Source organism: Paramormyrops kingsleyae, chromosome 1 (genome assembly GCF_048594095.1).
Source record: "Paramormyrops kingsleyae isolate MSU_618 chromosome 1, PKINGS_0.4, whole genome shotgun sequence".
In the NCBI taxonomy this organism is placed as follows: Eukaryota; Metazoa; Chordata; class Actinopteri; order Osteoglossiformes; family Mormyridae; genus Paramormyrops; species Paramormyrops kingsleyae.
In genome coordinates, this window is record NC_132797.1 from 22,971,838 (window position 1) to 23,043,926 (window position 72,089).

General features: G+C 40.5%; 1 protein-coding gene across 1 annotated transcript; it reads left to right on the forward strand.

The window, feature by feature from the left end:
- The first annotated feature begins 23,551 nt into the window (after nt 1–23,551).
- On the forward strand, nt 23,552–29,937 carry LOC111837821 (dermatan-sulfate epimerase-like protein). Its single transcript, XM_023800178.2, has one exon. It carries the CDS (start codon nt 24,619–24,621, stop codon nt 28,246–28,248), a length of 3,630 nt encoding a protein of 1,209 aa, XP_023655946.2. The 5' UTR covers nt 23,552–24,618; the 3' UTR covers nt 28,249–29,937.
- The last annotated feature ends 42,152 nt before the right edge of the window (nt 29,938–72,089 follow it).

The following is a 72,089-nucleotide window of genomic DNA, read 5'->3' on the forward strand; positions in this document are numbered from 1 at the left end:
ACAACGGGTGCAAGGCAGGGAATAATCTCCCAATTTGGCAAGTCCATTTAACCTATGGTGGGAAAACCAGAGAAGTCAGAGGAAACCCCACGATGACACGTGGAGAGCATGCAAGCTCGACACACATAGAGCCAAGGTATGAGGCTACCTGCCTTATCTCGGCACAGATTTGACAGCTAGCATGTGTAAGATGACATTGTCAATGGCCTTTGAACACAGTACTGTGCCAAAGTCTTAGGCAGCCAAAGGAAATGTCAGAATCTACTTACGCGTATCTGGGCAGTAAAATTTCACCACCAGCTCATCTAATTAAATAACTTAATTGGTTAAATAACCCAATGAGGTGTTGATTATTCAAATGTGGTTTGTCAGGGATTTAGTAAAAAAATACATGCATGTATTGGAATGGTGCTGCAAATTCTGGGGTGACTTTAGGAGAGGTTTTTAAATGGCTAAGCTGACACACTCTGTCTACATAATATCATAGCTTTACACCGACAGGAAGATCATGTTTTTCAAACTGGCTAAGACTTTCGCACCGTACTATATTTTTAACTTTGGATTTCAAAGTAAATTTTTAGCATCCTTACTGGTTTTCAGGCTGCAGCCCCACTTTTCCTATATGAGATATGGGTCAGTGCGGGTTGTATTCATGCAGCTTGAATAGAAGGAGACAGAAAATCCATGAAGTACTGGCAGTTATTGGCTAGGTCTCTGCTGGGATCAGTGACCATGCAGGGTGGGACCTTTCCATCCTGTCACCACATTAATTTCTCCAGCATCCTGATTTGCTCCTGGGGGATGTTATCAATAATGTCGTGCCAGGAGAAAAAATGTTCCCTTCTCATAACAGCACATCCAGTTTGTGGCTTTTTTCTGTCCCCCCCCCCCCCCCTCCCCATCTGTTTTACCCCCCGATGCTTTAGGAGAACATCAGACAAAAAAGATCCTGTATTTTGATCGGCCTGGATTTCCCATTCGTGTCATGATGGCGAGGTAGTAAGTCTGCTGGGGGGTTTTATGGTATTATAAAGTGTAGGAACACCTACGTGAAGGGAACTGGACATGCACAGGGGGATCAGAGAACGCAGCAGCAAAGCAGACATGATGGCTCCATTACTGAAAATTATTGAAAGAATATTTTAGATTTAAATATGACTGGATTTGTCATATTTGAGATCACCGATCGCTGTTCTTGTTATTATTCAGCTGCTAATGCTGTTAAAATGTGATGTAAATAGAACCACGAGACAAAGGAACAACACATACATTTATTAGAAATGAGGTACTGGTTTCCAGGGCTCATGGAGACTGGGCAGGAATGGGAGGAACAAGCCCAGCTGGCATTTCCATGGTGCTTTGTTCTTACCAGAGACAACTCTGAGCTTCATGGGGGCAAAGGCATCATTAATGTTCATAACTCTGGTACTGAAACTGTCTACAAGATTATTGACAAGGGCTGAAGATATAGCAGGTGTGGGTAAAACAGACTGGGTAAATAATGCACATGTGTTTTTGCTTATCTACAGTATATGTAGATGTATATGTATGTATATCTGTATATAATGTGTGGATGTATGTACATTGTATGGGTGTGTATATGTACATGCCAATACCCACTACCTGGATAGTAAATTGTAGCTGTAGTAGTAAAATAGTTGATATTTATTATTACTTGCACTTTTTCCCACAACCCACTAACCATATTACATATTGTATATGGGTGTACATAGGCACTACTGTTGCATTTAGTGTTTTATCTTATTTTATTTTTTTGTATTCTTATTCTTGTATTTTTATATATTTGTACTCTTTTCAGGCTGTCTAGAGCTGTGGTAACGCACAAATTTCCCCACTGTGGGATCAATAAAGTCCTATCTATCTTATATAGCATTTTCTGATTATATATCTGTTTCAGCTGTGCTGATGTCATTTTAAAGGAAACAGTCATGATCGGAAGGACAACATCAGGCACTGCAACCTCAGTAATGCATCCACCTTTGGAAGTAACTAGATCCAAAATATGTCCCTTATAATGTGATGAATCTGCTACATGCTGATAAAGTCCAAAGTTATCCAGTTCTTTAGCACTGGCATCTTTGGGATTATCATTATGGATTTTAAAATCACCCATGATGACAACACAGTTAAAATCAATACAGTACATACTGCAGACAGTAGTTTGACAAAGTCATAAAAATAATTTGCACTATACTTTGGAGGCCTGTATATGGTTCCTAATATTGTTTGACAGGAGGATCTCAACTGAAGAGCCAAACATAACAATATAACAACTGCTTGCACTGGTAAACATTTTTAAACAAGGTGGCTACTCCACCTCTATTCCGAAGTGCTCCATCCTCGCTGATAAAAAGGATGTTTGGAGGAGCTGATTCAATAAGGACTGCTGCATTGTTATCATGTAACCATGTTTCAGTTAAAAACATAAAATCAAGGTTTTTCTTAATAATAAAATCATCAATTAATAGTGATTGGCCAGCCTCAAAAACTGGGGGAAAAAACAAAGCGCAGTAAACTATGGGTACAAATGAAATGAAATTGCCAGTTTACTTACGTTTCCAAACACAGTCCACCAATCACTAACTGCAGAAGCGTAGGAAATCTGCTATGGGTCTGTACTTTGTGAAGCACAATGCAAGTGTATCTGGACTGGTAGCTTGGAAGAATACCAACTGTACTCAGTGTTGGGGGGTGTATTCTTCCTATGTAATCTATCTGACATAACGCTGCCGAGTCTTTTAGGCCGACCTGTGCTGGAGGAACATTAATTGAAGCATAAACATACATTCTGCGAGAAAAAGTGTATTTTTCTCAAAGACAGATTCATCAGGGCTAAAAAACGTATGACCTCTAGATAATAAAAGGTGATAAAATCTTCACTGTATTTAATAAAACACTCCATCAGTGTCAAAATATGCTGACCATTCATGATAAAAATACTTTCATGAGATGTAAATTATATTTTAATCGCAACATAAATATTTCGTTTTAGGTTCTCTACTGGGCTGTAATAATACTGAGATCTGTGTACTCCTCAAAGTGAGTGGTGCGCACAGTGATAAATGTTATTAGATATTTTTAGCCTATAATTTTAGGATTACAAACTATAACACATAAATATGTTATGAAATATGTTATAAACATCAAGCAAACAAAAAATCCCTTTTCTTACATATAACAGTTATTACTTTTATGTTACTGTTGCTATTTCTTCAGGTTACAGATTTTGCTGCAGTCTGTGGATTAATTGCATGCACTAGTTTTTCATGTCCATTGACAGATGTATAATTCAAACCTTCAATACTGGTGCTTTTCCATCACTTTAAAATACAAACAAAGCATTGAAGCAGTAACACCAAAGATGGAATTGTGTAGTTATGGATAGTCCAAGATGGGAAGATATTTTGAAGGGACTGAAACAGTAGACATGGTGTTCTGATATTCATTTCCCACTTTCTGTTTTATCAGTATATACAGTATACACACACACGGACAAATGTGTTGGTAACTTTACAGCTCATTGAAACAATGCTTCATTTCTTCTGAAAAGTGAATTAGTTAAAAGCAATTATCCAATACATATCTGCATGCCTTTAATATGTGAGTAAACCAATAAAATTGTGAAAAGAAATGACTTGTTTATTTTACAAAGATATGCTAAAATAGTATGGACAGATTTGTTGGTACCCCCAAAGAGACAATTTTCCTTGCATTATAGTCATGTTTCAAACAAAGTGTTTAACTTTAATCAGTATCACAGGTGCCTTCAAGCTTTTAATCAGCCATTCAGCCTATTTAAAGGGAAATAACATGCTTCTGTGTTGTTTGGTATCATTGTGTGCATCATACTGAACATGAACCAGAGAAAGCAAAGGAGAGAGAGATAACCATGTTAAAGGTAAAGGTTATAAGACCATCTCCAAGTAGCTTCATGGTCCTGTGACCACAGCTGCCAATATTATTACAAAATATAAAGTTCATGGGACTGTAGCCAACCTCCCAGGGTGTGGACTCAAGAGGAAATGCAACCCCAGGTTGATCAGAAGGATAGTGTGGATGATACAAAAAGAACCAAGGAAGCCATCCAAAACCATTCAAGCTGAGCTCCAAGGTCTGATCGCACCATCCGTCACATTTTGAACAATAATGGGCTCCATGGAAGAACACCCAGCAGGGCACCACTATTGACAGATAAACATAAAAAGCCAGCGTGGAATTCGCCAAAATGCATGTTGACAAGCCCCAAAGTTTCTGCGAGAATGTCCTTTGGACTGATGAGACAAAACTGGAGCTTTTCGGCCAGTCACATCAGCTCTATGTCTACAGAAGGAAAAATGAAGCTTTAAAAGAAAAGAACACCATACCTACTGTGAAACATGTAGGGTGATTGTTTTTGTTTTGGGGCTGCTTTGCTGCATCTGGCACAGGGAACCTTGAGTCTGTGCAGGACACAATGAAGTCTCAAGAATACCAAGGCATCCTGGAGCGAAACATACTGCCCAGTAGAGCCCTGCGCGGGACTATTTTTTTAATCCCGCTCCCGCCCACTCCCGCTGAATTTCTGACCATTACCGCCCACTCCCGTTGAATTTCTGACGATTCCCGCCCAATCCCGCCCGCTATCTCTGTTGCTCCCGCCCACGACAATCTAAAACCCGCCCAATCCCGTGAGATTTGCGTTGGGTCCCGCGGGATCCCGATCCCAATGCAGGGCTGTAGTGGATAGTGCTGGATATGAATGATGTTTTATGGTAATCTTCCGTCCATATATCAGCTGTAATAGCACATCCATATTGTAACGACCGCGGGTTAGTGGAGCTGAACTGGCTAGGCTGCTCGTTAGCTAACACAGCTAGCGACTATCGCCGAATTTCACAGCGAACTGAGAGCGCTCGTGCCCCATACACCGCGCGACCCTGAGCGTCTCAGCAGCAGGTCTGTAATCCCCGAATGATCCGATAGGAAACAGTAGGGGTTCACACCAAACATTTATTTTACCCTTTTTCTCCCCCTCTTTAACGCTGCTGACACCGCACCCCTATCACGCTCCCACCACACAGAGTCGCGGTTTCAGCCAACCATACTAATTCAACCCGCCCCACAGAACACACATCAACTTCACTGTGGCTAACATTAACATAACACAACATGAGAATCAAACACATAGGAACTAGCAGAACGATAGAAAATACAGACAACACAATACCCAGAATGCACCTGGCTCACAACCCCAGCCAGGTCATTACAATATTTTTCAGTAATAGGTTTTATCTCCGCCGACACGAATGCCTGAACCTCCTGTGCTTTTCTCTCAACATTCCTCGAAACAGTTGTTGGGTGAGGCAATACGTCTTTAACATTAAACTTGCCATATTTAGCGGCGATGTTAACAACATGCTGAAGTACGTCAGCAAAGCCGTTCCCGGCAACAAAATCATAAGGACGAATGTCTTTACAGCACAGTTCTACACATTATTTGTAGTCTCTTGTTTGACATGTGCAGGCAGAATTGTTGTTTTTTCTACGAATTTCAGCTTCGTCTGACCTGGGAGTACAGCAACGGGGCAGGTGTGTCGCCTCAATCCTGAAGTGCCAGATTTGTGTCCATTGTACACTATCGCTTTGCCGCACTTCACACAACACACAAAGTTCAACTCTTTACCCTCTTTGTTTGTTACAATTTTAAAGTTTTTCCATATCTTCGATTTCCCCAATTTTAGTTTTGGTTTATATTCTCCCTTTGCAATTTTATTAACAACATCAGCTGCATCCTCCATCCTGCTAAGCTAACAATTTTGGGACCCGCTGTCTATTTTTATCCCGCCTGCTATCTCTGTTGCTCCCGCCCGCTCCCGCCCACGACAATCTAAAACCCGCCCAATCCCGTGAGATTTGCGTTGGGACCCGCGGGATCCCGCTCCCAATGCAGGGCTCTACTGCCCAGTGTCAGAAAGCACAGCCTCAGTTGCAGGTAATGGGTCCTAAAACACGGGATAATGACCCAAAACATACAGCTAAAAGCACTCAAGAATGGCTGAGAAAAAAATAAAATGGCCCTCCATGAGCCCAGATCTTAATCCTATTGAACATCTGTGGAAAGATCTTAAAATTGCAGTGTAGAGACACCACCCTTCAAACCTGAGACAGCTTGAGCAGTTTGCTCAGGAAGAGTGGGCGAAATTGTTGCCAAATTGGGTCAAAGAGTTAGCAAATGCAGACATCTCATTGTGAAGTACAGAGATCACTTGTTGGCCGTGATTGCTGCAAAAGGTGGTGCCACAAAATATTAAATTAAGGCTACCATCTTTTTTGTCTGTGCCATTTATATTTGTTTAATTATATAAAATATTAAACTGAATCAATAATCAAAAGCAAAGTCTGATTTGTGTTGAATATGGGATAAACAATAAGCGATGCCATTAAACTTTTGTCAGTTTCAAGTTATTTCAGATAGTGGTACCTCAGAACTCGAACTTAATCCGTTCAGAACTCCGGATCGAATCCTAAAAAGTTCGAGTTCTGATTGAATTTTCCCCATAAGAAATAATGGAAGACCAATTAATTGGTTCCCGGTATTCTGACGAGTTGAGCTACTTTGACGAGTTAGGCTACCGTAGTGCTAATCGATAGCCCTAACCCTAATACTTACCCTAACCCTAACCCTAACCACCCAAAAACCTCTAAAACCCTTACCTTAACCCTAACCCTAACCCCTAAAACCTAACCCTAATTCCAAGACGGTGGAACTGCACATGCGCCGAAAGGCTCGATAGCACGTTTCGATAGGTAGCTCAACTCGTCAGAACACCAGCCCCAAAAAATTACACCTAAATATGTTTTTTTTTAAGCATTTAAACACAAAATGAACCGGATAAAACAAGAAGAGCATATACTGTACTAAACACATCTAAGCACATTTATCAAAACAGTAATTTGTAAATTAAGAAAATAAATGTATCCAAACAATGTGTAAAGTTAAAAAAAGAGAATGTGTTCTGCCCCAATCGTCTGCTCCTTCCGTGTGCCACGCCCCCTCGTTAACCCCGTGTGGAATCCCCATGTGATCAGCTGTTTCTGCTTGTTGTCATTAGTCCTCTGTATTTCGTCTGCATATATATATGTAAATTCCCAGATACCCTGACGTCTGCGCCTTTGTCTCCGTTCCGTCCCGCTCGGCACAACAATATCATTATAATTAAATGTATTAATGGTCTATTATTAATATTAAAATAATGAATAAGAAATCTTTATTTTTAAATGTATTTTATTATATAATAATAATTACTGTTACTCTCTATCATTGTCTAAATATATTTTTACTGTTTAAATATATGTATTCAACTTGTGTAAACATACAGGATGCTATCACAGCGAATGCGAGGCTGAGACTGAAGCCTTACCCTTTGTTTCCGCTGAGAGACATGCTGGCGTGACTCATTTCCCCGCGCATACAAGTTATCTTAGGTCGGCATTCACGGTTTGACTTCTGAGATTCAGATCGAGTCCTAGGTAATTTTTTTTCGAACTGGTTGGTTCGACTTTTAAGAAATTCGAGTTCTAATGAGTTCGAGAACTGAGGTACCACTGTATATATATTCAATATATATGTTTAACATAAAAAAACAGCTACTGCAAATATCCAAGGGCAAATTGTTACAATTACTAATGAACAATGTATTGCTGTTAATTGAATTGCATTTTTTTTTTACTTTTTGGAAATTGTGATTGGTTACCTAGGACGTAATTATTATGTACTGTAATTGTGCTGGACACTACTGCCAAAGTCTTATATTAACTAGCTGACCGTTGTATAAGTAAAGGTCAGAGCAATAATACAAAGCTCAGAGAAGAATAAAAGCTGAAGCTGGCAATAATGAGGTGTGCGGCTTGCTCTTGGTATGTACCTCACAGTTAAATTAGGATGAATCGCTTTTGGCAGATGGAGGACAATGTCTCTGCACAGATCAGCTTTATTTATAACAAGCTGCAAGCAGAATCTTTCTGGCTCTCGGACCGAAGCATCTCATGTTACCTTTGCTCCTTCCACAATATAATAAAGCTGTGCAGCTCCAGCAGGAAAATGTAAGTTTTGTGCCAAACGTACATGAATTAGCATTTTTAAAAGGCTGTATTTTCCTGCGTCTAGTCTGCTTTCAAGTGTGTTTCAGATGAAAGGATGGAGATGAATTCACGTCCAGTTCATGCTCAATGCAGGATTCGGCAGCGGTATGTGTATGAAATGTGAGTTAGGTGTTGTTGTTTTTGAGAGTAAAATGGCTGACTGGCCAGAAAAGGCCTTTTGAGATTTACCAGTGAGAATGAAGGTAAAAGGTACTGTAAGCTTGCGACGTGGTAGGGAGGCTCCTCTCCCAGGGCGACCTGGGGTCTCTATAGATCAGTTTCTCTACACCTCTCCAGTGGGATCTTTGGAGGTTTGTTTTGAATATGATATTGGAAATGATGATGCTGAAAGAAGCCTATATGGTGGCTAAATGGGCGGCACTGTGGCTTCGTACCTCCAGGGTTAGGGATTGATGAATGTTTCATGGTTTCCTACTGTTTTCTCCCACCGTCCATAATGAGGCACTGATGTGACATGATGTTTCTAAATGGCCCTTAATGTCTGTCCTGCTATGGGTTGGTATCCCTTCCAGGGTGTCCCCTGTCTTGTGCCCTACGCTTCTTGGGATAGGCTCACTGTGGCCCTCTACAGTATTCTGGAAGTTGGATGGATGGATATGTTCAAAAGGTTTGAACCAATTAAAGTAAGCGTGTATTATTTAAAATTTAATTTGTTGAATTTCTAGGCATGCAATTACGGATGACTGGATTTCAAAAGAAATTACCACCCTAATTTAACGTTCTGAAAAGTTAATTTGGCACTAATCTCTTTCCATTACAGCATTCAAAATCATTTTAACTGTCTTGCCAAGGTAAACTCTGAAGTAGAAGCATATTTATCAGTCCCAAATAAAAAAAGGATTTAGGCTGTTTTCAAATTCTCACCTTCGGTCTGAACGGATCAACATGGTGTGTTTGAAGCTCCAAGAATCAGAATTCCTCTGGCACTATTCCGAATTCAAAAGTCTAATCTGGTCCTGATTTGCATTTCATACTATGAATGACACACTACGAAGTTCTGGGAAATCTGTCATAAAGAATATGCTTCCATCCTAACGAAATGAAGCTTAAAGTCATGCTCATGCATTTTTGGTCTTTGCAGAAATATTCTATAAATATGATTACTAATGTGTCAAAAGAGAAGACTATGTGTTTTTGTAAAGTGAACCTCAACCTTAGAGAAAATAGACCTAATAAGGAACCCAGGGGCGATTCTAGGATTTTTATAGGCGGGGTGGCATCAGAGGGACTATAATTCATACAGAGGGGCTACCACTGATTTGTTTTGAATAGGGGACTGCCAGGGCAGAGGACACTCAGGCAGCCAATCAGATTGGGGACAGAGGCCCACCCTTAAAGGAACCCAAAGTATTATAGGGTAATAGTTTTAGCTTTTCAGCATGTGACACTAGATCAGACTGAACGAATACAAGACATGTTTTATATTTTGAATGCACTTTTAAGTGGGAAAGACTAATAACTGATCATATAAATATTTGAAATTCAGCTTGTAGAACTAAGATTTGTACAAAGCATTTAAGGATGAGGAGGCATGAAGGACTGACAGATGCTGCATCAGCCTTTTGGCAAATAAACCCATTGTAATGTATCACCTGGACCAGACCGTTAGCATGGATTAACCTGCACGGATTATGAAGAGACCGCCTTGAATGACTATAAAATTAATGAAGAAAATTAGGATTCTTTTATAAGAAGAATCACTGCAAAGTAGTTTATAATTGCAATGACTCCACAGATACACTGCCTGACATAATAGGCGTGTGTTAGTCTGATGAGTAATTTTCAGTTCTCTGTTGAGACTATGGAATAACTGCAACAAAAATTCTTGTAAAATTCTACTCAGGTTGCAACAACAGCAGTGAACTCTGCAGAAAAAGAGTCCCTTGGTTAGCCCTGATTTCAGCTGCCTATCGACACAATATACAATGACAATGAAGAAATCATTTTCATTATTAAGATTTAGTTGTTGCTTACAGTATGATGGTTACCATTCATAATTTGTTGGAGGCAGTTTGACAGTATGGTAGCTTATGTTACATCTTATACAGAGCACACCCAGCAAGACAAATTCCTTTTATGTTTAATATACTGTACTAGCCCAATAAAGATCTTTATGATTCCGATTAATGTTATTGATCCCAGGCGGAAAGGATGGAACTGTAACCTTAGAGAGTCTGATTCCAGGCCTGGTTCTGTGCTCATGGTGTCCTTTATATCACATGAATTTCCTCTGGTTTTTAAATACAGTGAAATGATATCTGATTTGACTAGGCTGCTGACTCCAGATTTCCCAGTTGGCATGTATACTCTGTAATGGACTGGCATGCCATCCAGGATGCCCACTGTCACCTACCCTGTGCATTCTGAGATAGGCTCTAGTCCAACTGCAGCCATGCAGTGATTATAGCATAGTCGGGCAATCATAGAAATGGTGAACTCAAACCTTTTTCATTGCTGTGAGCGTTGATTAAATCAGATTGATGACATTTACTAAAGTTTTGTCATTGATACTGAAAAAAACATACATAGCAGTTCTTTTAAAATATCTATATGTGTAGCTCAAAGTATTAAATAATACCTTTACATTAAACCATTCCATGTGAAGATTAGAGATGTCTCCATGCTTAAAACAATGGAGGTTAATTTGGGGAAAAATATTATGTAAAATGAGATACACAGTACCAGTCAAAAGTGTGAACACATCTGCTATGAAGTAATACATACTAAATATTGTAACAATCGAGAGAAGTGTTCAACATCTCAAAATTTTCTCACATTTTACACTCTTCAAATTAGCCTCCTTTTGCGTTGAGACTCTTGGCATTCTTTCAACAAACTTCCAGTTGTAGGAACCTGGAACTCTTCACCAACAGTCCTGAAGGAGTTTCCACAAGTTCTGGGAAGAGGTTAGCTACCTTGCTCTTTGATTTTAATTGATTTTAACTCATCCCAAAGCAGGGTTTAGGTCACGAGATTGTGGGGGCCAGGTCATCTGGCAGCCGCCAGAGTTCTTACAAAAACCAAAAAAAATCATCATATTAGTCCTCTTCTGCGCTCCCTTCACTGGCTTCCAGTTAAGTCTTGGATTGACTACAAAATACTGCTATTACCTTTTAAAGAACTGAATGGCCTTGCACCAGAATACCTTAGAGATCTACTGGTCTCTTACAACCCTCCTCGCTTGCTTTGATCTTTGATCGCTGTTAGTACCTAGAGTAGAAAGAACGATGGCAGGCTGCATAGCATTCTCTTATAGAGCTCCACAGCTGTGGAAGGTCCCAACAGATGTGTGAGATTCAGGCTCACTCTCAATATTCAAGTCTAGACTAAAAACAAACTTGTTTAGTCCAGCTTATCAGGATTCTAGTTCTAACTCCAGCTACAGTAACTGCTCACTCCCAGTTAGATCTATAGTGTGAGGTGTAGAGGTGGGTGGGGATCGGTGCCATTGGCTTTGGATGAACTGAACTGTCAGTGCTGTCACTCTAGCTTCACACTCCCTTGTGGAACTGGAGTGTAGACGTCTCAGGGACTCGCCATGCCTGCATTCCTACCTGCCTCTGCCACCTATCTTTGCTGCCTTAGTCATGTCCTGCTGCTGCACCACTGTTTGTCCTGCCATCAGAAGCAGTACCAGCACCTGCCTGCCCCCCGTTTTGAGGCTCAAATCTTAAAATTTGGACAGTGTGAAGTGGGACTTTGCCATCTTGCTCATTTGATTTCCTCTGCCGGCCCCTGGAGGATGGGCTCCCCCTTTGAGTTGGTTCCTCCCAAGGTTTCTTCCATCTATGCTCTAGTTTTTCCTTGCCACTGTTGCCTCTGGCTTGCTCACTGGTGGCTTTGGGCAGATAATATAAAAGTACTTTGAGACAATGTAATGTTGTGAAAACGTGCTATACAAATGAAATTGAATTGAATATGTCATATCACTCCATCTCTTTCTTTGTTCGCAAGATAATACAGTACTCACATAACCTTAAAGTGTGCTTAGGGTCATTATCTTGTTGAAAAACAATTGATTATCATTAGTTGTGTCGATACTTTTGACTGGTACTATATATTACAAATATTGCATAGATGTACAATACATTCAGCTGGAATATTTTGTTCTTGAATGCACAGTTGGGAGTAAGACATCACTTCTGCATGCTCTGTTTCGTCCCAGTCGCCATATCATTGTTTCGTCAGAATAATTACGGCTCTCATGATCCACATTCTAAAAGCTAACCAGGTCTCTTTTGTTTAATGATAGTTCTTTGAGTCCTGAGTGTATGTTGAATGTTTTTGAACACTTCCTGAAGTTTATGCTGCTCTTTCAGGGCACTGACAGTGAGATCCTACACTATCACAGTTTTTTCATTCCACAAGCTGAGCAGTTTCAGGCTTAAGATTAGAAGGTACCTGCTCTACTTCTTGTTGTAGAAAACCAGTCTTTGAAGCGACTTTAACAAAACTTAGTATAGATATTTTCTGTGCATCAATGTCAGATGGCTGGTTTTTATAACCCTTTACTTTGAGAGCTGAACATGACACTCATTCAAAATTCAACAGCTCCCATAAAGATTTTTGCTGTAATTAAGCCCGATGGTGCTAAGCTACAACAGACTGCAGTACACCCAGTGCAGCAGGGATTTTATTGGATTCTGTCATGACTGTTTGATTATCAACACTGACGGTGAAAGGCATCACAGCACAGCATCTTCACTGAAAATCTTTGTTGTGAGTTATTGCTCAACAGTAACCATTTACAAATAGTTTAGGTAGAATTAAAACATACAAAGAAACGTGCGCACAATGCGGAACCCAAGCACATGATGTAGCAGACAGTGAAAATGTAACACACAGTGATGATGTAACACACAGTGATGATGTAACACACAGTTAGGGGATGTACTGTATATCGCACACATACTACAGAAGCTGAGAATTATTTTATATCAATATCAGAAAATACTTGCAAGAATGACTATTCTCGGCATCCACAGTACGTGTGTCCAGGGGTTTCACATTTTTTGTCCCATCAGGGGTGGGGGAGAGTGTGGCTTGTTGCTTTTGGAAGAGTAGATATGGGGGAGGGAAAAAGATGGACAAAGGGGCAAAAAGGAGGACACTCAAGAGCAGTTCAGACAGAGGGCAAGAAAACTTGATTAAAAACCAGACGAAAGGTCACCCTACACACGGTGATGACTGAAACAAGCCAACATATTGTCACTAAAACTGCATATGTCCACTTTCCTGAAAATTATGACTTTTTTTCACTATAAATGAAATAAGCCCATTCTCCTGTCTCCTGATGTTTGACATCTAATTCACCAATGAAAATATGTTTTATGAGGTCATCTATTGAACTAGTATTTATGTTTGTGCTAATTACGATTAGTATTCATGACAGTCATTTGCATGGATTACATGGATTTATTTTAACAACATGACGTTGATAGCTAAATAGCTAGCTAACCAACATTGTTAGTTGTGAATATAAAGCAAGATTAGTATTTTGTTGACACTGTCATATTTCCCTCACTGACAACAATAAACGCAAGTCCTTTAAAAACATTAAATCATTCACTGACTGGTATGTAAAGACAGGTTTCTATTTGTGGTGTTAAGGGTGCCTCATTACATTGTTTTACATTTATTTTGTAAAGCCCTTTCTAAGAAAATGTGTTTTTTTTCACACTCCAGCAATAATGGATTTTTGGAGATACTTGTATTTCATTGGACAGTCCAGATATAATTCGATCTTCTGCTTGTTCTGGTACTCTAGATTTCTCCCACAATTTATTTTTCAAGTTGTTGACTTTTAAACAATCCAACAGTGTATGACAGTCAGATCTTGTCTTGGAGGTACTTCTGTAGACTCTAACCAGGATAATCTTCAAGCCAAAAGATTCCCGACTGTATAGTATGTTAAACATTAGTTGAATGGACATGATAAGTATGGGAACTCAGTAAAGTTGTTTTAGGTGCATCGGCTAATATAGGATGGTGAAATGGGTAGTAATTAGTGCATCTGGGGTTGATGCTTTGAAAGCCCAACCCCAGTGTCTGTGGAATTTGCATGTTCTCCTCATTTTTGTGTGTGTTTTCCACCATAGTCCATAAACATGCATTTAGAGCAACTGATGTCTCTAAACTGCTATTTGCATGCAATTCTGTATATGGGTGTGCCATACAACTGGAATCAAACTACCCGGCTCCAGGCTCACTATGACAAACTGCCATCCATTTTCCAACTTATCCTTCTGGGTCACGGGGGTCTGGAGCTTATCCCGGAACCTACGGGCACAACCTAGGGTGGGGGGCTAGGGCCCATCGCAAGGCACACTCACACATATGGGCAATTTAGCAACTCCAATTAGCCTCAGCATGTCTTTGGACTGTGTGGGGAAACCCAGAGTACCCGGAGGAAACCCCACGACGACATGGGGAGAACATGCAAACTCCACACACATGTAACCCAGGCGGAGACTCTGACCCAGTTCCCAGAGGTGTGAGGCAACAGAGCTAACCACTGCACCACCATACCGCCCATATGACAAACAGTTCTGCAAAATGACCAGACAAACAGTATCAATAAATAGTAACAGTGCAAAGAATTTTAGAGAAAATATTTTTTATGTTTTATAGTTATTATGGAATTCTGTGCAGTATGCATGTATGTATGTATGTATGTATGTATGTATGTATCTATCTATCTATCTATCTATCTATCTATCTATCTATCATCTACCCTCAGCTATATACTACCTATTTCGGGGATTACATATAGAGTGTTTCTATGTATGACCACCACCTTTTCTAATCAATTACAATCACCAAAATGTCATTGCTTACTTTAAAAAGTGAAATATACCTTTGGTATAAGCCAGAATTTCATAAAGATATGTGTATTATATCACATGAAAAGGCATCAGCTGCGGCATCCTGAAATTTATGATAGCTCAGTGCATCCAGTCAGTAATCACACTGGTGAAACCCTCGAGAGCTGAGTATTGTTAATGGAAATTAAGGGATTTGGGACTAAAAAGTTCTCCCTGTGAGCTCAAAGAAATTTAAATGTTTCATACTTTTTCCTTGCAATGTTCAGTGGCAACCAAATATGTATATCACATATATCCTCACAACCCATTACTGTGATTAAAAGATGGATTATATATATATACTGTATAAACAAGACACCTTTACATTATTAACAAGCATCCATCCATCCATCCATCCATCCATTTCCTGTACTCACTTGTCCTATTCAGGTCACCAGAACCAATCTTACAAGCTATGGCCACAAGGCAGTGAACAGCCCAGGATGGGGTGCCAAAGCAGTGTAGGGCATACACAGCTACAGACAGTTTCATAACTCCACTTCATATTTAAGCAGGTTTTTGGACTGTGGGGAAAAACTAGAGTACCCAGAGGAAATCCCCCCCCCCCCCCCCGACCAACCCACCAATGCCAGTCTCAGTAATAACATGATGCTGAACATATGCATTTAACACATTAGATGTCTGGAGGTTTGGGAAATGCTGTTTTAGAACATAATGAAAACTTCTGGCTACATAGCCATAACCCTAGCGCTAACCAAAACATCATCCAATTATACTCTACAAATCCAATTAGAAAATCTGCTCTTCACTACAACCTTAATAGGTTTGGATTGCCTTTATTGTCAAACTATTATTTCTGCGTCAATGCAGTGAGTATATACAAACATTTTCAGACAACCAATTGGAACCCAGCTCAAACAGTCAACAGGAACAACCACCAATGAGGAGTGATGTATGTGACTGCCGAGCAAATTCAGTGAAAGCATTTATTTAGTATCACTAGATCTCCCTATGGCCCTGTGCTAGATAAGCAGTTGCAAAATGGATCTCTAGATCTTCAAAGCCCACAGTGCCAGAGGGCATACATCAGGCTGCCTGAGATAACCAGCCTCACCAAGGTTAGTGCTGTAAGGCAGGCTAGAATCACCAAAGTATCCATGTTTGTTTTTTTTATACATATTTTTAACTTGCCTGGCAAACAATTGTGAAATGAAAGCACACATCAGAGTGCGCCCAACCAAAGGCAATTACACATCTCGATTCTCCTCAGCCTCAGGAAGAAGTACAATCATCCTCACTTGGTCTGTAATTGAAGGTCTTCCAGTTATTCATTAGGCATTTAAATAAAAGCATATGGTCAGAACCAACATACTGTAAAATGAATTACCGAGTACACAAAAAAGACTCATGTAGAGTGTTGGCTAAATCATCCTCGCGTGATGTAATCTGGGTTAATACCGGAAATTACCTTCTCTGTTCCTAGCCCCTGATCCTATCCTCTCGCTCATCAGAATTATCCCCAGACCTTAACTTAGTAGCATGAACTGGAGCTTCTTTGAGATGTTAGGATATTTTAATTAAGTAAATTACAGTACTGGAAGCGCTTATAGTGTCTGGAAGTGAGAAGCAAATTATATGAATTGCGTAATGGCAAAGAATCAACAGAAATCCTCCTACTCTTATGCAGGAATAGTGTGATTAATCATCTGATAAAACGAAGGTTCTTAAAACTATTGTTAAATACAATAAAATAACTAAAGTAAATTAAAATGAAAAAACAGTAAAAAGAGTTTCACATAATTCTGCCCTCGACGGTTATATGTAAATGTTTTACATTAGGTTTTATGTGAAAATAATTACTGTCATACTTGGGTTTTGAGATAAAAATTGTACATATTCAGACGAGCTGATGGGTAATATTGTTCCCCACCTTCTGGAACATATTTACCCTGACAAACGTTATTTTGTGATGGTGAGGGCAGTTTTGGGATGTTTTCTTTTCTAAATCAAGACAGACATTCAAAATGGGTGTTGGCAATAACCAGGAGATTGATGAGTGAATTCGTATTGCCATAATGATTAATCATCTGCCTCATGCAGACTCTATTAATGAGGTCCAGCTGGGGCTAATGCGCTTTGCTCTTCCTTTATGGGGAAGAGGAGTAGCTGAATGTAAACTAGGCAAAGGTCCCCCATCTTGGATATAGCCTGTAAAGATTTGTAAATGTACTCCCTTGTCCTTCACTATACTGTATATAATGATGTATCTGTGTGTAAACATGGTCATTTTTGTAACAATATGAAATAGTAGTATTTTTTAATGTATGCTAAAATCTAATTGTAGTAGTCCGAAGCAGTTGTAGCCTACTATAAAAATAAACTGATGGTAAAAACAAGTACCTGTAGATGATGGCCGATGTCTTTTGAACATCTGCAACCCGCAAGTTCAGCTTTATATCAAAGCAGGAGCCTCTAGTGTGAGCTTTTCCCACAAATTCCCACCAGAATAGTTTTAGTGAGATAAAATGGCATCACCACCACATGGATAACATTTTGTGAGTATACTGCTTATACTTTCTGAGAAATAAAAAAAACTGGCTTGATAATTTTGGAAATTATCTTTCAGAAAGGTGAAAAAATAGATCTTTTTTTTTCTCGTAGATGTTTCCTCATCTCCGCTGATGAAATATTTTATTTTCCTATGTGTGATTCTGTTTCTTATGTATAACACACAGGACTCCAAAAACAAACAGTTTGCCCAGATAAGGTCATGCTCCTGAGGAATGAGAATGTCAGTTTTGAGCAGCAGCATTTTCCTGTGGCTGGAGCACTGAGGCACTTTGAACTGAAGTCATTAACATCTCATTACACCTTGCAGTTCTGGAGGGAACTGAAATAGATGCTATAGATGTCAGAAAATTAACACAAAGTGTGCTATAGCTTGCATTGCCAAATTATTTAAAGAGCTAAGAAACTGCTAAGCCTAAATTTTGGTGCCTAATATGTCCTGGGACTAAATAGCCTCACCATGTCAATATATTGGACATGCAGTTATGGAAAATGGATGATAAAATAACAATGCAAGATTATTTTTATAGCACATTTCATCCACAGAGGTAAGGTGAAGTGCTATACATTAATATGATATAATTAAAATGAATTTGAAGTCAAATTCAAAGAACAAGTTAAAGCCTAAATAAAAGAGAAATGAATAAACTAATGCAGTGTCACGTCGGTAAGCGCCCGGAGCGCAGACAAATGCGCAAGAAGCCAGGAATCGGGGAACACGGGGTTTAACCACACGAAAGGCAAGCAATAACAGACTGACAATGCAATGACCGGACTGGGGAAACAAACTGAAACGCGGACTAAATACACTGAACTAATGACAGTAACCGGAAACAGCTGATGAACACGGGGAATCCACAGGGGTTAATGTCAGGGGCGTGGCACACGAGAGGAGCGGCCGATCGGGGCATGACATGCAGTATCGAAAATAGTAGGAATGAGCCGATCCACATTTCTTTTTCAGTTCCCATACACAACTTCCGATACGATACAGATTCCGATACAAGACCTCTTTTTACTTATTAAAACATATATACAGTATATACTGTATATATATATATATATATATATATATATATATATATATATATATATATATATATATATATTGGCATACTTTATATATTATTACTATTTTTAAAACTAGTAAAAAGAAATGGAAAAAAGTATGCCAAAATATCTTTATCTCACAGGGTCACTGCCCCAGCCCCTAGAAATACTGCAACAGATTTGGAGCAATTAATGAACCAGCTACGAGTAGTGCTATAGCCAAGCCTGATGGGGGAAATGAAGTAACAGGAACGGGCGCTAGAGACGGACAAGTGAGTCGGACGAGAAACTTGTGGCTCCGCAATCAAGGGGGAGGCTGTGGAAATGCATTGGTGAAAGAGCTTGGGCTTAGGATTTGCTTGGAACCTCTATGCTGACTTTGTGGTATAATAAAATAGAAACAACGTTGAACTTGCATCCAGAGGGGTCCCCTGTGTCTGGCACAAAACTACAGTCAGATTAGACAGGACGGGTCTGCATTGTTCACCCTCAAGTCAGTCAAAACAGGAATGGCAACAGAATGAGATACTTTGCAGGATTATCAGAGCAGTAGTTGATCAGATCTTCTGTCAGATACATCTAGCCATCACATAGGTCTCTCTGCAGTCTCACAGCACAGTTAAAAAGGAATACTGCATAATAATTATAGAAGCCCATTATCCAGCATTATTCCATACAGCTTCCTACAAATTAGTGTTTCTAAATTCAAGTTATACATTGAAACAACAAAGAGCATTATTTCTACATCAGCAGTGCTATACAGAACAGTACCCTAAAAAATACCTTATAATTGCAATGTTTAGATTTTGGACAGAAAATAAAATAAAGTTCCTGATGTTACTGTCCTAAAATAAGGACCTTGTTGTGGTTTTTACTTTACAGAAAAATTAGAGTGAGGATTTACTCTTTGCTCTCTTCCAACTACAGTATAAAGGTTGGTTTTCAGTCCACTACATTGCAAATAATATATTCTTTTGCTTAACAATAATTAGCATAATGCACTGCATAGCGAAATAGAGGCAGAGCAATGGCAAGGATTATTACCATGGAGATACAGTAGGTCACCAGTCCTTGGCCAATACGAAGCCAGCTAATGAAACCAAACTAACCGTCATTGGGCTCTCGGTCTCATCAGGTAGGCCTGGTATGGATAGGTAGGCCTTTTGTCCATGAGCTGTGATGTGGCAGCTAATATTTATCAAATATATAGTGGCTCAGTAGGTAGCACAGTTACCTGACCTCCAGGGCTGGGATTGTAAATCATGCCTCTGTTCTGTTTGTGTATGGAGTTTGCATGTTGGCCCTGTGTTGTGTGGGTTTGGCTTCCTTCCGTAGTCCAAAAGTGGTTAGACATCTCTAATTATCCCATAGAGTATGACCATGTGCATATGTACCCTGTAATGGACTATAGCATCCCATCCAGAGTGAAATCCAGCCTTGAACTCCCCCCCCCATCCCCCCAACAACAAAACAACGAGTGGCTTACAAGAAAGCAGTTTATGGTTGATTAAACTTTTTGTTTATCATTGTAACTTTTCATGTTTTTACATTGCAGTTAACATTTAATTCATACAGTAGATGCATTCTCAGGAGCTAGTCACTAAAATTCACACAGGGTTATGCCTCTGGAGTTGAAAGGATTTAGGGTTTCATACATCACAAGGCTTAATGATCTTGAATACAACTGTTTTAAATAGCACTTCTAAGAGTGGTGGTGGTGGTGGGGGGGGGGGGGGGATTGGCTCATGGCTTTATTTATTTATGTATTTTTTTCTTACTCAGACCTCTAGTCTTGGATTGGACTATCTGAGAAGATGGTTTATTTTTCTTCTTTTGTCTTGTGATGGGAATACTGAGGTTTTAAAATTCACTGTGGGCAACATTGCTCTGCACGGGTAGCCGTTGCTTAGTTTACATCAAACCATACCACAGTCTCACCTTCCTTGAAGCCTCAATGCCCCATTGCCCCTCATTATTTTCTGTCATGCCAATAAGATCCTTAGATCTGCTGTTTAATAATATCCTGGTAGAGATGTTTCTCCTAGTTTGAAGGAACTTCAGTGATTTTTAGTTTTGCGTTTTACTTGATTACGGCATATACTGTATGTGTAGTGAGGGTCATGCTTCCTGGATGTCCCTGAAGGAAATATGCAATAGAACGGAAAGCACAATAGTATAAAGGATAAGAATAATTAAGATTAAAATAACTAAATTAAACAATAAAAATAACAATGAAGATAAATTGACTGCAAATACAATAGAAATAGAGAGCAGTGTATCACCTGTTGCAATAGATGTGCCTTGACAGTGTGGGATGATAAAAGTGTATAAAGTGACTTCTGGGTGCTTGGTTCAGTTCCAAAGTGGATTCTGACCTTTGTTTGACAAATTCTCTAGAGGGACTTTTCTCCAGATGGGAATGGAAAGGGCACAGCTGTATTTATGTTTGCCCTGCCAGTTCAGTAATAGGAATCTGATGCTATGTTTTCTCCATGTGACTCTTGTCCAGTGTCTAATTTTACCTTTAGCGTGATTTATGAAGCTTTTATTATGCTAGATAAGTGAGAAAATTAAGTAACAATTTTATATTGACTAAAAAGCCAGCCATTTAGATGCTGCGTACTCTGCAAATTCCAGCAAAACTTAGGCCTGAAGTCTTTGACTGTCAGCTTGGCAAAGCGCAGTAATCCTTTCAGGATTGTGTTAATGAATACACAGATCATTGTGGTGAGATGACCTCTCCAATATTTGCCTATTATGACTTACTTAATTTGCTGACTGACAATATGCATTTGGTTCAGAATATTTGGTTTGAATATAAAATCACAATATCAATGTTTTGTGCTGGAAGAGTAACAATGAAAAAATATAACAAGTTACAAAGGATGTTTTGATGCTGTTATTGAGATTTACTAGATTTATTCCATATTGGTCTCCAAAACATCAGTTCTATGTCTGTTTAATTTTTCTAGATCTTTGATTCTTGTGTTTACATTTGTGTTTATTGGCCTCACTCCCAGGTCCTGTTGCCACAAATCTGCATCAACCCTGCTGAGGGAAATCCCATGCATTTCATATTGGGCTGGTCACCGTGATTCCACAAGGCTTTTTCCTAATGAGCTTCCTGCCCTAAAGCAGCCTGAAACTGCCTGCCCTTTCTAGGTTTTCAGGTTTGAGATTTAGTCTTCATGGCCTTTAAGTTTGCAACGACACAACTAATTGAGTCACACACCTGTAACCTTAAGTCTTATTTTAATCAGAATTTGAAGCTCTGGTATATGTATATGACAAATCCTGCAAAATAAGGCAAGTCATGTCAAGTAAAGAATTCGCAAAAAGCTCTCTTGAATGCAAAGCAGTTCGCCTACATTAGTGATGCAGACATGATTGATGTTCACATTCAGACGTGCTTCGTGAAGCTTTTAAACATTTTTGTTGTTTTGTTCATTTAATTGGATATTGCAGTGTTTGCTTAGTTGAAATATAAAAAGGATTCATTATCGTGAATTTTCTCTCTCAACATGTCTAACTTTGAGAAATGGAAAGGGGGTCATTTAAGGATGTCTGTGGGATTCTGTGTTCAGTTTTTAATGCTGAAGACTGGACAGACTTTGGGGATATTTGAGGGAACTATATAGGGGCCATGAGGAGGAAAACTGAAGTGTTTAATTTTTTTCTTTGAAGTCAGTTACAGTTAATATACTTATGAAGTAACAAATGGAAGGAGGCTAATTGCAGGAATTCAGTTGCATAGTCAGAGTTAACTAAAAATACTCCGTCACATTTTTTAAGCAACCAGATAGTGAGCAAAAACCATCTACATGGTTTTGACTTCAAAAGGTCCCTTTGAAGTCTACTTCTCAGGTTAGAAAAGACCTATAAAGCTGAACTGGGCAGATAACAACATTGAATGCACCAGAATTGTACTGCTAAAATTAACTATGGTGTACCTGCATCAAAAAGAATTATAAAAAGGGTTTTTTTTGCAATGCTCTGTCTGAAATTGTTTTACATCTGGTGTTTTCATTGGAGTACCCATTACATGAGACAAAGAGGACGATGTCTCTTTCATCAAGCAGCTTTTGTGGTTTATTCGCAGTTAGTTTCAGAGGAACGGGAGAGAGGGATTTATCTTTACGTTCATGTTTGAGTGTATAATACTCAATGCATATGGGTTTAATGTTTTATATTGGAGATGAACTTCAGCTGCCCTGTCTGAATATTTAATCCTCATCATATCCCCCGCCCACACAAATACCACCACCTGCTGTACCATATTCTTTACATCTTGCTGGCAAAGAAATATTAAAAATTTTAAACTTAAAAAAATAATAAAAAATCTAATAAGTATTATTCTGCTTTCGTGAATATTGTGTCCATTTTTTTCTATATGATCGAAGATTTTTGGTGTAATCTTTACACAAGTTGCATCTCATGTACGTTATATAGTGAGCTTGATATAAGCCAATGTAATTTTAATTTTTATCAGATGTGGGCGAATAATTACACAATTTCATATTCACATGCCATGCATCTGTGTGGCTGTACAAAAAGTTATTCTACTCAAAAAGTCATTATAGTAATTACTACACTTTGTATGACGTACAGTGTAACGCCAATGAGATACACTTTAAGTTTTATATGATAATTTGAAACACGGTTAAAAGCGCATATTTTTATTGTGCGCTGGAAATTACACTCACAATATCATATCTTCCTTAACGCCAAGGACCTCCATGCACAAATAATATATGTAGTCTATCCATTAATGTAATAATAATAATAATAATAATAATAATAATAATAATAATGAAAAGCTTGTCCACGATACTTAAACCTCAGCGCCCTCTAAAGTCAACAGGACCAAATTACAAATTTTAGATAATTTAACTGTATTTTGTAATATTAAGATGTGTCGTAGCAGTATGACAGTTGATACTTTTTTGGATCACACAGATTTGAATAACATTTCGAGGAAATTTACTTGAAATATTAAACAATTGGAATGTAATTACTTATATTCGCAACGCTAACTTCCTTTATGCGTAGCTTCTTCTGTTATTATTTAAGTAATAATAGTAATTTAGATTGGGTATGGGGATAAAGCGAAGTTTGGGACTCGGCTTGCCTGCGTGATGTGAAAGCGGGGGAATTAAAACAGATGGCTACTTATAGCGACACTTTACTACGGTGAGGATGGAGCCTGGATGACAAGATGAAATCAGTCGTGATTGGAGCAGAAACACGGCGGCTGACTGATGTTTTGCGGGGGGGTTGCAGCCTTTCGGAGATTAATGCCATTTCGACTCCCCGCTCGGAGGTGACAGGAGCTGTTTCCTCTCTCCATGCATAAATAGGAATACAGGACGTGGCTGGGGAAACTTATGCCGGACTGCTCTGGATCATCAACGGTGCTGTATCGTCCTGATATATCCGAAGCTGATCATGAGATTTATCTTTTGCATTGCTTGCTTTTGGTCTTTTGCATGAAATTAATATTTCTGCGTTTAAACGTACAGCATTTTATTATTTTTTGTTTGTTTTGTCAAAGACTCATAAGGACTCCGCAGCGTCAGTTTCTAAATGTAAGTCAACACGAAGTGAGATATTAGGAAATTTTTCTGACCTCTGTAGATGTATGAGACTGCATTATAAGTTAACGGGCTGCGATATGTATTTCAAATATGCCTGATTTTAACGTTTTTCTTTATGGCAGCAGTTTCACTCGGCATATGCTGAATTTCATCCCGATTACAATCTATATCAATTAGGTTAAACATAATTACTAAGAAAAGTTTTTCAATGCGTCTGTTATCTCGTGAATGAAAAAAAAGCAATGGCTGTAATGTTAGTTCAGTTCAAACAGATGTACACGTTAGTTCACTTTTCGGTTTTGAACTACGGGATGCTCCTTCTCATGGATGGCAACGATTCTTGATTCTCTTTTCACTGAATAAGTGAATGTGCGTGAAAAAAGGAAAGAAAGAAAAACTGCTGTAAACTGCATTAGACCATGGCCATGAAGTGGACTTGGCATCACGTTTTTGTATTGTCATTGTTGGCAGTTGGAAGTGCCTACTCTGGGGTTTTCAATTCTTCCAGTAGTAATGTTTTTGAAGGTACTTTTGAAGACCTTAAGCTCACAACAGACAGCAGTTCGGGACAAAAGAAGCATGGTGCTACCAGAACACATCCTAACCTATATTTTGACAGAGGGGATGTACAACTACTGAGGCAGAGGTCTTCTACCACCCACAATCATATTTTCAAAATAATCCGAGCTGCTGTCAGTACCATATTGTCTAATCCTGCTTTGTACCTCCCCCCTGTGAAGCACGAGGAATTTGCCAGCAAATGGAACGAGATCTATGGAAACAATCTCCCTCCTCTTGCCCTTTACTGCTTGATATGTCCAGATGACAAGACTGCCTTTCAGTTCCTATTGAAATACATGGATCGCATGTCTGACTACCCAAGCTGGATAGTATACAGTGCTCCTAACGATGAAGTTCCCGTGGCTCATTCTCTGACTGGCTTTGCTACTGCCTATGACTTTATTTATTCTTCCCTCGACAAGCAGCGGAGGGACAAGTACCTGAAGAAACTGCTTTCTACAACAGGAGACCTGTATGAGTCGTCAAAATACAGGGGTTGGGGCAAGCAATTTTTACAGAACCATCAAACCACAAACATTTTAGCCATCTTGATTAGCGCCCTCGTGGCTGGAATGAATGAAGACTCAGAGACAATGATCTGGAAGCAGGTTGCCGTAAACTACATGGAGAAGACAATGTTCCTTCTGGGCCACATAGTGGACGGGTCTCTGGATGAAGGTGTAGCTTATGGAAGCTACACTGCCAAGTCCATCACACAGTATGTGTTCCTGGCCAAGCGTCACTTCAATATTGACAACACTAAGAACAATTGGCTACGGGCACATTTCTGGTTCTACTATGCCACACTTCTTCCGGGATTTCAGAGAACAGTGGGCATAGCTGATTCCAACTACAACTGGTTTTATGGACCAGAAAGCCAGCTGGTGTTCCTGGATACGTTCATCCTGCGGAACGGTACCGGGAATTGGCTTGCACAACAGATTCGTAAACATCGGCCTAAAGATGGCCCAATGGGTCAATCCTTAGCCCAGCGCTGGACTACTTTGCACACAGAGTACATCTGGTACGATTCCTACCTTACCCCCCAGCCACCTTCTGAATATGGAGAAGCAAGGATGCACATTTTCCCCAACTGGGGGGTGGTCACTTACGGAGCAGGCTTATCTGCTGCACAGGGTAACACATTTGTCTCCTTCAAATCGGGAAAGTTGGGAGGCCGGGCAGTTTTTGACATTGTCCATGCCAAGCCTTACTCTTGGGTTGATGGCTGGAATAATTTCAACCCAGGACATGAGCACCCAGACCAGAACTCCTTTACGTTTGCCCCCAATGGACAGGTTTTTGTGTCTGAGGCATTATATGGACCCAAATACAGCTACTTGAACAATGTCCTAATATTCAGCCCTTCACCCACTAGCCAATGCAATGAACCCTGGGAGGGGCAGCTTGGGGAATGTGACAAATGGCTGCGCTGGACAGACAAGGAAGTGGGTGATGCAGCTGGAGAGATCATTGCTGCTTCCACCCACACGGACTCCATGTTCGTAAGTGGAGAGTCAGCACCAGCATACTCCTCTGCCATGAGACTGAAAAGCGTCTACCGTGGCCTGGTGCTTCTGAACTCCCAGACGTTGCTGGTAGTGGATCACGTTGAGAAAGAGGTGGATTCTCCTGTGGAAATGCTCAGTGCTTTCTTTCACAACCTGGATATAGATTTCAAGTACATCCCCTATAAGTTTATGGGCAAACACCATGGGGCACTGATGGACGTTTGGGACGCCCATTACAAAATGTTTTGGTTTAACAATCAGGGTGCTAGCCCGGTTGCCCGGATACAGGAGGCAGAGCAGGCCGCTGAGTTCAAAAAAAGATGGACACAATTTATCAATGTTACTTTCCCCATGAGCAGTACAGTTACTAGAATTGCTTACGTCATGCATGGACCATATGTCAGGATATCCAACTGCAGATTCACTGACGATAGCAGAGATGGGCTTAAGTTATCTGTTACTGTTAATGACACTGAGAAAATAGTTTCCCTAGCAACAAACTACAAAGATATAGGCTCCCGTTTCAAATATTTGGGATTTGGGGGATATGCTAAAGTAGAGGACCAACATCAAATTACGTTTTTTGGCTTTAAAACGGGAGTTATCTCCAGGCAAAATGTGGAAGGCAGTGCACTGTTTGACTTTGGATTTACAGTGAACATCTTAGCTTGGATTTTACTATGTGCTGGAATTGGATTTGTAACTTTACAGAGGAAGTTTTACATTTGGTTCAGCAAGGTGACACGTTATGTGCTTCTTTCCATCCTCCTGCTCTGGATGATAGAACTCCTGTTTGTTTCCAGTAACTGTCAACACGTCCTTTGTGGGCTGAAATGGAAACCTGCTGAAACTGACTTTAAAACCAGAGCACCGATCAAACTTAATGATGGCCACCCTGTCCTCTTGCCAACTGTTGTCATAGCAACTCTCCCTGGTTCAGGAGCAGAAATATTGAAGCACCTCTTTTACAATTGCTCCGATTTCATTTACTTACATGTTCCTACAGAGCACTTAGATATTCCAGAGACAGAAACGCAGTTTGATTCTTTTCTAGATGCATGTGAATGGTCAAAGCTGGATGCTCAGCAGGGTCGGTTTAATGTTATCCGGGGCTGGTTGCACTCCTTGGTTTTCAGCACCAAGCTTCACCTTCAAAACACTCAACTGCACGAAAGCACCAGGTCCAAACTGACACTTAAAGGTGGAGCTTCTAAAAGAAAGAGAACTAGGTGGAAGGAGATTGTTTTGGAGCAGAAAACTAGAGGGAAGGGAAACTTGGACAGGGATGCCGAAGACGTCAGAGATCTTCGTAGGCATCTGGACCAGTACCAAAATGCTCGAGTGGTTCTGAGTCTGAGGAGTGGCAGCTGGGTCTTAAAACTCCCCTTTATTCAGGAGGTGATTGGCCCTTCCTTGAGGTCAATATACGTTGTCAGAGATCCACGGGCATGGATCTACTTGATGCTGTACAGCAGCAAGCCCAGTCTCTATTCCTTTAAAAACATAGCACAGCACCTGGCACTCATCTTTAAGAAAGATGGTATCAGGGACAGGTGCCCAAGGGACTTGAGCCCAGAGTTCCGGGTACTTCAGCAGCTCCTTTTGCACTCAAGAACCAACCCAGTCTTGGTGTTAGCCCACCTGTGGCTGGCACATACAACCGCTGCACTTAGGGTCCACGCTGGCCTGTCTGTTGACACCTACCTCCAGGTAAGGTTTGAGGACATTGTGCAGTTCCCCCAGGAGACCGCGGAGAAGATACACACTTTCCTGGGTGTCCCACTTAGTCCGGTGGCCCTCAACCAGCTCATGTTCACGACTTCCACAAACTTGTACAACCTCATGTATGAAGGGGATATTTCACCAGCTAACATCAATATATGGAGGCAGAACATGCCCCCCAAGGAAATTAGACTAATAGAAAGGACATGCTGGTTTGTAATGAAGAGGTTGGGGTATTCAAAGTTTGTGAGCTGATTGCTACATGGCAGCTCTGATTATTTTGTGTTAGTGTGAAGCCAAAAGTGAAAGTAACAATAACAGTAATAAATCGTTGCCCTTAATTTAAAGTGATATTGTTAAGGGTGTTTCACTCTATGCTGTTTATCTTAAAGTGTTTCTTTCAGTAAGGTTATGCTGTATTCAGTATGTGTTCTTGGTGTTTTAGTAGTCCTGGCCTAGATCTATAAATATACTCAGTGGTTATTTTATTAAGTACACCTAGTACCAGATAGGACTCATTTTTGCCTGCAGAACAGCTCGAAGGGAGAGGAGTTGTGCCTTCAGAGAAGCCTTTCTGCACACTGTTGTACTGAGCTGTTATTTTTGCATGTGTGACCTGCCTGTTAGCCTTAACTAGTCTGCCAATTTTCATCTGACCTCTCTTATTAACGAGGTGTTTTCAGCTCCAGAGCTGCCCCTAACTGCACTATCGTTTGTAGGTTTTAAACACAGTAGTGTATGGAAATCCCAGCATCGTGATGTTCCTGAGATTCTGGAACCGAACACATCTGTCACCAACAATCACAATATGTTACAGTCACTTAGATCAGACATCTTAACTGTTGTAATGCTAAACGCTGTGAACCTTTTAACCCTGCCTGTATGTATTCAGCTGCAGCTACATGATTTACTGTTTGTAGGAGGAGGCTGTTTGCATTAACAAACAGGTGTACTTATTAAACTGGTCACTGAGTGTACACAAATGTGCAGTTTTCATTTTGTTACAGAGTGAATAGTAATCAGTCTCAAAGGGTGTGAGTTTATATGTATTTTTGAAAAGATTATAGAATGTCTTATTTAAATGTGTATATGGTTCAACAACAAACATGAAATTCTGTTTTGAATTTTAGTTCTTTTGAAATGTCATTATTTTTGTCATTCAGAGAACTGATCTGTGTTTTGTTGGCATGGTGGCCTAATGATTTGTTAGTATATTGTGTTGTGGTTTTAACTGTTAATTTGATTAATGTGAGCCTGACCAGGATGAGTGGTTGGACGTGGGATGGATGTTGATTTTATCCTTGGAATATTGAGAAATTTGCTAATTTACTCATTATTGTTTCTCGATAAGTCAGTGAAAGTCTTGCTTTGCCTGGGATGGTGAGCAGTAACCATGTGACCCAGACACAGCGGGACGGAATATGGACTGCAATTCGGGAAGGGAGTGAAGCCAGGATCAACAGTGACTCGGAGGAACTAAACAAAAACATCAGCACTTGGAAAATGCAGAGGAACAGCAAACAGGGTGTGGGAAGGGCAGCAGCTGGCAGTGGAACTGGGCATCAGGGTTTGGGTGCATGCAGTTTGGCATGAATGTTAGGCACTCTGTACCTTACAACAAGGTATTGGAGGTTTGGGCTACTGTATATCTTACATGTTATTTATGTAACAGATACTTTTATCCAAACCAATGTATGTTTTTTTTTTTTGAGTAACTGGAATAATTGGGGGCAATTGGCCTTGCTTGGGGGATCAACAGTGAAACTGTTCTGTCAACTGTGGGATTTGAACCAGCAACTTTCTGATCATAGGTACAGCACCCAAACTGGTTAAGCCACACATCATCCCCTTTTAATGTATCAAAGTGCTAGATGATTTAATTTGAGTTTGACACAATATCTGCAACTTTAAATTCAATTAAATTTAATAAATAAATAGTCCCAAGTCTGTGGCGTATTTTGTTGGTTATTGATGAAAGTGTAGGGCGCTGGAGATTACATCGTCATATGTGACCAGAGAGCTCTTTTTAGCAAGATGTACATAATGTATGAATGATCGCTGTAACTCAGAAATAAATTATTTGTAGATTTGTTCCAACGTATCCTGAAGGACATAAATATTCCACAGGTTGGTGCTGACAAAATCCTGACATGTTTTAACAAGTGAAATCATACCAATAATTGACTTTTGAGAGAAATGTCTCTGTCTGAGATTAGGTTAAGGGTCCTTCTAAATGCCCTGTCCTTTGAAAACTCTGAAAAGTTCTAATTCTGTAGCTTGTTTTTCACAATATTCACGATGACATTCTGTATAGCCACTGTGGTCACTAATGACTGTTTTACATCAATTTGTTATGTATTTTTAATAGTGTCCTGGTGAATGGGACAGGATATATATAGTAATAGTAATATATCTGTGTGTGCATGTGTGTTTGTCCCTAAATGGTATTTATGACAAATCCTGGATATTATGTACAGTATATGTAACACAGGACTATGTGTGATAGTTCACCTTATGGAGAATTTGTTACTAAGTGAATTTTTGCAAACTACACAAAATAACATTTGTTAATTGTGCAGAACCATGATAATAGCTGCATTTCTAATGAGGATAACTACTTTTCGCTGAACATCTTACATGATGGTAATATGGTAATTATAATGATGTTTTTATTGCAGTGTTTCCTCTAGGTTTGCAGATTTTTTTTTTTTTTGGGGGGGGGGGGGGGACAGGATTCATGGTGTTCATGTGATTCTTTTAATGACTACAGTCAATATAACAACTGAACTAAACATCAGAACATTTCTTTTTATGACAATTATCCATAAAGTGTGCAGCTTTTGTCACTGCAGTGTATCTTTGTGGGCTTCTGGAGGAACATTTCTAGAGCCTCTTGATATGGGATATCGGAAACGTCTGACCCATTTATTGAGATCCACATGCAGGCTACAAGATGGTCTCCTTTCAGTCAATTGTGGATGTTTATCTTGACCTGCAAATACATTAACTGCAAATACATTAACATTTAAAAGTGATAGCTGATAGCTCAAAATAGTGATAGTTTAAAGTAGAAAATCCCATTGTGAAACGTATTTATTACCCTGTTCATGGTTGAGTCCCTCTCACAATTTACACTGCTGACCAGGTGGTTGATGCGACATATTTTCCGAGGCTCGCTCTCTGTCCGCTGGTGGGAGTCTGCTCACCTGTGTGTATCTCAGGGATCCCCGCAGGGAGCATGTGGTGGTGGGAGTAGCTCACCTGCGTGTCTGTGCTCACGCATCTGGGCGGAAATCCGCCAATGGTTGATATAGAGAGCAGAGGAGAATTGTAAACACGCGACCGTGTAGAGACAAAAATGCCAAGCTGTTGTGTAAATAAGATAAATAACATAAGGCTATTTAGTTTGTTTCATAAAAGGACAATGTATAGACCTATTCTATAGGAAAGGTAACCTTAAATGACGTCTGTTGTGATCTGGTGCTATATAGAAAATAAAATTAAATACAATTAACTTGACCTTCAAAGGGGGGCGGGGCACCCCCGTAATATAATGGTAGGGGAAACACTGTATTGGGTGCCATTGGGTTGGTGTTGCATCTTGGCAACCATAAAAATGGCCATAGTCCTGAATGTCTTCTATCTGGGTCTCCAGGCATAACATTGACATGTTAGCTGTCATGATCATTTAAATTATCATAGTGGCAGAAATAATACATTATAGTGGTTTAACAATACATTTATATGCAGTAATTGTGCTGGATGAAGAGCGTAATATAAAACAATATAGAAACCATGACATGAATTTCATGTCATCAATCTTCATCTCACATTAATTTGAATTATATGATAATCTTCCATTTTTTGTTTGTCTGGAATGACATGGGGCTTTTTTCTAGATAATGTGTCTACTGTGAAGTTCATTATAGCCAATATGTTGAACAAAAAAAAACACTAATGAAGAGATTTTGGGAGAAAAAGTGAAATTCTCTCCCAGCGAATTATGGCCTGGGATCTCAGTAGCATTTGCATAGCTCCACTATACTCCCAGTTATGGTCAATGAGGACAAAATGTGCATTAATGGAGGATATGATTCCATTTCAGTGACTCATCAGCCAAGGACCATCCCTGGTCTCTGCACTCTGGGTGCTGGAAGAACCCAGTCTGTCCACACTTTATTATTCACGTTCTTCTTTCAGTTCCATTCTGTATTTCTGTATGTGTTTCTGAAAAGAATCCATAAAATATCTTCATGCTTTTCTTCATTTTAGTGTGTGTGTGTGTGTGTGCGCACGCAGTATAGTCACCTTGTATAATCCAGTGGATAATCTTCTTATCCTGCTTAATTCTGTAAAAAGTTTGGAAAAAAGTATTGGTTTTATAACAAAAGTCCTTTGACAAGCAATGTTTAACATTTCTACACATATCTTCCACACAGATATTTTCTTTTTATTAAGTGTCAATTTTTTTTGATTGACTCATATCTGTTCTTGCCATTTTGCTAATAATTGTAATTGTAGTCATTGGCTCCCAAATGGATACTAAAACACAAATGTTTGGTGCTTTATGTTATTGCAATGGTGTTACTAATTAAAAAGCACCCAATGAGACTGTGTGTCAATGGACTTTTTAACTCAGAACAACTCTTTTAGAACTATAACTTGGGTTTCAATTTATTGCTACTTGAAATTAATGTTTTACATAAAACTATTGGTTGTTTATAATGTGATCTATATTTTGGTAAGAAAATAAATAAAATAATGATTTTTGTTATGAAACCAATACATTTGCAATATTTCTATTGAATTAAGCAAGTGCCCCAAAACTTTCTGTGAGCTCTGTATATGATATAATGATTTATATACAATGAGGGAAATAATTATTTGACCCCCATTGAATTCCTAAGTTCACCCATTTATAAAGATATGAGAAGTCTATAATTTCAATGGTATGTTTATTTCAACATCAGAAGATAGATTTTCAACAAAATAAACAAGAAAAATATTATGTAACAGGTACAAATTAATTTGTCATTTATCTAGGGAAATAAGTATTTGATCCCCTACAAGTCAGCAAGAAATTAACACATTAACACAACACAAGTAGTATTTAATTATTAACAGATACCAAGCCAGCATTCACATTTAATGGCATTACTTTGTTTAAAGAGTATTCTTTGATCACTAACCTTTCTAGATCTTCATTCTTATCACCATGAGAGACACCAGAGAGCTATCTAAGGATGTCAGAGACACGATTGTTGACCTTGACAAAGGTGGGATGGGCTACTGACCATCAGCAAGCAGCTTGGTGAGAAAGTGACAACTGTTGGTGGAATTATTTGAAAAATGGAAGAAAGACAGAATAAGTGTCAATCACCCTGGATCTCGGGCCCCAAAGAAGATTTCGTCTTGTGCGGCATCAATGATCTTAAGAACAGTGAGGGCTAACCCCAGAACTATACAGGAGGAGCTCGCTAATGATCTCACAGCAGCATGGACCTCGGTTGCCAAGAAAACCATTGGTAACACAGTATGCAGTTATAGTTTGAAATCCTGCAGTGCTCACAAAGTACCCCTGTTCATGAGGGCCCATGTTCAGACCCATCTGAAATATGCCAGTAAACACCGGAATAATTCCAATGAGCCTTGGAAGAATGTGATGTGGTCAGATGAGACCAAAATCAAGCTGTTTGGCATCAACTCTACTCACTGTGTTTGGAGAGAAAAGAATGCTGACTGTAACCCCAGGAACACCATCCCTACTGTCAAACACAGAGGTGGAAGCATTATGCTTTAGGGGTGTTTTTCTGCCAAGGGTACAGGACGGCTGCACTGCATCGAAGGAAAGATGGATGGGGCCATGTAGCGTAAAATCTTGGAAGAGAACCTCCTTCCTTCAGCCAGGGCACTGAGAATGCATTATGGGTGGGTCTTCCAGCAAGACCACATGGAGTGCCCTAGCCAGTCTCTGGACCTTAATCCCATAGAAAACCTATGGAGGGAACTCCAGCTTTGTGTATCCAAGTGAATAATAAAAACCTTAAAGATTTGGAGGAGATCTGCAAAGAGGAGTGGATGAAAATTCCTGTTGAGCTGTGTGCAAACCTGGTGACCAACTACAGGAAACATTTGACAGTTGTGCTTCCCAACAATGGTTACTCCACCAAGTACTAAAGCATGTGTTCCAAGGGATCAAATACTTATTTCCCTAGATAAATGACAAATTGGTTTGTAACTGTTACATGATGATTTTTCTGGCTTGTTTTGTTGATCTATCTATCTTTTGCTGTTAAAATAAACCTACCAGTGAAGTTATAGACTTCTCATTTCTTTATTAATGAGTCAATTTAAGAATTCAGCAGGGGGTCAAATAATTATTTCCCTCACTGTATATACTGTGACTGCAGGACATGTTGTGGAAAATTTGGGCCTGATTATTATTTTAATGTATAACAGGAATACCTTTAAAGTCACTGATTATTATTAAACTCACAAGCTAGATAAATTCTTTCAACTGAGTATCACTCAAATGCACTAAAAAAGGGTTGTAATACAATGTATGCATGTCCCATCCCCCATTGGCCGTGACATAATGGCTGTTTAGGTTTACAGGCATATTGATGTCATATTTAAGTCAAGGTTATTCAAAGAAAAGGGAAAGAGCTGCTCAGTGTTCTCCATCTGCCAAACCTGGCTGCTATTTCTGTCTTTTTCGGAACCCCAGATTCCAGTACACATCATATTTTCCTTGTAATGCTAGTGTTCTTTTGACATGGATTTTTACCGAATGCTTAGAGAAACTGCCAAAAACTATATGTGTTATAATCTATTGGATGTTAAAGAAGTAATGTAGTTTTTGATTTAAGGTCCTGCTCTTTACCTGGATTTACAAGGTAACATCACCTACACCATTATTCAGATACACCATAGATGATGTCCATCCATCCATCCATCTTCCAGCCTTCCATCCAATACAGGGTTGTGGGGATGGTCAGCAGTCTGTCCCAGGCAGTAAAGGTCACATAAAGATACAAATGTTTATCACAAATTCTTTTTCATTATTATTTTTATCATCATTATTCACAAATTCTTTTTCACTTTTTTTCTTTCTTTCTTTCACTCTTTCTTTCAATAACACTTTACTGGTAACAATTTACTTATACCGACCATCATAATGCATTATGAAGGTATCCATAGGTATCCATACAATAGATGAGAGCTTCATAGCTCTATACATGGGTGCTTTAAGTAAAATGTCACCCTCCCTCCGTCCCTCCCTTCCTTCCTAGCTATGATCTGCCACTAACAACAGGGCTAATTATATGTCATGCTCTCCACTGCTGGGCTCTCTGACAGATGTCTTTCATGTTTGCCCTACTTTGAGGTGGTTGCATATATTTCACTCAGGGACCACTGATGCACATGGACCTGTCAAATTTGGATTCATTATAAACGGTTTATGGGAAAGGCCGGCTTTCTCTGTCAGTTCATGTTCAAAGTGAAAATGTAATATTTCAGGAGGGCAGTGTAGTGGATCACGTGCTAATCGAGTGGATCCTGATTGGTTTTTAAGAAATTCACTATACACGTGTTATGTTTGAGAATATCCCGGTAAGCGATTCCTCCTTCAGGGAAAAATGAGTAATGCAGAGGCCACCATGCAACCCTACACTGTCAGATCTATAGTGGTACCATTTTAATCTCTTGCATTTTAATATATTACTTGGAATGAGTCTGTGATTGACAGGGTGTTATTGGCTGTTGAAGAACAGACCTCATTTGCATATATCTAAATGAAAACACCCATCTATTGTAAACACATAGTGTGTTCTTTTCACCTATACTGTAATTGATTAATAATGCAAAATTAGCTAGTGAAATTCAAAATCAGCTATTGTGTGAATTCCACAGTTGCACATTAACTTTCCAATGAAGAATGATCTTACATATGAAGGTAGCTGGAATTCTAAGTATATGTAAAAAATACTGGAAAGTATTTTCAACAATGGTCTTCAGCTTATCCAGAAATGTTACAAATATTACAGATTCTCAAGTGCTTATTTACTCTTACTTAAATTGCTGATGACAAAGAACAAAGTGTTACAGCAGGTAGATTGGGCCGAGTTCATCAAGGCCAAATGACCAGCTTGTAAATTTTGGTTAATGACGTTCTTCCTTATATAACACAGGGTTACAAAAAAAAATTTTTGTGAGTTGTCTAATATATTTCTGCTGATTTAACATATTTCTGGCCCACAGAACACGAATATGGCATCAGTTTTTGTAGATCAGGTCAGGTTTTTCAGCTAAGTTGATTTTAAAATAGTGCGATTTTCAGTCTCGAAAAATTTTAATTTACCACAAAATTAACTTTATATATGCAAATTGTATGTTCAATCATCACTGTTCAAAACTTGGGGCTTAAATTTCCTTTTCCTTGAAGTTCTGGAATGTCCAGCGGCAGGGATGTCTCTAGTCAGATTCCAACAGTAGTCCGCCATCATTACTGCATCCCACCGACCTTGGTACCTGTTCTCCATCTCCTTCATCTCCTGATGGAAACGCTCGCCCTGTTCATCACTCATAGATCCAAGATTTTCCGGAAAACGATCCATATGTGAGTATAAGTAATGCATCTTGATGCTCATGTTGCATCCGAGGTTCCTGAAAGCAGTCAACATATTCGTGACAAGTTCTGCGTAGTTAGGGGCCTTATTGTTGCCCAGAAAGTTTTTCACAACCATAACAAAAGCCTTCCACGCTTCCAGCTCCACTTCGTTCATTGACTTTTCAAACTGAGGATCTGTGATGAGCACTGGGAGAGTCTTGGTCGCTAATTACAGGAAGTTCTCCAAAGACAAGTATTGGGATTTCATCGCAATGAGCTACAGGACGACGTGCTGATTCAAGATCAGGATATGTCAGGTTGTTCCGGTTTTTTCTGTTTATCCCAGTCACATCAATAGCGCAAAAGTAGCAATCAGTGCCATGGTTTCTCGGCTCCCTCCAGACCATGGGTATTCCAAACTACCCTTGGTCCACTGACGCAGATACTCAGTGCAGTTTTTGCATACCATGTGTGGTGCCCAAGCTTTGTCTTGGTCACCTAGTGCCATACTGAAATAAGCAAGGTATGCACGCTTTACGAAACTTGTGATTGGTTTCCTGTTATGAACAAGAGTGTATTCGCCGCAAATGTAACAAAAGACATCAGGCTTATTTCTGCAAGATCTTCTTAATGATGCCATCTCATTAACTTTGAAACTCTAAATAACAATATTTGTAATATGCAGCAACAAAATTTTAAGTATAGGCCTATAAATGAGAAACACACACGCACGCAGACAATGTAGTTTACGTAATGCTTTGCATGGCATCAGTTTATCTAATTTCGACAATAGATCAAAAAGTTGACCTGGTAGCGCAAAACCAATGTGATTTTTGGATTTAGCGCATTAAAATGATCCTAGATCAGCTATAAAAAGTTAGACCTTTTTTTCACTGTTGACCAGTGTAATCCTTCACTACTGTGGGTATGTGCAGGTTATGATCTTAACATGCTTGCATAATCAAAATAATATTACTGCAAAAGAAGCTTTGTTCCAGTGTACAGATGTTTGTAAGGGTGATTAGTGTGTAATTGAGGGTGAGCGGCCGGATGCCTGTAATTGACTCTGGGAACTGGAATAGACAGTGTAGATACTGTATGAGGAAGTCTGAGATTACAGAACCCTCTTGAGAAATGTTTCGGTTTTTACATTCCTTCCAGCATATCATCATGGTACAGTAATGAAACTGTCTAGCCGGCTTGAAGTCTGTATATTTTCGAACCATGTAGTCAAAGTACAATCATGGAATGTTCTCAAAGAAGTTCTGGAACAATGTGCACGGCCTGAGTCGCTTCACTTCCAGAATGACATCACCAAATCGATGTCCATCCCTGCACATAAATAGACATGTTAGAAGCGCTACATTTGTTTGGTCAAGAATGAAAAGTGACACAGATGCACATGATCACAGTATGCAAATTCTTTAACAGCAATTCCAAAATATGGGATGACAAATTTTTAGGAACCTGTTTGAGTTTCCTAAATAAATCAAAAGTTTCCTAATGAAGACACATGATGTCTGGACAGTAAGTCTAAGTCCAGCAGTTCCCAGCTCATTTGAGCATCTAATAACAGAGCAGGTTCTTGATTATAATGATTCTTATAGCCTGTGTTCTCATGATCACATTAATGTAGGTCTTTATTAATTTAAACATTGAGGAAGGAGAGAATGCATCAGATGCTATTAGATTAATAACATTACATTAGATTAATATTACATATGCTATTAGATTAATAATATTCATATAAGAACCCCTAATATGTATATCTGCATCCCGCCCACCCTTCTGCCTGACAAACTCGGAGGCCCGTGTCACCCACGAGATGCCAAACAACCACACTTTTGCGGAGACGCTATTGCCGGGTGAAACTTTGTGCCACATCCTTCTGCAAGCTGTTAGACTGTTTGTGGCTAAAGGACTAGCCGTTCAAGATGTGGGGGTGACTAAATGGTTGGGGCAGATGTTAAAAGTGGAAAAAAAAAATCATGTCTGTTCTGTGTCTGGAGAGTCATGTTGAGAAGTGACAAAGGAACATTGCTTGATGTTTATGGCTACGTGCTAAAGGATTGCGGTTCTAGATCATGGTAGCTACACCATGGCACAGCGCATCCCTGATCCTAAAACAAGTACCATGAAAAATGAGGACAACCACGAAACTCCTTCCGAAACTCAATAAAGGCCACTAGAGAGTCCTCCCTGATCCCCGCTTCATCAACAATCCAGCCAAGAGCAAAATGACTAACAACCATTGCCTAGATTCTACCTACATTAACCATGATATTAACACTTACTAGCAATTATTATAAAGGCACAAATGTTTATCAAATGTACTATAAATAATTTTCCTTAAAGTATTCCTCCAAGGGCTTGGCTATTAACAGAGAACAATGTGGAAAAAATAAAACATGGATTTATGACCAGGGAGAGGCAGTATTTGTATAGTAAACAAGCACCATAATGAACTGCCTTTAGTGTTTGCTCCCCTGATGAAAGATACAGAGACATGGTAACCAAGCATCTCATCACGGAGCAAATGGGGCTGCGCTGCTCTGCTTTCTCAGTGGGAGAATGGCTTGCAGGTCCCTTTCGTGACCACGTGGTGGGGAAGTCCCAGGAATACATAGTGTCTATGCGTACCTTCTATTAAATTCTACCAAAGTAAATTTACATAGGTGACCCACATATGCAGATTACGGCTACAGGGCTTTTACTTGATGTGATTTTTTTCACTCTGTTTTTTTTAAGAAGCAGAAGAAAAAAAGTTTGGAAACTGAGATGTGTAAATTGTTGTGACGTGGCTCTGGTATTGCAGGTGATTTTAAATAAAGGTGTGATATTTTAACAATGTGTTTTTATGTTTGAAGATCATTCTCATTAAATCTAACGTAATCTGGTCACTTGGATAGTTTTTCATTTTTTCAATTAATCGAGGTCTTTTTTTATATTTTGCTATAGATTTTTTTTTTTACTCTAATATTTATCCCTTCACTTTCAATTACAATTTCAACTTCAGTTACTGTTTTAATTGGTAATTACTGCAAAATAAAACATCAGTCATTATTATCTTTGGATTACATTAGTACATATAATATCAAATATTGCCATCTGCTGGTGTAAAATTGGTAGGTCATCTGTTTCAAATGCATACCCTGGTAATGAAATATGTCAAGAACACATTCTACTTTTGCGAACTTGCAAAATGACTGAATGTAAAATATTGAAAGACCGACTAATTACTATTTTTACTACTAAATCTATCCTTCTGAGACCCACCCATTCATTTATGTCCATTGTAGTGGACATGTTGTTTTCACCGATGTAAGGAAACATATTTATTCGTGTTCTACACTAAAGAGGACATGCTGTGAAATTAAAAATAAAAATAAATTTGAAAAAATCTAAATTGTAAGATTTCTTATTTCCTCCAAAGATGAATAACATAAACTTGAAGGACACTTTTTTCCTTGGGTCTCAGGAGGCCATATTTAGTGTCCAAAGTAAATATTTGGTTTTCTTACATATTAAGCTACCTGTTGTTGGCATAAAAGATAAAATATAAAAGTATTTTATTTCATAGCTCATATCACTAAAGTTCTGGTTTATGGGACTAAAGCTGCAGCCTAAATTTTACGGATAAAAAGATAACACAAATGAATCTCTTTTCTTCGCAGAGCCAAATATTGTCATTTTCAGCAGAGTGGTGGCTCTGAGGCAGCAACTGGAAGGTTGCTGGTTCAAAACCTGTGAATCAACGGAGTGATTCTACTCCATTGGGCCCTTGAACAAGGCCCTTAACCTGCAATTGTTTTGTCCTGCATATGATGTTAATCTACATCCAGCCCTATAAGGAGGTCCTCCTACTTACAGGGAAATTTGGGGGTTTCTGGCAGGATTGACTCTCCAGCCACCAGAAAAAACCTCACACTGGTCCATTCGGACTAGTGTGGTGCTGAGGTATCACCCACCACATGGCTGCACTCAGGTTCTCATCCCTGAGGTGATCTGTCGTGTGGTGGTTGCAGCATTGCACTGTAATCAGTGCCTGCTCCTTACCTCTCTTCACATCTTCTAAACCTTGCAGGAATGTATTTATAATCTGTTAAATCTGTTGATCTCTTGTCTGAGTTCATTAAGACCAATATTTGTCAACCGGTGTATTGCAGGGGCATTTTCTGGTGGGTCACAGAGTGCGTTTTAGCACTCCCACCTGTGGTCGACAACTTAAAAAATAAAAAAAATAAAATACGAGAATTAATGACGTAGGAAAAATCTTGAGGCATAATTCAAAGTTATTGCACCAGATAATTTTTGGATAGAAAATCTTACACAAACTGACACAATTACATTGTCACAGGGCACATGTCAAAAAAAAATCTCAGTAAACCAGTCCTCAATTTTAATTACCTTTTGTCCTCTGCAATCATGTAATGATAAAAAAGAAACAACAAAACAAACCAAAGGTAAACCATACATTCACCCTTACGCCTTAAAAAAGGTGGAGAAAAGTACCCAACATTCATGCAGGACTGTACTACCGCTGAAACCTCATCATCATCATCATCATCATCATCATCATCATCCTCTTCTTCTAATTATTATAATTATTAGAGTAGAAATGGATAACTTCATGTCCAGCCAGTGTGCTAAGCCCGTGTCGGCGATTGGAAGGGCATCGGTATGAGTCTGCGTCTCCATAGGCTGCCACATCTGTGGTTCCTGAGCAAGGCCCTTAACCCCTGGATGGGGTAGGTGAAAGGAGAGTTTCCTCATGGGGATCAATAAAACATCATTATTATTAAACGGAAATACATTTGTGGTAATTCAGATAGGTTGTCTGTTTAATATTATGTTTATTATACAGCTAACTGTATTACAAATAGCACCAGGCTACTGTACTGGACAATAACTAATAAATGTATCTTATTAAGTGAAAAATGAAGGACCACTCAGCCTGTTTACCATTTACAACCTCTGTCTGTGGTTGTTTTGGGATGGTTTGCGATCCTTGTGAAATGTCGTCTGATGTCCATTGCTCCGCGTGCACACTCACTCTGTAGGAGCTGGTGCTGATTTGCTTGCTCATAAGCACTGGCTGTGCTGTTGAGGAGTGAAGCAGGAAAGGGGGAAGTAGAGGGGGGAGAGCAGGAGGGGGGAGAGGAGGAGATAGGGAGAGGGTGGAGGCGTGTGTCAATGTAGTGTGCTGTTGTAGGCTAACGCAGTGAACGACGAGGTGTTTTTGACTGAAACATTTTAAATTGCATGATGACAAGTGAATAACCAACCCTAAAAAGGTGTTTAAATAGCATTTATGTGTGTTTACCCTGTACTACACCGCTGGTCCTCTACAAGCTTCTATCATTCCTCATGAGAAGTCTTACTATATGTGATAAGACAGGTGGTGCCACCTGATACCACTAATAATGACTTCATGCATCTCTGTAATAGCTAAGCCGATATGCTGATTACGCTCCTCGTCCAGCCAACAGCTATTAACCGCAGAATAGGCTTAGATCATAGACTATCATACATCACTGATGCTTTTGAAACATCCATTTAGTTAATGAAACATGAACAGAAAATGCTTTTTAAAACAATATGTGCTGCTTGGCCCATTTCTAATAAACTACTTAATTACTTGGCAATTCTTATGGGACACGTTCTTAAAATAATGAACACAATTGCTAGGTTTTGTTTTTGACCTCTACAGACTTCTGTTAAACCTCTAAAAACCCCTGAAATAAATTCCTTTTCTATTCCTATAATTTTGTAATGTAATATATTATCTTGTTTGACATCTGTCTTCTTCGCAGACAAAAAACTGCTTAACCAAGGGTTGTAAATTGTGTACAATGCAGAAACCACAAGTATCCTGGGCCCTAGATCTCAATGTTGCATTTTATGCATTTTTGTGTCGCACTGGCTTCAAGCTCTGTTATTTGGGGTAACAATACTGATAAGAATTGCCTGGCTGTTACTTCTACTCTGAGGGCTTAAACTTTAATGTCGCAAAGTCAGCTCAAAAGTTGTAATACTCATGCTACCTCCTTATCGAAGAGACGTGCATCCTACAGCTCAGAATTATCACAAAAATAAGGTGATTTTATTATTTTCTCTACTAAGATATAGTAAAATTAATACATGTTTATGTATAGAAGATTAGAGGACTGCCATAGCTTACTGTGAGAGAGTACAAATCCCACACTCCCTGCGCAATAGTGAATTCACAACTTTGCAACAAGAATTTTAACTAGAAGTAGAAAAAAAATCACCATATTTCACAAATTTTGATGTTTCTTCACATGAATCTAGTTTGACTTTCTTCTCCCTTACACAAGGTCTTGAAATGTCAAGCCCCTGCTTATCTTGTTTGAGCTGATTAATTAACATGTAGATTCCAGCTTGTGGAACAGTTTTATAGCCATTGTAAGAGATGCTCGCCCGCTTTTGTGGCTAAATGCAAACTCTACAGACACAATTATAATATTAATGCAGTGTAACCTGAGCCAGTCCAGCTAACATTAAATAAAACTGGATAAAATAGGATAATTCACCCAACGGCTCTCTGCCCGACTCCATGAGGGGGCACAGCTAATGCCTGGGGGCGAAGCATCGATCAAATCAAAATGTCTGCGTTGTTGACTCACACCCATAACTGGCCTACAACCATTAGTGGCTACATCATAACAGTGTTGAAATGAAGATAACCATTACACTACAAAGAATCATTTCTAACAATACCCACACACTGTAATACAAAATAGCACAAAGGTAGCAGTCCTGGTTTAGGCAGCCAGCTGGTGTTACACGACCAAATTTTTTGTGTTACGTCTTTCTGCTGGTTGTCTTCTGTCTTAGAGAAGTGTACGGACTGCAGCCGGAAGGGAGAGTCATGTGACTCCTTTTATCGGTATCGATTCGTTTCCGTAGTTCTGTTTCACTTTTCCCATCTCCAACTGTGCAAAATTTTTGTTTGTAAGATTCACTGTTATGTTATGTTGTTCATTGTTTTGTGTTATGTTGGGTCCACTAGGTTCCACACACCCCTCCCATGACCCTGACTACCATCAGAGGTTGACAAACAGTTACAAAAAAACTTACAGTGAATAAGCAAAGGTTGGTTACCTTTCTATCTCCATCATTCTGTGATTTACAGCTTTCATTAGCCAAAGATGTTCAATAACGATCCTCATTTCAAATGAAATGCAGACATACCACACATCTAGACTTGTTCAATTTGTATTTTTTATGGAAAATATTTAAAGGACATTAATATTGTCATTGATTGCAGAATGACTGATGAATATCACTGTCATAATTTATCTGAAAGTGCAGTGTACCCAAAATCATGTGCATTAGATTGAAAAGCAAGAACGTGATCATTTTCAGAAATATGCACAATGTATCTCTCATATTTCAGATAGTAGTTCAAAAAATTAATTTTTCTGTCTTATTTTTCTTTGTAGAACAATCCATTTTCACAAAATATGCAAACTTCGAAAGAGTAAAGTTAAAACTATTCAGACACGTTTTTTTATTTTAACTTTCATTCTTTAATAGGCTACATTCACTACAGACATTCGGCTATCACAACAAAATTAATTAATATAAATTTTATTTTTTCTTAGTTGCGCTGGATATTTTTTATTGCCAGACTGGCTGTACAGTCTTACATTCACTTGACTATTTGGAGAGATAAAGAGGTTGTAAGGTTAAACATTCGGCTGGATATTGTGAAATATTAATTTCCTCGTCCTCTCTTGCTGAACGAAATCTGTAGTGACAAGGACAAGTGTCACATGTGTTCATATTTAATTTAAGTCGCCTTAAAACACCTTCGTCAGGGGGATTGCATGGTGTGTCGGCGTCCCTCTCGCCTCCGATTTCAGAGGGGGTCACGGTGCCTTTGAAACCATTTTCTTCCCGCAGATTTTAAGCATTTGCTTTCCCTTCCAATTGCATTTCAAGTGCTGTTATGCCGTTGAGTGCAAGGGCGATTAAAACGTTAGGTGTACCTGTCAGTGTATACATATTATTCACAAGCTGCCATCTGCGATTCCTGCCTGTAAAGGCGTGTTGTACTCTTTTATTTATTAAGTTACAGAGCTGCAGGTGGATCCCAGTGTTATACAGTAACAGGAGATCCCTAAACCTTATGTTCCGATATGCACGTTTCCATAAAACATTACTTAAAAACGGGCAGTATAACGACTCTGCAGCCTTGGGTGTAGCTTCTGCTTGTGTTTCGAGACGATATTCGTTGTTGTGCCAGAATTGCATATTTAGATATAATGCAGCCCTTGGTAGCAGCCTTGAGTATAGTTACCAGGAGGGCTTGCTGCGCTCGCTAACCCGTCGCTAACCCCCTACCAACAATCGGACCTTTGTATCCCAAAATTGCGCTTAGTGAGTGGTGCCAGGTTCGGCTGAAAGACCAAGGGTGACGCGGTCCGGGCTGCTGTTTATGGCGCCCGAGAAACTCATTCGAGTGCAGCTGCATATTTCAGCTATAGCGATCTTGAGCAAAAGCCGCATAGTTAATGAATAAAGTAGGAGATACCGAAGGTGGGACATCACTTTACCATAGGGTCCTCACATGGTTGTAATCTACGAGTGATTCAGTCCTAAATTTACTGTCCCAAGGTGGATGGCACTTTGGCTTAGCAAAATTATGGCTAAGACACAATCAGGAAGGGCCGGGGGGCAGAGAAACCTGGAACCCAGGAGGTATGAGATGGGAATAGGTCTCTATTAACAACTGTTCTGCTGAAAACAACCATCTAACTTCAAAATAATTCATCATACAGTAACATTTCTCCTTCGTCGCCATGCACCCTGCATGCAGAATAATCCAAGTGAAAAGCAGTCTAATAAAATATTGAAATAGAAAACCTTCTTTGCACCCACTTTCTTCAAGTATCTCGTCTTTTAGCCAGAAGCAAATTTTGCCATGTTTAATACATCTGATTGAAGGGATAGACTGCAAATGAGTGGAAACTGTTAGTACGTGTCCGCTGTTTCCAAACATTAACAATGCAGCTATTCGACACCACGTCTCTGCCACATACATTACAATGTAAGAAAAAGCTAACGGAAGAAGTAGAAATTACTGGATGAAGCAGTGAGCTGTATGAATCCACCTATTGTCTGTACCTGCTTGTGCCATTCAGTGTCACGCGGGTCTAGACCCCATCCTGGAAGCTGTGGGTGCAAGGTGGGGAATAAGCCGGGAAGGGGTGCCAACCCATTCACACTTACAACGTACTTTGGTAACTGCAGTTCACCCTAACATGCAATCTCCACATACATGGAGCCATGGCAGAGACTCGAACCCCAGTCCCTGAGGTGTGAGGTAACAGTGCTAACCATTGTGCTTCATCATTTCACTGTTTTCGTACTGTATGCTACAATGTTTGCAGAAAGCAGTTTTTATTTTTTAAAGTTTATTTTTTTAAAATAAATTAATAAAAAATATGATAGATTCACCAAAGCGGACCATGAATGCTTAGCTTCCATTTATCTGTCTGGAGACAAAAAATAAAAAGAACTACCAGTAGTTTCGATATATTACATCGGAATCCCAACCGGTTTTATAATATTAGGCAGTTTTCCTGCCCCGTAAGCGTGGATGTTCAGCACAATCAGTAAACTGCAGTATCAGAAGCGCCAATAGGTGGCGGTGTAAGACTAACAGTGATACACGTTGAATCGCACTCTTCACTTCTGTTAGTTAAAACAAGTGAAACAGGTATGTCGCCCTTTTTTGTCCTTGCTTTTAGCCATGCATATTTTTTTTCCCTCTCAGTTTTTAAATGCCTTTGGGTTATAAAATTTGCATGAAAATGATTACACATAAGAGGATGAAAGAAAAGTTTATTTTTTCCCACAAAAAGCTGTGGCCTAAGTTAAAGATGCAAATAAATACACTTTTAATTTGTAATGATGTTAATGAAATGGATCATAGCCACATAGCTTATATTTTTGTTGATGTTTCTCAACATAGCTTAAAAAAAATCTGTACCAAGGGAAACATCACCAACCAACACAGACGTTTAACCTAGGAAAAATACAGAAGTCAGTCTATAGGGGGCAATGCTGAGCAATCGTGCTGAAAAAGCTGCTTTCAAGAAAAAGTCTTTACTTATAATCTGGTAATCTGGTATTCGTTGCTCTATATATTAATTAATTATATTAATTAATGCTTGTGCGAGAAATCTAAAGTAATTATTTGCTGTACAGAGATGTGTGGTAGTGGTCAAATTCTCTAAATTTAACACTAGAAATCAGGGAGAAAAGTATTCAAAGTTTTCAAAAGATCATCCAAAAGCTGACTGATGACTTCCAGACATACTGCGCTGTATTTTTTATTGAAGTTCTCTTTGTGGACAATAATAGTGGGAAAAAATCATCTGCTTTGACAGAATACTCTGTTAGCTAGTATCATGAGTGTTGTTTTATTGATTTATTAACTTTTTACCTAGTGGGATGAAGCATACCGAAGTACAACATAACCTTCTGTTGCTACAAAGCAAATCCTATGTATGTAACATTGTTACATTATTAATTATTACATTGCTTATTATTACACTACACTTACTACAGACTTCATGGTCAAAAGCTGTACTTGAGCTGGATAGCACAGCAAAAGCTCTCAAATCTGTCTTCAGAGCAGAATTCATTCATTATTAAGGTACATTTTGTAGAACAGATTTGAAAAAGTTTTTAAAGTTTTTTTAAAAAGACCTTGTTAGTTGGGACTTCAAAATACAAACTCCATACATCTTCCATAACTACTTCTGGTTCAGGTCAGGCTGAAGCTTAGCTACCCTGGAATCGATGAGTCTTCCCATTATAATGCCTGAGTGACTACAGAATGTTATCTTTGATATCAATGTCATGTTCTTGATGGCTGCTGCATTTGGATTTAAAAAGATATGGTAATATAAGGCGTCATGCTGACAGGTAGGATTACAGCTTGTTTCTGCTGGGTTGAAAGGGTTTAAGGTGAAGGCCAATAAATTACAATTTATTTAAAAGCTTAAAAATAGATCAAGTAAAAGTATAATCCATTTGATATGTTTCTGAAAAAAAAATCCTCTCAAAATGGGGAATTTTTAGTGAATTTGTATTGAAAACACACTTGGGATTTCTTATTTGCTAACTGTAGTTCATTTAATGCATCTAATCATATAAAAAGCATACTGTATATCACATATAAAAAGCATACTGTATATCGCATGGATTTGCCTGCTGTACAGAAGCCCCTCGACTTACACTGGGGTTACATTCTGATGAATCCATTGTAAGTTGAAAATATCGTAACTTGAATATAAATATGATATGATAAATAAATAAGTAAAACAGCTACTGTCACCAGGCCCTGGGTGTTCTAGCGCCCTAGGCGAGATTCTGCTTGGATCATTCTTTCCCTCGCATGCCAACTGATCTGGCCACTAGGGGGCTCCTGTCAAAACTGGATAACCGTTCTGAATTCAGTCACCTGTAACCTGCTAGATTTTCAACCCAATTAGTGGAAAAAGTTTTAACAAGTAAAATAATTAAACCCCATTAAAAGGCAATGGCTTGGGGGTTAATAAAAGAACATGCAGAACTGGCGATCTAGAAGAATATGCCTGTGGGTTAAACTATAAGATTCATATTTTACAAGGGGAAGCACATCACTCATTTCCTGGTTCTGATGAGATAAACAACAAAAAATAGCTTGAAGATGTAAGCTGTCTGGACTCAATTACATATTTAATTTCTGATGTCCCATCTGCAGTGTTGTGACATACTGTAGCTCAACTGTATGCTGAGACGTATCCCATAAAAGAAAGAAAAAAAAACATATCAAATGATATCAAACAGACCCGTGGAGACTGTTCGTGTTCTTTAAAGAGCTTCTGCATGTTCCTAAATTCTAATTTTATAAGCTTCAGTTTAACTGTTGAATTCATATCTTAAATGCATGGTGCCCTATGATGCCAGAGAGGTGTGATGTCATCGGAGCGTTGTGGGTGTCCTCTATGCTCACTGGTTCCAACATCGGGCGACTGACATCTGCATGCTCCACATGCCGGGCAGTTCCACGATATGACCACCCGGCCTCATGCAAACCCGCAATGCGACTCCTATCAAACTCCGTCAAGTGCTGGTAATGCTGTCTAACGCATCGACGTGGCGTCCTCTGTGTCTGGTGACTAGATGTGCCAGCTCCTCGCAAATCGAATCAGTTACATACCCATCGCTGGTCTGCACGTGTACCAAATTACATCCAAATTGGACCTTTTTTTCTGGGTGCTTAACTTTTTTTTTTGTCACAGTATATTAATGTCATTCAAATCTGAATTTAAAGAAAACCTTTGTTTGGTACAATTCAAATGGTCACTGCTTATACACTTTTCCTTTTCTTTATCTTTTCAGTGTGGGAGGTAGACCAGCAGCATGACAGAACCTCAAATAAAGTGGATTGGGCTGCCATTAAATGAAGAGCCTTAATCTTGACACACAGAGCAGTAGAATCAGGAATTAATTTGGTGCTGATATAACAATAACATTGAGACCTGCTACTGTACCTGGTTCTAGAATTTGTATTACACAGTGTAATGAGATTCTTACCTACATACCTTCAGGAGACCATTCTGCTGGATGAATACAAGAAACGTAAAATGATTAGTACAGTGACTGATGATAAATAACAATCAGCTACAGATAAGAGAAAATAAGAAAATTAGAGACAGATAGCAGAGGTGGAAAGTTCAGGGTCAGAAAGTACAATCCAGACCAAGACTTTGTTTCAACCAACCAGTTAAGTATAAAGAGTCACAGTCACAAAGTACTCAACTGGTTGGTTGAAACTAAATCTTGGTTTGGATTTGTACTTTTTGGACCTGAACTTTGCATCTTTAACAAATAGACTCTTTGCATTTAAATAATGCAGGAGGTGCATTGCACAAAGAAACTGTTCTTTTCTACAAAAAATGTTAGTAGCTACAAAGTAGCCGTGATATATGCAACTAGTATGCATAACATTGCTTTATACACTCACCTAAAGGATTATTAGGAACACCATACTAATACGGTGTTTGACCCCCTTTGACCTTCAGAACTGCCTTAATTCTACGTGGCATTGATTCAACAAGGTGCTGAAAGCATTCTTTAGAAATGTTGGCCCATATTGATAGGATAGCATCTTGCAGTTTATGGAGATTTGTGGGATGCACATCCAGGGCACGAAGCTCCCGTTCCACCACATCCCAAAGATGCTCTATTGGTTTGAGATCTGGTGACTGTGGGGGCCATTTTAGTACAGTGAACTCATTGTCATGTTCATGAAACCAATTTGAAATGATTCGAGCTTTGTGACATGGTGCATTATCCTGCTGGAAGTAGCCATCAGAGGATGGGTACATGGTGGTCATAAAGGGATGGACATGGTCAGAAACAATGCTCAGGTAGCCCGTGGCATTTAAACGATGCCCAATTGGCACTAAGGGGCCTAAAGTGTGCCAAGAAAACATCCCCCACACCATTACACCACCACCACCAGCCTGCACAGTGGTAACAAGGCATGATGGATCCAAGTTCTCATTCTGTTTACGCCAAATTCTGACTCTACCATTTGAATGTCTCAACAGAAATCGAGACTCGTCAGACCAGGCAACATTTTTCCAGTCTTCAACTGTCCAATTTTGGTGTGCTCATGCAAATTGTAGCCTCTTTTTTCTATTTGTAGTGGAGATGAGTGGTACCCGGTGGGGTCTTCTGCTGTTGTAGCCCATCCGCCTCAAGGTTGTGCGTGTTGTGGCTTCACAAATGCTTTGCTGCATACCTCGGTTGTAACGAGAGGTTATTTCAGTCAAAGTTGCTCTTCTATCAGCTTGAATCAGTCGGCCCATTCTCCTCTGACCTCTAGCATCAGCAAGGCATTTTCGCCCACAGGACTGCCGCATACTGGATGTTTTTCCCTTTGCACACCATTCTTTGTAAACCATAGAAATGGTTGTGCGTGAAAATCCCAGTAACTGAGCAGATTGTGAAATACTCAGACCGGCCCGTCTGGCACCAACAACCATGCCATGCTCAAAATTGCTTAAATCACCTTTCTTTCCCATTCTGACATTCAGTTTGGAGTTCAGGAGATTGTCTTGACCAGGACCACACCCCTAAATGCATTGAAGCAACTGCCATGTGATTGGTTGATTAGATAATTGCATTAATGAGAAATTGAACAGGTGTTCCTAATAATCCTTTAGGTGAGTGTATACTAGCTAAATATTAGCGGAAAACTAAACACATGCATATTTTGGATGTCTGTTTTGTTGTTAGAGATAGAAGTGAAACTATGACAATAGGTGAACATCCCTCAGAAATAAATATATCAGGGTTCTTCACCTCTGGACCTCGATTCCTAATCCAGGCCTTGTTTCAGTTCTCCCAGGTAGTTGTTTAATACTGTAATTACTGATTCTGATTGGTCAGAGGCTTCACACCTGACTGACAGGTAAAGGAAGGCTGGAAAACCAGCAGTGCTCGGACCTCGAGGACCGTTAGTTGAATAACCCTGAAATATATGATTATTCAAAGGTTAGTGATTTTTTAAAAAAAAATATACATTACTGAAGTATATCATTCTCACCAAAAGAAATGTAGGGAGATTAAGCTGATCATGTTCACTTTGAAAGAAGACTCTAACAAGGTCAGATTGCCATTTTTCAGTAATTAGGCTTACTCTTCAAGCCTGGGAAAGACCATAAGACTTTTTCTTGAAATAAAAGTTTTGTACAATACATTCCTTAATCACATGTTACTTTGAGTCGGATGGTGTCTGTAACGGGGCCTGCTCGTTCCACGCAACCAATTTATACACAGACATAGGATGATATTTGTATTGTTTACTTGTTCTCCACTCGAACTTTCTGTATCTGTATTTGCATAAAAATACAGATACAGAAAAAATAGTATTGATGTCATATTTCAGATGGCCAAATGGAATATGGTTACTTGTGATTGATGAAGTTTGATGTATTTCTAAACTTACCTTCCTCTGGTGAACAGGAGGGCAGGGTCATTAGTCAAAGGATGTGAGCCCAGCTCACATCCTTGGTCAGATTATCCCTAGGAAAATCTGACCAAGGGGAGGGGGGGGGGGGGGGGGGGGAGTTTTGAATTTCTATTGCAATATTTATTTTTTAAGGGACTATTTATTGTGAATTTATTCTGGGTGTCATTTATAAAATGCAACTGATTATTTTTAGAATTCTGTTGGCAAGTTTAAAGTTTTAAAAGCTTTGCTTTATATTTGTTATTGATGTACCTGTTGCTGGTCACATGGTTTGATCCAGCAGGACATAAGGAAGCTGCACATGGTTCCCTGAGAGGGGCACAGTTGATGGTCCTGGTAATTGAGTGCAAGTCACTTTGGGGAAGTTAAGTTATTTTGGTTAGTCTTTACTGTTTTTAGTTATTTTATGTGTCTTATATTCCTCTTGGATTTTCTTTAATTATTTTTAGTTGTTTCCGACCCATTGACACTTGGTTGAGGAAATTGATGGACAATAAAACACATGCATCCTATCCTGTCTTGTGAAGCCCTCAAGTTTGTCCGTCGGCTCAACAGTGTCTATGATTTGTTATGAACTGATTTGGTCAAGAACCAGTAGTGATGAATATGAATATATTACACTTTTTGATTGAGCTTTTTTTGATCATCAGTCGTACAGACTACTAAGGGTACCTCTCTGTCTCTCATGTCTTTCTCCATTGCACTAATCCCCAACTGTACTCTATCCTCAGAGTGACTCATATTTTATAAAATATCTTTGAATTCTGCTGCCTTTCTACCAATGTTTTCAAGCACATTATGCTTTCTTCTACCCTGATCCTCCCAATGCTTTTCTTGCAGAAACAGATGTGATGCCTAAGTTGCTTGGTTCTAGAGATTATATTTAAAATCCATTGTAACAAACAAATTATGTTTTTTGGCTAAGGGTCTAATTACAGAATCACATTGTATCTGTGCAATAGGGAAAGACCAGAGAGGTAGAGAGAAAGAAAAGGACAAAGAGAAACTTTTACAACACATGTCTTGGTTATAATCCCTGAAGATGAAGAAATCCCAAGGAATGTAAACGGCACTCCGGTGAAGTACAACAACCGTGGAAAACGACCAGCAGGCCTGACTATCATCGATTTTGATTAATCATCCTCAGGTCTCCGGGACAAAAAGGAGCTGCGTGCTGTCGCACTCCTGGGGGGTCATCACTAGACCGAAGTTACGGAAAATGCAGAGTCACTTTAAGTGTTTCAATACTGTGCCTAGTGACACGTAGCAGCGGCATCTGTTTTATGTTCGAGCCTTATGACACAATTACAAAGTCTGCAGGTGTAATTTTATTAATAAATGAACAGCTGTTTTGTTTCAGTTGATGGGTATATAATTGTATAAAGTACAAAATATTGATGGAATGTCATCTTCAGAGTGTGATCTTTTTGTGGTTCCCTAAGTAATGTCTGATATTATGTTTCCTTTGGTCAATTTGTGTGTGTCTGTGTGTGTGTGTATGTGCGCGTGCTTGCAGCCATTATGCTTGGTCAGATTTCCTGTCAGTTAAATGTGCTTCAACTAAACATATAGATGGAAATTTTCTATTGCCTGCTACATAGATGGCTGAAAAGGTTTTGTCTTTTAAATATCTTAAATCCCATCTGAAAATGAGAGAGAGATGGGGCAGTGGAAACTGAAGGTAAAGTGAGAGAAGCACATGCTGCAAGTACAGTACTTCAGGTGTGTCTGCTTTGTATTTAAACATTGTTTGGATTGATTGATTTTGTTTAAACCCTGGTTTGTTTACTTTATCTATTTCTGCCCTGAATATTGTTCCACCCTTTTCTTTCTGAGTGTGTAGATCCAAATGTTATTGTATAGAGTTTAATTATAGATAGATTAAATGTAGAGTTTTTTGTATATTTCTGTTTCTTGGCTTTCATATTCCTGGTGTACTGTTGCATTCTTTTTGTTAAATAAATCTGCACGTGTCCTTTATCCAGTGGGGGTGTTACAGACCCATTTTCCCTTTCTTTTGTATTGTGTCCTAAATCATACCCCCGGACTGGCTTACACCACATACTGTCTGGCATTGATACCAGATCACTGCAACCCGAACTGGATAATCCAACCATCTGCCCAAATTCCAGTGCAGGGTCAGGGTGAGCCTGAAACCTCTCACCAAGGGTGTGCGGGGGTGGGGATACTATGTGTCGGAAGCCTGTTCACCTACATGCTTTGTTTTGCACTAGAGAATTGGCAAACTGGGAGAAAGCCCATGAAAATGTGGGGAAACTCCACAAACTCTGAGTTGGATGCCAGATTCAAACACATAACCCCAGAGGGGTGAAGGTACAGACCTAACCACTGATCCCGTGCTGCTCATTCGGATAAGCGGATATTAAAAATTGATGACTGGATGGCTGGGTGGGTTCTGGTTTATTGAATGATAAATTAAGATCTCAATTAAAACAGAATGGTGCGATTCTTACTGAGTGAATGGAATGGAACCATTAATATAGTTCCCAGTGAGTCAATTGAACAGAACTCTACATGCCCTTATACACCAAAATATCACAGTCCAGTATCTGTTCCTGGCTACCTTTTTTGGCAGAGGAATTTGTAGCTTTTTATAATAAGTTACACAAAGTTAAACATTTAAAATTCTACAACATCCATTTTCCAATTACTTATGCAATATAGGTTTGTAGAAATCCTAATATTTCTATTACATAAATTGTAGTTGCCCAGTGGTTCAGTGGGTAGGATACAGTGATACACGTATTTCGGCATATTTTCTTCATATTTCCTTTCATCACTCCTGCTTTGATCATTCTTGGGTCCAGCTGGCTTCTCTATGTTTAAATAACATGTATGACCGTGTGAATGACTGTGTGTGTATGTGGGAGTGTTTGCGTGTCCTGTGATGTTCTGCTGCCCCATTCAGGCTGTGATCTGTCTATATCATGGCCATCATGGGCTTCACATCTTTTTGACTTTGAATCAGATAAATGTTTATAGAAAATCAAACTGGCTCTGCTAAGATGGGGCCTCAACTAACCTCGTCTACTAAAAAATTCAGTGTTGTTGCCTCAGTCCTGACTGGCACCACGGTCAACAAGTAAATTCCTTTTGCCTAAAAGTTGCTATAACTGACAAATCTGCATACATTTTTATAATGATATCATTTTAAGTGCTTGTAGTATATGGTAAAAGAACACTTACTGTAACATCTGATGGTATTTACATAAACTAATACTGAGACTTGTATCTCTTGTATGTTCCCATTTTGTGAAAAAAAAGAGGTACAGGAAATTCAACGAATGGATTTCAAGAATCTTGCATGTTCTCTGTGTTACTATTTATCATTTTTAGATGACTGTTAGGCCTTCCATATCCTTTAATTTTGTATCATTTATATTTGCTGTAGACATCAATAATGAACTAGTGGACCCAATCTTTGAACAACCAATTATTCAAGGAGATTTGTAAGACATTCTGACTTGAGCTTTCTAACACTCAACTGAGTTTCTGGTTCTTTGCTAAGAATTCTAGTGCTCATAGCCACAGGTATAAAACAGTACTTTTTATTGCACTGTGTAGCAGTTGGTCCTGACTCTCACGCTTTCCTGTTTACAAATCTGGATTTTAACCTTATATTTTTCATGTGTGTAATGAGTTTGTAAGCTCTGTATAGCTCCTTTTTTCACTGCTATCTTAATTTGCTTATGATTGTTAGTGTTACATCTGTTCCTTGAGTTTATTCTCAAAATGGGTTTTTTTCAATAATGAAGCACACAGTGTTTTGGATGACTGTGTGTTGGTACAAACATCTTGTGTTTTGCAGTCATGATCGTAGGAGACTTAGTAGCCTTGGAAACAGAACCACGTGAGGCAAGGTTTTAAGCAATTGAATTCATTTCAGGCTCCCCGTTTGCTGCAATTAAGTGAATGCTGAAGAACTATAATGTTTTGTCATCAAAGTAATAAAAAACACCATATTAAATGCAAAGATATTGCACACTTCTTCTGTCTTTCTCTTTTCTTACTCTTTCTCTCAATCAATTCAACCCTGATATGACTTACTGTGATAGAAACAGCCATATGCATAAAACATAAAACTAAATACAGGTGGTTGAAATCAGGTCACCTGACTCAGCTTCCCATATCTAACGCCACTCAGACTTTGTCATCTCAATGATGCATTTGTTAAATGACATTAACAGCATTAACCACAACGTTAACGGCAACTGGGGTTCTGACGCTTACATGAACTACAATTAGGCCTGTATTTCTTCTTTGAAGAAGAAATATTTGTGCATTTTTTCTATTGATCCTTTGGTAGCACGAAGTTTTGCACATGAAATTTGTTTAGAAAGTCTGACTTCAGTCAAAGCATTTTTCAATATTTAAGTCTGTACCACCTTAGGCATTGCAACATGTTTATTTTGTTCAAGGTATTGCTTTCAAAACTCTGACATGTTTTACGTCTGAGTGGTATTTGACGCACAGAGAATGCTTAAACTAGCAGGACAGCTTTGCTAAAGATGCTGACAGAAATTCAAGCTCGTCCAACGGGAATAGCCTAACCTTTCCTTCCCTGTCGGACGCTGCTGACTTTTTCCAGAATGTTGAATTAAGGTATCCGTCTGACTGCACAGTTTCTCTGCGCGAAATATTCCCCCAGGAATTTTTATTTACTTGTTTTCTGGCTCGCCTGTCAGTTTTCAATCACCTGCAGGTCCAAGGAGCCTGTGTCTCAACACTCTGTTTTAACGACCTCTCAGCTGTCGGATTCATTTCAATTAATCACTCTTCCTCCGAAGGTAAATCGGCTGCACAGATGAGAATATTAGCTCTCATGCTGCGCAGAGCTCAAGTCCAGGCTATTTATCTGTCATGTGGGAGATGATGCTTCAGTGCCAAACAGAGTAAAATGCACAGTATGTACCTTTGATCATACACGGGAAGAGCGGCCCTTTGATTTAGTCTTTATGCAAATCGGCAATCTGTGGCGCATGTTTCCTGCAGAGCCAGCTAGCCAAATTACACCAACCCGACGCTACAGCTACTCCTTTCTCTATTTCACAGGAAGAAAGCTCATAATCCTGTGTGATCCACTTTTTCGAGAGGGATATTTCCCCTGATCAATGGCTCAGCTGAATCATAAAGCAAATTATACTCTGTTCTCTACTCTCCTTTCGTTCAGCTTATCCAGTGTTTCATTTCACTTTGTCCATCTTAAACTTCCTTGCTGTTGTAATCCTCTGCATGTGCATCAAGCATAATGGCTAGGCGAGTACATTGACATTAACTTTAATCGTCGCATGATCGATTAAAGGAATTCAGCTTTATCACCTAAGGCCAGAAATCAGTTATACTCACTGTATAGTCTTTGGTTTGCTGCATTTATTCTAATGATTTAATGTTTGTGTACAGTGAACAGTGTGATGAACTCCCTAACAGCAAAAATTAACCATGTCCAACTTAAACCATTTTTTTCCACAGAAAAATTGGTATATACAATTATATAGAAGAGTATAATATAAGCACTTTTATCATGAATGTTGTTATTTAGCAGAATTTTTGGTGGTGCAGGGATATTGCCCTGCGTGACATGAAAATCATCTCTTTATTGAGTACAGTAAAGGCATGGTGCTTAAACTGATAAACCAAATTTGATTCTTGGCCCAAAAAGTTACAGCCTAGCTTCATCCCCATTTCTCTAAAAAAAAAAAAAAATACAGTGTATGGTAATTAGAAAGACAATTCCTCCTTGTCTGCCACAGCACAATCTCAGAGTTTGCCCACAGAGCTTCAATATTTAATAAATGCCCAGTTCATGCATTCCTTTGTTTGAGACATCCTTATCTCGAGTCCCTGGGACTTTGGCTGCATTCCGAATCCCAATCAAAGCAACACTGACCTCTGAGAGAAATTCTAATTTCACCCTATCCCTAGAATCCAACAGCAATTACCCTGTGTGGGGGATTTACATTTTCATAAGCTCAGGGACCTTAGATTTTAGAACAGAGGGATAGGAAGAAGCATTCTGGACGCGGTGGAAAAATCCGAAGCAGCAGGTCGTCTTGTGTTCTGTGTGTACAAGCGTCTCAATGTCACTTCAGCCAAAGTATGAATGTTTAAACCTCAGCGTCTCATCTGAGCTTTCTTTCAAGGCCCGAGCAGCCGGGGTCTCCCACGCGGAAATGCGAAGTGGCCCCATCTTTCAGCGGTACAACAAAAGAACTCCCTTTCTGCTTTGACCCCAGCGGGAGCAGGGCGGAGAAAAGAAAGAAAAAAGATAAGGAAATGATTACCATATATTTGGTCTGTCAGATTAAGCACGAAGTGGAAATGACAGCTTTCGAATGGCTGGCGTGAGATCCTCCAGAAGGGTAATCGTATTGTATGCTTGGGGGCACCAGTATGTCTTTGGATGTAGTAATTGCCACGTGTATATAAAAAGCAGAAACAGACACAAAAAAATAAATATTTCGTTTTAATGACCTCATCAGCTAACCCATTTAACTCTTTACTGACACAATAACAGGCTTCAGAGGTTGCTGTTCAGGAGGTACTATTTTCATACATATTTATTCTTTTCGTGTACTAATCAAATAATCTCCACAAACATAACCAAGAACCCTATTCCAAAAATTAAACACTTGAGAGAAACCTGAGAAAAAAATCACTGCTCTTCTGTTTCAGTAGAACTTTACCTTGAAAGTAATTCTGACAATGACTGTGGGTGGAAAGTGGGTCTCAGAACACCAAGGAGGGTTCTCTGCTGCTGAGTGGATGTGGCTCAAGATGCACAATTTATAAATACAATTTATTTACTATTAATTTTGCCATTTAATGGTGCCAATGGGTGCTGTCTTATAGCTATTTCCTTTTGGATGAAGAAAGTGAGAACTTGTTCAGGCCAAACTCCACTGCTTAGCCGAATTACTGTAAGGAAAGTGATCATGTGGAAGGATTTTTGGAAGCTAATTTCTCTTACACCTAATTTGATGTACTTTTTGAAATATTTATTTTTTAAAGTATGTAAATATACAGACACTGATTTTAATGATTGAACAGTGTACAAGACCAGGAGTTAATTTTTAGACTTGTTTTACGATTTATCTATAATATTCCATCCATCCACCCATCCACAGGAACTACAGTACTTTTGAAGATAAATATAACATTGCTGATTTGCTAAGATGAATTTCTGATAGTAACATTTGAGACAATTCAGTGTACATCTATATGAAGACAGTAATCCACAGTCTAGTAACATGGCCATTTTTTATGCAATTCTTGTAAACATGATTGATTGCAAAGTCAAATCGTTTCATTCACTGACCCATTTGATACTAAATGAAGTTGAGTGATAATTCATAATAAGTTTCCTACAGGTTATTTTCAGAAGGTGGCCTATAAATCTTCTGGAAATGACAGCTGCATTAGGTTTATTATCTTAAACTGGCAGGTTAGATGCTAAGGAAACAACGGCCTTCTTCACTCCAGAACGTTCCTGCATTATTAAAAATACCGGCTAAATATTTTATTAGCAACAAACATCACAACAGCAAACATGATGAAAGCATAATATTGTTTTGAAATTTCATTTATAAACCATGAATAATTGTATTCTTTTGAATATATTAATTTACAAATATAAATTCCATTTGTTAGTAACTAAATTGTTTTGTCCAACGTAATAGTTTTCAGATTGCAATTTTATTTAAAATGCATTTTTATATGGAGGATTATTGATTATTGGCATGTTATTTTATGTGCACATTATTCCAGTTTTTTCCCAGTTTTTCCCAGCCTGGAGGCTCAGTTACTGCCATAATATGTCTCTTTCCCAGCACACAGCATGCTTGCCAGCTGGCGAGGGGTAAATACTAGCACAAGGTCCCTTGGATGTGTTTGAGTTCACGTACCATGAGACCCAGTTTCATTGGGCTCTGTGGGCTGCAGGCACATTGGGTGTCGTTATAAATCTGCAATAAAATTCTATTTGTCTGATTTCATGCATAGCTATATACAGACCATGTCACTGAAGTGCAATGGGCCAATTTGGCACTGGTCCTCCTTGCAGTGGCACTAACACAGCAATGTGGGGTCCATGCCCATCCCTGTTCAGAGGCACCATTCTTCAGCTGCTATAAGCTGAGGATATCCTGTAGCTTTCTATGGGGAGGTGTGTGGCTCTGTGCAGTTGGATGCTCTGTCAGTGATCCAAATGTTGCTGGTTCAAATCCTAACACTGGTAGAGTCATGCCACCATTGGGTCCCTGCGCAGGGCCTTTAACCCCAATTGCTCCAGGGGTGTCACACACATACAGTACTGACCCTGCGCCGTATCCCCCAGACCTGCTCCTACCTGTATGCTGTGTCCCATGGAGGGCAAAAGGTGAAAAGACAATTTTCCTGCAGGGATGAATAAAGTGCCATAATTCTGTGTATATTTTAGCTTGGCTGATTCCCTCCTATTTGCATTCAATGCTTTAAATTGCCACATAATCGACTGTGTTTCTAAGAGGTCATTTTACCACATTATTTGAATAGTGACAGTAGCCGTAATCCAGCAATAAATATGGGGATCAATGGGAAAGCCCTTTATATTTAAACTGATGCAACATCCGCCCTGCACACAGTTTAGTCTTATATATATTTATACAGTACTGATAGGCATTTTCCCAATCTATTATTATTGCAGTTTTACATTTACATTTTATTATTATTATTATTATTATTATCATTTGCTTTTGTCCAAAGTGAGTCAAACAGCACATTGAAAACATATGGCTGTCACACAGCTGTCAATACAGGAATAAGTGCAGCTTAAGTGAGCTTCTAACGAATGCTGAGGTACAATTGTTAGTATAGGAGCAAGAGCTGCACAACTTTCAACAAAGCAAGAATAACAATTCAATGACAAAAAGTGCAACAGTAAGAACATTCAGAGAACATAAGAAGACATCAAGTCTTCCTTCCAAGGTATTCCTGGAACAGATGGGTCTTGAAGCATTCCTTGAAGGTGGAGAAGGGAGTGTGATGACCCGTGGTGGTTTGGCAGCTGATTCCTCCTTCGGGGAACCACACAAGTGAAATGTCCGGGACATGTCTTGTTTTGTGTAGGAATCTCTCCAGACATCTCTTCAAAGTGAATGTTGCAGATGAGGAACAAATTAACATACAATCTGCTAATGGAATTTGTTGAACTAAAGATGCCTTAAAGTTTATGATGGTGACATCTGGGCCGGTCCTGTAAGAATTCTCATAATGAAGTCACCCTTCGTTCTTAACTTTGCAAGTCCAAAAGATATATCCTTAATTACTCTTTTACATAAAATCCACTAATCACCCCACCCCAACAAGATTCATTAACACACAAGCATTAGCCAGTAGTAGTTAATGAGGGATTGATTTGTGAGAGTTATGCTCCATTGAAGGTATCTGCATTTAAATTGGAAGTGAGGTAAAACTGTAAGCTAATGATTTTCATTATTAAAATAAAATATAGTTAAACTTGGCCAATACACATTTTTCAATATTGTTATTGATTTCAAAAGGCATTTAAATATTGACATTATTACTGTAATTCCTGCTAAGAAACAGTTTAAAAGATACACTGATGTTTCCCAGGGTCAGAGGGTGGACTGAGGGCGATGTAGCTGTCATATCTCAGTGATTTCGGAATATGCCTTTACCCCAAAGTCCCCTAGTTGAGGAATCAATCAGAAATGGTGATGAATGCTTCAGGCATCCATTCACCCAGGAGGATTAATGAATTAATGCACAGCCCTGCTATGGCCCATTAATTATGGAACTAGCTTCTTTATCAAAAAGGTGCAAGAAAATAACCTTGGGAGGGGCAATTGCTCTTCGTTACATCACAGTTTTTGTTTGGCTACTAAATGCTAATCTGGTTTTACGGGAAAAAAAAACTAATTTCAACTCCCCCCCCCGCCACCCCCCAACCCTGGGTGACAACTTTAATTGCTGTTATTGTTTCTTCATGTGTGTCCAGATGTGAAGATGTTGTGTAGCTTTTGCTCTTAAACTAATACTGCTTACGCATGTAGCTGGGCATTCATTGGAAGCTCAGCCTAGCTGCACTTTCGCCTAGTCGACTCCTCAACAACCGTATGTTTGTAAAGTGCCATTTGCCTCACTTGTACGTCAGCTAAATACAGTAAATGTAAATGTAAAAGTAAATGTAAAATGCCCTGTGAAGGACCGTTCTCCCATCCCCAGCTTCCTGACCTCTGTTTCCCTGGGTGGACACCATCCATACGATAAGACTGTACTGGGTAACTGCTTATGGAATATACTGTGCATCCCCCATGATCCAGACACTGACCAGTGCCATTGTGCCAGTCAAAGTAGGCGGACCCATGCCTACCCAAAATTTAGTAAAAATGTAACGTTTAAATTAATTATTCAGTCAATTAATAACGTGTCTACGTCAACAGTGAGTAACATTAACTGCCTGGTCATCTAGCTAAATATAACAGTGCCACCGCTTAGTTAATTTATCTATTACATAGAGTAGTCGCATAAAGTTTCAAGAACATTAATATCTATGGATGTGTTTTTTTATGTCTTGTGTGTGGTTTTGAAATGATGTCTACCCACAGATTAGATTTGTTCACTACTCAAACACTTGCAAAAATTTGTACCAACAAGATACAACGAAGGAACGAAAGGAAATTCAAAGTGTGCAGCAGCAAAAATGTGTAAGTTGTGCACGAGTGCAGGTGAGAGAAAGTAGATTTTGCAGTGGTGTATGTCAGCTGTTGTCTTGATAGCACCACAGTATCTACTCACATTGTGTAATCTGTTTATGTATTATTTCTTTCTGTGTTACTGCCATCATTTCCCCCCACATTATTAAGTGAAAATATCCTCTAAGAAGGTGGAGAAGGCTGTGAGAAAGTAGGTGAGCCTAAGAGGTCTAGAACAGCTGAAGATGAGTAGAGATGTTAGAAGTGATTAAACTATTCATTGCTTGTTTATATTCAAGTATTGTTCATGGCATTGAAAGAACACACAATACGTATTTCATTCTGTACAGCATTGTTTCATACTGCGTAAAAACATACCTACTGAGGAGTTAAATATATGTTAAGTAATCAGGTGGTTGGTGTTTTAAATGCTTTGTATTATTCAGAAGCCTTTCATGGACGGTGATATAGGTGTTTGAGTGTTTTTTTGGAAATTTTTTCAGGGCTTTCGGCTGAGAATGCATGTTCTCACTTTTAAATAATGCAATATAGGCTCCCTTAATCTGCAAGTTTCCAGTCCAACCCATTTTCAGAAATGTAATAGATTTGGATAACAATGGATGCTTGTATATTCCAAGAATCATGATGAAATCAAGAGCGTTTATAAAGTAAATGGGATACTGGAGTAGCTACAATTCATGCTCAACCTTTTCACCCAGTTTTCTGCTACGATCAGTAGTAATCGTCTCTTTCTCTGCCATGACAGAGAGCTCTGTCCGGTATGTTTCATCTTGTTTGGGCGAGCGTTATTAGCTTGTCAGCGCCACTTTGGCATCACATGAACAACGGAGATGCCAAAGGCTATCTCACCACCATGCTAACGTGCATCCTGGTATTTATCACAATTATGCAAATGATATGCATGTTTGGAAGCTGCTCTTGCATGCATGTAGTTCTGCAGCGTGGGGCCTGACGAGATGGCGATTACGTCTAAAACACATACCCACAGAATCTTTTTGCTGTGTAAACCTCCGCTGTTTATTCGCTAAATTGATGCATTATCTCCAGAGTCCTGGACTCATACCATACAATCAAAGGTCTAGATGACATTGTATGCATTATCCTCATCAGCTTGTTTGTGTTTCAATATTTTTTTTAAGTCAAAAACTGGCACATATGCATATACAGTACACACACATATACACACACACACACAGATTACATGTCTATATGTTTATCGGGCAAAATTTAGTGTGTGTGTGTGTGTGTGTGTGTTAGTAAACTTTAAATTTGAACGAAAAATGTATAACAAACATTGACATAAAAATGCTTTAACATACTTTCTAGTCAGGAACCAAATACTCTGATGAGTATATGTAAAAACCTTTTGACTCAGCTATTCATTCAGAGATCGAGAACATCCTAGATAATTAAAGAGCTTGGGCTATTCCTGTTCCACCACCCACCCCAACACTGTGGTCTGGGGAGTTTTTAAGTTTTACCTTTGATCCAAACAAAATTGATGGGTGGCCTTAATGAGTCAAAGATGCACTCAGCTGCTGAAATTGATGTACTGTGATTGCAGTCGTGGGCGACTGCCTGGCATGGGGATTCAGAAGCATCTTGCTTGTTTAAGCACTTGTACCTCTTGCTGAATGGCACAGATTCAAATCACTGTATCTCATATTTAATGGAAAGTAATTTCTGCTGTTTTGGCCCAGCAAAAAAAAATAAATTATAAAAAAAGAAAGGTCTGGGTGTTTTTCCAAAATATGAACCCATGCACAGTGAAAATTTGTCTTTTCTTTGTTGCCTCAAGAGGAATGTTGTGGTAGGTGAGCGAGCGAACCGGGAAGCAGGCGAAGCAAGCCGAGAGTGCAGGCAAACGGGGTTTATTCCGGACAACAGGGTAGAGACACCAACAAACATCAATGACGGATCTGGGGTAACAGACTCAGACGCGGACTAAATACAGCAGACAAGCCAAACTAACAAGGAACAGCTGGGCACGATCAGGAAAGCACACGTGGATAAGGAGGGGGCGTGGCACACATCAGGAGCGGACGGAGCAGGGCGTGACAGAACCCCCCCCCAAAGGCGCGCACTCCGGGCGCGCCAGAGAGGAGGCGACGGACGAGACGAGACCGGGGAACAGGACCTGAAAGACAAAACCAAAAACCATCAACGAAGAACAGGGAACAAGACCGAAACACAGAACAAAAACAAGGACGAAACGAAAGACAGGACCCGACAAAGAACAGGAAACGCGGACAGGCAGACAGAGAAAGGAGACCCAGAGGGGACAGAAAACGGAGGAACAACAGGGCGAGGAGTGAACACAGGAGACACCGAGGGACGAGGAGCAAAGACAGGCAGGACAAAGGGACCAGAAGGGAACGGAGGAGACACAGAGGGACGAGGAGCAGAAACAGGCGGGACGGAAGGAAAGGGAGGAGGAAGCAGGGGAGCCCAAGGGAACCCAGGCGGGCGAGGGAAGGCAGCCGCAGGGGCCGCAGGCGGAAGGGAGGCCGGAGCAGGAGGGGACCACACAGGGGACAAGGAGACAGACGGAGGGACCGACAAAGGAAACGAGGAGGGAGCAGGAGGGAACACCGGCGCAGGCAGGCAAAAGGGGGAAGCCGCAGCAGGCGGAGGCACAGCCGGAGCCAGGGAAGGCGCCGTCCGACGCCCAGCCGAAGCGGGGGGGCCCGGAGGCGGCCGACGAGGCGCCGACGGAGAGACCGCAGGCGGGTGACGAGGCAGCGGAGGGGGACCCGGAGGCGACAGCCGAACCGGAGCCGCAGGACCCGCAGGCAGCCACCGAGCCACGGCCAGGGGGCGCACGGGCGAGCCAGGGGGCAGGGAGGGCGGGACCCGGGCCCGACGCCTGTGTCCCCGTCCCCCACGGGAAACGGACCGGTGGGGTCCTGGGGGGTGTCGGCCTCGCTGAAGCAAGGGCGTGGGAGTCAGGGCCTCTAAGGAGGCAACAGGCGGGGCAGTCGGCGCCGCGGGCGTGGCCGCAGGCGGGGCAGCCAGAGCCGCGGACAGGACTGGAGAGCTAGCCTCAGGCGGGGCCGCGGGCAGAGCGGCGGCCTGGACAGGCGAGCAGGGCTGGGCCGACCGGACAGGCGAGCAGGGCTGGGCCGACCGGACAGGCGAGCAGGGCTGGGCCGACCGGACAGGCGAGACGGGCTGGCCGGACAGGACAGGCGAGACGGGCAGGACCGGCGAGCAGGGCTGGCCGGACAAGACAGGCGAGACGGGCAGGACCGGCGAGCAGGGCTGGCCGGACAGGACAGGCGAGACGGGCAGATCAGGCGAGACGGGCGAGACAGGCAGGTCAAGAGCCGGCCGGACAGGCAGTTCAGGAGCCGGCAGGACGGACGAGACAGGCAGTTCAGGTGCCGGCAGGACAGGCAAGACAGGCAGGACCGGCGAGCAGGGCTGGCCGGACAGGACAGGCGAGACAGGCAGGACCGGCGAGCAGGGCTGGCCGGACAGGACAGGCGAGACGGGCAGGACCGGCGAGCAGGGCTGGCCGGACTGGACGGGCAGGTCAGGCGAGACGGGCTTGGGCATGCGGCCAGCAGGGGACGCCTCTGCGGGCACCTCGGGCGTGCGGCCAGCAAGGGGCGCCTCTGCGGGCACCTCGGGCGTGCGGCCAGCAGGGGGCGCTGCAGGGGGCGCCGCCGTCACGCGGCCAGCAGGGGGCGCCGCGGGTGTGGCTGCTGGCGAGCAGGGCAGGACGGGTAAGTCAGGCAGTTCAGGTGCCGGCAGGACGGGCGCCGCCGTCATGTGGCCAGCAAGGGGCACCTTGGGTGTGCGGCCAGCAGGGGGCGCCTCGTCAGGCGCTGCAGTCGTTTGGCCAGCAGGGGGCGCCGCAGCAGGCGCCGCCAGCACGCGGCCAGCAGGGGGCACCGCGGCGGGTGCCGCAGCCAGAGTGGTGGCAGCTGCAGGGACTGCAGGCAGAGCAGGCAGGACAGGCGGGTCAGGTGGGTCGAGCAGGACAAGCGAGTCAAGCAGGACAGGCGGGTCGGGCTGGACAGGCGGGTCAAGGGGTGCTGCAGGCAGCTCAGCGGCGGCAGCAGGCAGCGCAGCCGCGGGCAGATCGGCGGCGGCGGCAGCAGCAGGCAGCGCAGCCGCGGGCAGATCGGCGGCGGCGGCAGCAGCAGGCGGCGCAGCCGCGGGCAGATCGGCGGCGGCAGCAGCAGGCGGCGCAGCCGCGGGCAGATCGGCGGCGGCAGCAGCAGGCAGCGCAGCCGCGGGCGGATCGACGGCGGCAGCAGGCAGCGCAGCCGCGGGCGGATCGACGGCGGCAGCAGGCAGCGCAGCCGCGGACACATCAGCGGCAGCAGCCGGCAGCGCAGCCGCGGGCAGAGCGGCGGCAACAGCAGCAGCAGCCGCGGGCAGAGAGGCGGCAGCTGCAGGCAGCGCAGCCGCGGGCAGCTCGGCGGCAGCTGCAGCAGGCAGCGCAGCCGCGGGCATTGCGGCGTCAGCAGCCGCTGTTGCTGCAGGCGGTGCAGCGGCGGTGTCATCCCAGGCGGGGAGTAAGGAGCAAGCCCCCAAGAAGAGCGTCGGGGCGGCTGCTTCTCCTTTCCCCTTCCGCTTCTTTTTCTTCTTGCGGCTGGGGCATGACGATGGCGGCGGGGTCGTCTCGGAGAGGGCGAGCGGCCGAAGCCGCTTCTCCGTCACCCTGTTGACGAGCTGTCGGAGGTTCTCGCGAACCTCCGCCATGACAGGCGCCGCCGTGAGCGGGGTTACCTCCTGAAGGAGGGTCCCGCTTTTGCTGGCTAAGGCCAGTAGTCCGGAGTCCTCCCGGACCTCCGGCTGGTGGAGCCAGTACAGCACCTCGTGCAGCAGATCGATGCGCTGGTTATCGACCTGCGGAGGTGCGTTGGGGAGATCCGTCATTCTGTTGTGGTAGGTGAGCGAGCGAACCGGGAAGCAGGCGAAGCAAGCCGAGAGTGCAGGCAAACGGGGTTTATTCCGGACAACAGGGTAGAGACACCAACAAACATCAATGACGGATCTGGGGTAACAGACTCAGACGCGGACTAAATACAGCAGACAAGCCAAACTAACAAGGAACAGCTGGGCACGATCAGGAAAGCACACGTGGATAAGGAGGGGGCGTGGCACACATCAGGAGCGGACGGAGCAGGGCGTGACAAGGAACCACATTGTTAAAGTCCCCAGTTTATGCTGGGATCCTTTCCAGAGTTTTAGGGCAACCTGTAAAACAGACAAGATTAGTAATTAATAATACTTTTAAAAGAACAAAATACATAAATGTTTGTGATAGAAAACACCTGGAAGGAATGACTTCTCACAAAAATGCTGGTCCCAGACTGCACCTACTTTATTTGTGCAGTGGGAAAACTCTTTATTTAGAGTTAGTTCTAGGTAAACATCAGCAGTAGCTTTTCCACATGCCTTTTTCCACTGCTGTGAAAGAAAAAGGAAATGTCAACTAAGCCAACAGTGAACATTAAGCACTACAGGGGTCAGGGCAAGTGGCATCAATCCGTCTCCCTTGACTGCATATACGTTATAGGGTCATGGTGAGCCTGGAGCCCGTCGAAGGAAGAGCGGAACACGAGGAAGCATAGGATCACAGTGCAGTGGTGTGCTAAGAAGCTATTGGGGATTGTTCCTGGCTGCTGTCTCCCAGTCCCATTCCCCACCCCCCAGCCATAACACTTCATCTACATATTGTTGTTATTATTATTTCCCAAATAATAAAACTATTCTGTTTCTTTTAATGATAGTCTATTTGTACACTGTTGACTTTTAAAATTGGTTTTGTATCATGTTTACTTGTTTGCACTATGTATGTTGTCTTTTCACTATATGTACGTTAATCTGGGCTCTACGTACCTTGCTACGGCATGCAAAAGAATTCCCCCTAAGATCAAAAAAGTTAACCGTGACCTTAAACCTAAGGCACATTCACTCTCACGTGCACACAGTGACACACTAACATCAATTCAAAGACACCGGTTCATCTCAGTACATGCTTTTGGACTGTGAGGGAAAATCTTCAGCAAAGCTACACAAACATAATAAGAACATACCCCACACACAGAGCTAGGAGCAGGGATTGAAAAATGTTTGTCATATTACTGATTACTATGAAGTGAGAATGAATAGGTTGAAAATTCACTAAATTGAAAGAATATCTTTCAGTGGGGAAATTGCATTAATGTTAATAAAAAGGATGTTGTGTAACAGTATTTAGATTCATTTTCATATTCATATTGCCTGAAAACCCTAGGTCTCAACCAAAAGTTGAACTTTGTAAGTTCTGTATACTTCGAGTGTGTTTATGGAAACAGTGTACAAAGTAGAATGAGTTCATTTCAGTATAAATAAATATAAGGCAATTTACTATAACTATCAACGCTTTAATAGCACAGTAATGCTGCAAAGAGTTTGGCTGGAAGAGAAGCAATGAGCGTGCACCCAAAAATGTCCTTTGTTAGGAAACATATTTGTGTTTTTTTCAGAGAACATTACAGCTAAATTACATTGCTCATCAGCCACTTTATTTTGCATTTTCTTATTTGAATCGGAAAATTAAGCAATATGTGTGAAATGAAAACCACTAGAAATTCAAATAATTGCAGATGCAAGATGTATTCATGCTGAACCTATATAATGCCTTTGTAATCACTTTTGAGCTTTGAGAAAAGGTAGACTTATTATAGAATGTCACATATTTGAGATGATGCATTCGTGAAATACTGCCCATTCAATAAGCCAAGTGCATTTGATATATAATATTCATGTCGCATCTGATGTCTGTTTTGTTTTTCCACTTTTGTGGCCATGGTCCACGATGTCCAAAGTCCACATATACAAGATCCATCCTGCTGGCATCAGTGTGTTCGGCAGGCTGCTCCTTCACAGAGAACATAGTCCCATCTGTCTCCAGGCCATGATTCAAACCTCAGTGGTCCTCCCAGGGCTTTACCACGCTGAATGCACGGCCCACGTTTATCCCCGGGAGGCTTTTCTGGTAACAGCGAGATTCCGTCTGGGGAGCAACTAAGTTCTTCCCAAAACCATTCGAAAATTGTGATTTGGTCTCCTGGGTTCCTTCGGAATCATGGTTTGTGTTTGCTGCAGTAGCACCATATTAGAAGTGATAAAAGCATTTGTGGGATGTAGCATTCTTGTCATGCGATGATCAACATATCCAAATGGGTATTCTGGACAGAACTTGGTTGTCATGTGTAGACATACTACTTAACAGTTCAATTTGAGTTCAATGGAATCTCTGTGATCCGCAAAGAACCTCCTTGAGTCACCTCTATCGGTCATGTGACCTGCATTCTGTATTGGGGCATACAAGGAAAAAAATCATTGCAGGCTAACCCTGCAAGAGCAATAACTACCTTATATATTTATATTTGTTTTAGCTGCCTCCATGCTGGAAAGACAAGCCGTAACAGCCCTGATTGGAAAGCTATAATAATTACAGTTGGGCATGGTGACTCTGGCAGAATCTTTGCGATCTCCTTTCCTTCCAACATGCATGTTAATGGGAAATGCTTGCCAATTATTCTAGATGCCGGGGCATTTACCTCTACAGTTCACTGTGCCATCATTTGTCACTGTAAGTCCATTACCCTGTGGAACTTTTTACTGTAAACTTGCTGATTCAGCTCCATAGTCTCCTGAAGGAGCTATTTGGATATGCTTCTAATTTTTTCAGGGAATAACACCATCCTGAACATGGATTTAATACCACTCAGAGGCTAGGGATATTACCATTTTCTTGGCTATCCCAAGGACAATATTAGCATTCGTTGCAGAAATAAATTTTGTGTTGAGTGTCGCTGTCTTGATTACCATTTGTAATCCAGTGATCGCCTTCAAACACAGTGATGCAGGTATTTGTTCTTCCAGGAGATCAATAAGTATGAATGATAATGATGTTATGGAAGGCCGAAATTTTACTGTTTTATGCTAAACACAGCATTCTCTGGCCCTGAAGGTCACCAGGTCTGACAAACTGGCCACAAAACTAAGGCTCTGGATGATGATCTTTGGCTTGTTTTCTGGACATTCTGGGTAGACTTTCCTACTGGATCTTGTAACAAAAGGCATGATAATTGAAGTAGGATAAAATCAGATAAAATAGATGCCAGATAAGGATATCAAAGACCTGCGTTTGGGAGTCCCTAGCTGTGACAGTGACATAACCATGTTTACTGTAGGTGTGAAGTATTACAGGTTAAGGGAAATACACGATTCCCTTCCTTTATTAAAAAAAAAAAAAACAGATGAAATGCTTGGCTTACCTCCATATGATTCCATTAAATTCAGATTTTTATTCTTATGTCTCTGAAATTGGTGAATAAAGATGTTGAATTTAAGTGAATGGCATTGACAAGCTAAAACAGAAGAGTCGTGATCGTGCATTTCATACTTCCCACATGTGCATGTATCTCTATTTTATGGTGCTGAGGGATTCTTGGCTATACTTTGTCACAGTTATCTGATCATGGTGGCTTGCAGTGGCTCATGATGTGACCAAATCCTGCAGGTCACCTAAACTTAAGAACTGCAATTCAACAAAATTGGCCACTGCATTAACATTTGAGCATTAACAAAGATCCCGGTCCCTCTCATGAATCCACTGGTGCCCCCTTTATCACAATGGCATCCAAGTCACTAGTCATGGAGATCCCAGAAAAATTAAATGTCAGTATTCTTGCATGAACTTATCCCTTGTTTATCCCTACAGAACCTCCCTGCAGGTAAAATCCTATAACCCCAAATGGCACCACAATGTATTATTGTTACACTGCACAGCCAAAAACAAAGTCACCATTTGATTTTGTCGTTGGACCACCTTTAGCTTTGATCATGCCGCACATTTCTCATGGCATTGTTACCACAAGCTTATGCAACATCTCACACTTTATTTTCATCCACTTTTGCATTCATTTCTGACCGAGATCCTGTATTGACAAGTGAGTTGGACCACTCCATAAAGCCTCCTTCAGCACATCCCAAAGGCCTTCAATGAAGTTAAAGTCACAGTTCTGTGTTGACTGAAAATGATTCCTCATACTCCCTGAAACACTCTTTGACAATTCGAACCCAGTGAATCTTGGCATTCTTGTCCTGGAATATGCCCATGCCAACAGGGAAGAAAAAAATCCATTGATGATGGATGGAGGAGTAACCTGACCATTCCGTAGATCCAAGTATACAGCTGACTTTACTTTACTGCTGCATAACATTGCTGGGCTGTAATAATAATCCAGTCATTGGCTCTTCAGCAAAAAATCATCATCTTTGCTGATATGAATTCAAATGACTTTTTTTTTGGCCAGGCAGTGTGTAGTAATAATAATAATAATAATAATAATAATAATAATAATAATATTCATCAGTTGATAATATGTGAAAATTTGGTGTATTTTATGCTGGAAATAATGAATAATTCGCTATACATTAACAGAATTCTGTGAAATTTAAAAATTTAAATGATGAATTTAATGAAATGATCTTTATTACATTACTAAATGAGGGCTCAGCCTGCAGGCAGACTAGCTGCTAGAAGGATTAAGAGACTGCCATCGAATGATAAATTCAGCATCTCAAAGCTCAGAAATTTAAGTTCTAGATGGGGGGAAAAAGTATTCATTTCTACTTGAAATTGTTGTTATAGACAGACTTTAAAGTGTAGAGCTTG

Coding starts and splice junctions, on each gene's coding strand:
- LOC111837821 (XM_023800178.2), top strand. CDS start 24,619: ATGGCCATGAAGTGGACTTGGCATCACGTTTTTGTATTGTCATTGTTG.